Source organism: Papaver somniferum, unplaced genomic scaffold (genome assembly GCF_003573695.1).
Source record: "Papaver somniferum cultivar HN1 unplaced genomic scaffold, ASM357369v1 unplaced-scaffold_79, whole genome shotgun sequence".
Taxonomy (NCBI): Eukaryota; Viridiplantae; Streptophyta; class Magnoliopsida; order Ranunculales; family Papaveraceae; genus Papaver; species Papaver somniferum.
Window position 1 is genome coordinate 1279871 of NW_020650859.1, and position 72089 is coordinate 1351959.

At 36.3% G+C, this 72089-nt stretch overlaps 3 protein-coding genes and 1 pseudogene across 3 annotated transcripts; 1 reads left to right on the top strand and 3 right to left on the bottom strand.

Annotated features, from left to right (window-relative positions):
• Window positions 1–5824: 5824 nt before the first annotated feature.
• LOC113344658 (L-type lectin-domain containing receptor kinase IV.1-like) lies at window positions 5825–8169 on the bottom strand. The gene has a single exon (XM_026588582.1). The coding sequence runs from the start codon at window positions 8001–8003 to the stop codon at window positions 5886–5888; it is 2118 nt and encodes a 705-aa protein (XP_026444367.1). The 5' UTR covers window positions 8004–8169; the 3' UTR covers window positions 5825–5885.
• A 5109-nt stretch (window positions 8170–13278) lies between these two features.
• LOC113344612 lies at window positions 13279–16156 on the top strand (annotated as a pseudogene).
• Window positions 16157–30418: 14262 nt separating this feature from the next.
• Window positions 30419–32954, bottom strand: LOC113344613 (B3 domain-containing protein At5g42700-like). The gene is made up of 6 exons (XM_026588549.1): window positions 32821–32954; window positions 32683–32733; window positions 31630–31682; window positions 31375–31528; window positions 31041–31247; window positions 30419–30952 (listed from the first exon to the last, which is right to left on the bottom strand). Exons 1-6 carry the CDS (start codon window positions 32887–32889, stop codon window positions 30749–30751), a joined length of 738 nt encoding a protein of 245 aa, XP_026444334.1. The 5' UTR covers window positions 32890–32954; the 3' UTR covers window positions 30419–30748.
• A 19291-nt stretch (window positions 32955–52245) lies between these two features.
• On the bottom strand, window positions 52246–54272 carry LOC113344614 (SKP1-like protein 21). Its single transcript, XM_026588550.1, has 2 exons — window positions 54155–54272; window positions 52246–53218 (listed from the first exon to the last, which is right to left on the bottom strand). The coding sequence occupies exons 1-2, from the start codon at window positions 54226–54228 to the stop codon at window positions 52246–52248; spliced, it is 1047 nt and encodes a 348-aa protein (XP_026444335.1). The 5' UTR covers window positions 54229–54272.
• Window positions 54273–72089: the final 17817 nt, after the last annotated feature.

The following is a 72089-nucleotide window of genomic DNA, read 5'->3' on the forward strand; positions in this document are numbered from 1 at the left end:
CAAATATGCAATTAAACAGTTTAATTAAACATGCAATTGGTTCTTAAGAACTCTAAGTTAATCAACCAAATTTGAAATTACCCAAATCAGATGAATGAATTAGTTGTTATGGATTGTTGTTGATTGATGATGGTGGTGGTGGTGGTGGCGGTGAACAAGAAGGTGGTGGTGGTGATAAAGACAGAGATGGGAGTAGTTCTGTTCTTCAGTTCCGAGAGAAGAAAAAAAAGAAGAATGACGATATAATCGATACTCAGATACTATCTATACCTAGGATCAATGGTCGTGATCAATTATAATAAGACAATCTATGGCTATTAATCACCGTGACTTTCAAGCCGGTACATGCCGGTACTTCCACCGGAACCGGTCCCTGTACCTGGTGTTAACCGGGACTGAAATTTGAGAACCGATCCCTATACCGTTAATTCCGGTTCCGGTACGATTTCGGTTCGGCTCTTTCGGTTCTAAACCGGTACAGGAATTCTAGACCGGTTCTTGTGCAGTCCTAATTATAACTTGGTTCAAAATGAGCGCTAATATATATAGGTAGTGAACAAAATTTTCAGGGCCCCTTTAAATTTTGGGCCTAGTGCGGTCGACCTTTAGGCCCCGTGTCAAAGACAGCCCTGCTCGGACCATCTTCCTTCACTCCAAAGTCTCCAAGCCTGAAACATAGAATTCATATTCAATTTGAATAATCTATTACTAGTACATTAATTTAGTAAAGGGTTGATGGGTGTGACTACTTACATGAACCAGCAGGTGTAGAGGTTCTTCAGGATTTTTGTAGGGGTAAAACATCGCATATCAAGAAACTATGCGAAGCAATTGTACTATAAAGGAGCGAACTGCTGTCGTTCATAGAATATCCCAGAAGACGGAGCCGATGACATCACGAAATCACGAGTAAAGTGTGAGAATTGTGCGAAGGCCAGGAGCATGTGTGAGAAGATGTAGTATAAGTGTGCGAGAATATCGTACGTCAGATCCGAAAATAAGGGCTTTATTAGCTGTCCTCCACTATGTAAAACTCCTATACATAGGACCAACTACCACCATGGTAAGAGAAATCTTCTGTGGAGAGTTGAGATAGAATTTTAGAGAAAGTTATTTGTTCCCCAAGTTAGGGTTCTATCTCCTTTCTTTGTATTGATTTCTAAACTTAATAAAATTTTTCTAAGTGTTCTTCATAATGGTGTCATAACTTGTTCTATGGATTATCTAAAGGGGTGTGGTAGTGGGATTTTCCACGTGAAAGCTGTTATTTCTCTCACCGCTCACAATTTCTAGTATCAGCACCCCGAAACTAAACACATCCTACTTTTCCGAAAATGCGACTCTCATTATATACTCCGGAGACATATAACCACTGCATTTAGTTTTGAGGACATTTTAGACAACAGACAGGAAACTAAGACGAGTACATGAAATTTAAGAGGATGATTAAGGAAACATGGAGCTAGTTCACAATGTACCGACGACCCGGTTAGTATTAGCTATTATTTGGTCGCCACCAAATATCCGTGCCATTCCAAAGTCTGAAATTTTTGGGCTCATGTGTTCATCCAGTTGAATGTTGCTGACTTTGAGATCTCTATGAATAACTCTTAACCGAGAATCGCGGTGAAGGTAAAGAAGGCCCCGAACAATCCCTCCAATAATATCGAAGCGCTTATCCCTCGAGTACGAATATCCTTAGAATAGCCGTGCTAGAAAATTGATCCGTGGAGAAGGTAAAACATATCAAAATATTTTCATAATGACTCACATGCAAGGCTCCAAAAAGAATTGATAGAAAATGAGAAATGAAACGAACCAAATAGAAATGCATCTAGGATGCTCTTGGGCATGTACTCATAAATTAACATGTTTTCTTCTCCTTCAACGCAACAGCCCAACAATTTTACAAGGTTACGGTGTTGAAGTTTGGAAAACAATACAACCTCGTTCTTGAACTCTTCAATACCCAGTGCAGAGTTTGTGGAGAGTCTTTTCACTGCTATTTCCTGCCCGTTTTCCAGTTCACCCTAAATACCATCTCCATTTAATAAAATTTATTAGGAATGTCCAATAAGCTGACCGCTATTGCTATAATAATCAAGCACGAGTAAACTTACCTTATAAACTAGCCCAAAACCTCCTTCTCCCAACATAATTTTCTAAGCAAAAGTTGTTTGTAGCATCTGCTAAACAAGCAAGGTTAAACATTTGGAATTCTTGAGTTTCTATCATCAAACATGCTTGTATTTGGATTGTCGCTGTTGGTAAGCTTGGATTTCAGTAATTCAGTCAACACCCCTTGGAGTCTTTTCAATCTTCCTGAGCATATCATGAACAATGAAATATTCGTACACACAAGTTACAAGTAGGCTGAGTTTATGGGGTCGCAATAAACCTTGAAGATAAATATGATGCAGTATGCCATGCCAGAAGAGTGGAAAAGTATATTTTTACCTCTTTTATTCGCTTTGTTTCTCTTGAACAGATAAATGTATCCTAGCATGCCCATGATAGTTGCCACCACAGTGAGAACAAGTATTGCGATCTTCCAAACTTACGCCTTCCACTTTCTGGCTGAAAATTTTAAAGACGTAATAAGCACATAATATTTCATTCTAGGCATCCTAATATTTTGAGGAACAAGGTCGGGATGACTTCACATATGACTTACCTTGAGCAGTAGAGACTGGTACGGGACTACTAGGGAGGGGTACAGTGCTGCGAATTTCAGAAGCTGCTAGTTTGAGATAGAAAATTATTGGTTCGCCAATAAAACTAAGTTTCCACCCGAAAGTGTTAACTTTGAAGTAAATGGATCACGAACAGGTGCATCTCTGTTAGCAACCCAAACAACAGTTTGAACTGAGAATTTTTTGTACCAAATACCTATATAGTAATTCTGATTCGACGTACCTGGTTTGAAGAAACCAAGTTCAAAATTTCCACTCTTTCATATAATAGTTTGATCCAGAGCCGGGCCCGAGGGTGTGCAGGGTGTGCGACCGCACAGGGCCCGACTCTGGCCAAGGCCTTTTATCTAGAAAACAAATGCCCCCCCTCCCCATAAGTTAATACAAATGTTTTGGCACAAAAACATATTAGCTCTATTTCAGATTTTATTTAAGCCCAATAACCAAGCCCCATATCACTCTCACACTTTACTCTTCTAACACAGACGCAAAAATCACCTTATCACATTCTCTTTCTTTCCAGTTTCCCCTTCGTCCTAACTAGTCCATTGCCCATCTATACTGTTTGACAAGAATTTACATAAATCCTCAAATTTACTCATAGAAGAGCTAAGGTATAATCGTGATTATACTAGACTACTAGTATGGAAAAAAGGGAGCAAATCTTCATGTTTAATGTAAGTAAACTATCCAATTTTAGGTTAATTTTTCAATTTAGGGTTTTGATTTGTCTAATAAAACTAAATTTTTACTTCTTATATGTCACAGATGATCTAGGAAAATTGGGTTGTTGTTGTATTTTTAATTTGGGTTAGTGTTGATTTTGAAATTGAAATTTGGGGGATTTTGCTACTTGAAATTTGGAGGATTGCTTAATGTTCTAACTTGTAATTGTTTTTCCTTTTTTTTTTTACAGTAAGCTAAGGTGTTAATGGCTTGAGTTATGATTGCTGCTGCTTTTATTTGATTTTGCTTACGGCTATAATCGGGTAATAAATAATTAAAATCATTACTTGCTGCTATTTGAAATATGGTTAAGAGTTTAAGAAAAGAAACTCCTGGTCATGATAAGCGCATAAAACAGAAAAAAGATCTAGCCTTTAAGGAGTCACAAAGAGGACATTGGATAGATTTGTTGTTAAGCTTCCACCTACAATAGTTCCAAATCTAACTGAAAATGAAAATGTTGTTCCCAATTTGGACCGTGATGAAATAGGCAATGATTTGGAACTCACTCAGAATGTTCATGAAGAAGTTCCTAACATAGTTGTCAACGAAAATGAAAATGTTTCTGATAGGGAAGATATATGTAGAGATGATATTGAATGTGAACCTCCACTTTCTCCCCCTCAAGTACATGTGGATATATATGATCCTAGATACTGGGATAGTCTTGACACAAAATCTAGAGATCTTTTAGTGGAAAAAGGCCCTCTTAGAGACCCAAATATAAAGAAAGGTCCCAAGGATAAACGATCAAGATACTTCTCTTCAACTTGTTTTACAAGAATTTTACCTAATGGTGAAGAATATGACAGAAAAATGGCTTGTGTATTCAAAAGAACTAGATAAAGTATTTTGCTTCTGTTGTAAGCTGTTTAAAAATAGTTCACAGATGGGAGAACTTGAAATCATTTACAAAGATACGGACGGTAAATACTAGAAAAACAAGTCGACAATCTCTTTTTGAACCCTTTTTTGTGTTGAACTAGACAATATGTATGAAAGCAATGCTTATAACGGTAAAGAACTTGTTATGTTTATTGTAATGCTATATATATATATATATTAATCGTCTTAGTTTCATTTTATTGTTATTCGAAATTGTCGTGGAGAAAAAAAAATTGAACGTAAGAAGGCCCTACGATTAAGTTCGCACAGGGTCCTAATACACACAGGATCGGCTCTGGTTTGATCGCCAGATAAAGAATCACCTAAAGAGATTGTATCCTCCGTAGCAGTTGTGAGATGGGGTTTATCACAAATTACAAAACCAAAAAGTAGAACACAAAAAAGAAAAAGCCATGAATTGTTTCTTATTGTATCCATCTGTACACAGATAAGAATCAGGCAAAGGCAAAGCGGCAAACCCAGAATAATCAAAATGTTATAGAGCAATTGTAAAAAGCATTCTTTTTTCAACATTGAGTCAATAAAATGTAAGTCATTAGCATTTCTAGTTGTATGCATTGATATATCCAACGAACTTTGGTGGGACAATGAAATTAATAGACACATGAAATATGCTGCCTAGTGCAGTTGGCTTCATTTACGTACCCATTCCTCCATTTGTTTCCACTTCTTTTTTACTCTGATTATTTTCACTTTGCAACGATGGACAGGCACTGTGGTAGATTTGACTAATTCTAGGGTTTTGAAGTACGACGGATTCTTAGCAACAAGTAAACACCAGAGGGCCGCAAACATGCCACGTAACAATATTATTCCAGAGCGCTGCTCCCATGGTTAGCTCCTATGGTTCTAAACTGAAAAAGACCTAATATCTCTCTGTCTATCTTATTTCCAAATCAAAGACTGCATCAATCAAAGAAATTTCATGCTTTGTATTTTCGAAAAAAACAATATAAGAAAAATCAATAACGCAATGTTTCTTCACTTCCTTCAAAACAAGAAAATAAGAAAAAATGTATTATGTACATAGAATCATAGATGCTGCAATCACTGCAACCCCGCAAGAAAGGATGTTCTTGTTCAATCTTCATTGCTAGCATACCCGAGTTACCCAATACAGTGTCTTCTTTTTTTTTTTTGCTCGGTTCCGAAAATGGTAATAATACCCAATACAATGTCGATCAGTTCTCAATACGCAAAAAAAATGCATTTTTCAAGTTTTGATCAGAAATCTAGTGGCTGAGTATTCTTGACAAGGTTGATTGTGGGGGAATGAATGTGCACATAACTTTGACATTTTGGAACTATTATATAATTTATATTGACTAGAATTCTCACGGTCAATGTCAACACAAAGAAAAATAGCGTAGAAAAATCTATGCAACTACATTCGTTAATTATTGATTATGATCTATCTATAAACAAGACAAGAATGATAATTAATTAGAGTTACATCAACTGTTTTGGAAGATAACGGTTTTACAAGGGAATTGAAATCAATTATCTACATTAGTTATCAATCTTAATTACATTCGTTTTAATATTAATAAATATCGATTACTACCTTGGACCAGAAAGGAGCGACTCTGCAACTGATGTCGACCGACTACTCGTTGTAAGAGACACCATTTCGATGACATGGGATGGACGCTCGCCAGAACTCGACGACATGGAAGGGTCATCATAATCAAGTCGCCACAACTCAGTTTCAGGAAACGACACATCTCCATCTAAATATTGCATCACTTGTCTCATGCTTGGTCTAGCCTTTGGGTTATTACGTGAGCATAACAATCCTATCTTCAACACCAATTCCATCTCTTCTTCTACATATTCATTCATAAGATTTGGGTCACTTGTTTGTAGTATTCTACCGCTTCTCCAACAATATAAAACCCAATCAACAAGAACTTCACCCTCCTCCGTCTCGGATTTATGCATCTCTATCGGTCTCCTGCCACATGCAACTTCGAGTAAGAAAGCACCGAATGAGTAAACGTCCGAGCTTGTTGTTGCTCTTCCGGTTTTAATCATTTCCGGTGCTATATAACCCAGAGTGCCAACCACATTAGTCGTCCGAGGATTGGTTCCGCGATCATACAATCTTGAAAGACCGAAATCGCCTAATCTTGCATTCATTTCACCATCTAATAAAACATTACTAGCCTTGATGTCTCTATGAATCACAACTTTTTCCCACTCTTCGTGCAGATAAATTAATCCAGATGCAACACCTTTGATGATTTGAAATCTTTGGTTCCAACTGAGAACAGGAGATGTTGAGGTTGAGTTCGAAGTGCGAAAGATAAACTTGTCTAGGCTTCCATTTGGCATGAACTCATACACCAAAAGTAGTTCTCTGTTCCGCCTGCAATAGCCCAAGAGCTGTACCAAATTTCGGTGTCGAAGGTTACCAATGCTAATGATCTCTGCTATGAATTCCCTTTCTCCTTGTTTTGAATTATGGGAGACTCTTTTGACAGCAATTTCAGTTTTCGAAGTTGGTAGCTCACCTTTGTATACCCGACCGAAACCGCCAATGCCAAGAAGTTCTTTCTCCTTGAATCCCTTTGTGGCAATGCATAGATCTTTATATGAGAACCTCTGCCTCCCATAATCTAGCTCCCAATCCTCCACCACGTCTTTAAATTTCTCGTTTCTGATTTTCCTCACGACGACTAAGATGCCAATGATAAATGTTAGCAAAATAACTGGGATAATTATTGGCAATTCAACTCCGAAGAGTAATGATTTTGAAGCCTTTCTTTTAGGAAGATCGGGGAGTTGAGAAGCACTGATGGGAGCGGCTGTTCCATTATCAATCATAAAACTCCATCCCATTATGTAATGAGATGTTAATACGAAACTCGTCGATGATGAGAAGCCAACGTACATCTCCTCTAAGATAACTGTTGAAAGATCACTGTCGTAAGACAACAGTGGCGTATCAGGTTTAGACACTGTTATTGGAGCTAATGTAACGTTAAGCTTCTTCGAAACCGCATCATATTCTATCCAAACTTGAATGGGATCCCCACTTATAAGGCTAATGCTGTGAAACCTTCTGTTATTGTCTGTGTAACCGGAAGATTTCGCTGCAGTAGAGTTCAGGTTATTGATGTCGATACCTACATGTTCACCATTTATATCATCGAAATCATCATTGAAGATGGTATCTAATTCCACGGCAAGGACGTGGTTCTCAAACCTTCCGTTGTTTGTTGAATTAAATAACCCTAAGTATATGCTTGCTCTTGCTCCTGGTAACTCTCCTTTAGGTGCAATAACAAATGCAATTCCTTGACCACTTAAACCTCGATTTTCCGGTATTATAGAGAAGACAAATGTAGTAGAGAAAGAAAGAACGCTACCACCAGTACTAGTATTGGAAGATGAAGATGAATTTTGTTTAATGGTCTTCTTGAATCGAAATGGACGAGAATAGAAAGCATGACCTATTTGATACGTATTATTGAAGTTGTTGGTTAACCTCAATAAGCCATTGGATGTGATGTCCGCTACGCCATCATCGAAATTAAAATGAGCATCTGCATCTTTGAAGCCGTTGTAGAGGAAACCAAGATCAGTACGCTGTGCTTCTGCTGCTGATGATGGCGAAGCTACAATACATAGCATCACCACCCCCAATACCATAACAAACTTCTTGAGAACCAACATGATTGATTCGATCGGATTGAAAGTTTTTTTGAAGTGTACGTATACTTGTACTAATAGACCGTGTTTTTTGTTTTGATAAAAGGAAGGTTACACCAAAAGAGAAAAGGTTACAATAAACTGATCAAGAAGAGGAAATAACTAAATATTTGCGTACAGAGTGAAAGCTATTGAGAAGAAGAAGAACGGAATGAGATGATATGAAATGAAAACAGTTGAATCTTATATAAGCGTTAAGATGTCAACGTACGTTACGTTATCATGAGGAAAAAACAGGTTAAATCTTTTTTTAGTTTTACATTAGAAACGCGTAGCGTAGGGACATGGTACCTATGGTTCCAAAGTAGTAGCACGTCTTAGTTATCAGAATAGTCGAACTATACAATGCTGAGAGGTATGTTATTCTTCTTCTTTGGAAATTAATGATTTGCTTAGACTTTTCTCTCAACATGTAAATGTATCAGCACTCAGCACTGTATCTTGTTGTTGTACTAAATATGGTTTGGTTAGGAAGGAACATATACGTATCTATAATCCTCGTACTAATTTGGTTGGTAAAAGAAGTAACTTATAGAAGGTATCTCGTACTGATATGCATATTCAAATAAGAGACTGAATTTCTAAATACAACACGACGTCAATCCAGTTAACTGTAAACTCTTTTTATAAAAGTTCCAAAATCAGGTAAGGTCATTGATATAATCACCTAAAATTACCCAAAACTTTAACTATTGTACTACAGTAAGATCGGCCAAGTTAGTAGATTCCGTAATCAACCATGTTTAAAGTGCTTAGGTGGATAGCTCGTTTCTTCTTTATTTGGATACTCATACTTTAGGCATCCATACATATATTATGAGCATGAGATCCCATCAAAATCTATATATGTCTGATTCATACTAAGCCAATTTTCAGTGTTAAGGCCACTGCCAAATGAAAGACTCTCAACTGAAAATAATATGAGTTCCATAAAAACATCATGAAGAACTAGCAGATGGGTGAACAAAAAGAACAAAAATAAGAATCCTAGTGACTATGTCAAAGATTTCTGGATGATTCATTCCCTTTGATGTTAAATTATCAACATCATCCGGCGAGGACTTAGAGGTGTCAAACTGGCGGTCCTAAGCGTTTGACTGACCTTTCCATATGTGTACAGAAAGACAATGAATTTCAAGAAATTTAGGCAGAAAAAAGACTTTTATTTCACTTGGTGGTCACTTATTATGATTCAAAGATTATAGAATGGGTCAAATAAAATTCATGGCTTATATTGTTCCCTTTGATCTTTCTTAAGTTGTTTCACAAAAGAAATCTTTAAGTAATCAAAAATCCAATTAGATTTTTCTTTTCCAATAACTATTACTACAGATATATAATATTACATCATATTCTCAACACTATGATATGTTTAATCACATCATACATGTTCTCCTTCACAAACACTAAGAATAACAGAAAACACGTCTAAGTTATCCCTTGTTGCTTAAGTAGGGGAACTAAATCACGATATCACACGAATAATACTTTCTAGAAAATTACATGACAACTCACAATATCATAACTACTTTCTAGGGTCTTTTCAAACCGGAATGTCGACTGTTGTCTTTTCAATCCGGAATGACGGTTAATGGTAGAGTACCCATTTACCACGTGAAAATTCGAGCAGAGTACGGCACAACACGTTAGTTTAGTGTGTTGTGTTGTGCCAGAAAAATAGGCACGTCAGCACGGCACAACACGAGGCACGACACGATACGTGAAAAAATCACGCCAAATTATCATAAAATACGACACAATACATCATATTTCATGCATATTTCACAATTTTTTTTTTTATTTTAGCCGGTTTTGACATTTTATTTTCTTTATGCTGATTAAATCTTTTATAATACATATACTAATTAAAATATGGGACAAATATTTACTTTGGAAAATATAAAATAAGTGAGCTAGCACATCACATCACGGCATAACACGATTATTTTTCTAGAATTGCGGCAGCACAACATGTCTAAATCTTCGACATATCCCAGCACAGCATGTAGCACGCTAAGCATGTGACTTCATGGGCTGTCTTGTGCCAAGCCGGCATGTTTTACATAACACCAATATCCATATAGAAAAGAAAAGAAAATTCTCAAGCATTCGATCGGAATACTCCCAGACAATTTGGTACCTCGAGTTGGCACTGTTGCAAACTGGCCCTCACCCAACATTAAACTGCTGTATTAGCAAGTGCTATAGGCCCATATGCCAGTAATGTACCATATTGATCAAAGATTTTATCCTTTCACTCTCATTTTCCTCCTCTTCTTGTCTCCAAATTGAGATACTTCTACAACATATTTTGTTATATGGATTTCTGTGCCGATGCACATAACAACTCTGAATCGTCCTTTTAAATTGGAATGGGTAAACCATTTACCTGGGGGTAACACTGATATCCATACAAAAAAAATTCTCCAGCATTGGATTGGTACACCCCCTAATAATTTGGTATTTTTGGTTCGCACTGTATAAGCAAGTGCAGGAGGCCCATAGGCCTATAGTGTACCATAACAACTCTCAATCGTCCTTTCAAATGGGAATGGCTGTTAACGGTGGCTACCCATTTACTTGGAGGTAACACTGAAATCCATATAAAAAAAAAAAGAATCTCCAGCATTGGATTGGTACCCCAAATAATTTGGTACCTTCGGTTCGCACTGTTGCAAACTGGCCCTTACTCGATGATATAGTGTTGTATAAGCAGGTGCAAGAGGCCCATGGGCCCGTAGTGTACCATAACAGGTATGTTTGCCAATTTGATCAAAGCTTTTAGCATTCCACTCTCATTTTCCTCTTTTTTTTTTTTATTCTTCCTTCTTCTTGTCTTTCTTCTCAGATTCAACCAATTCTCGATTTCTCCTGGTCAATTTTATCCAGAAATCCGCCACCACTAGCTTAACAATTCTTCTTTCCCTAATACCAGTTTTTTCTTTTATCTCTTTCCATACTGTATTGTTTTTTATTCCACATCTAGTGTTCGAGTTTTAATCTACAATTTTGAATCGAAATCCATAAAAATTTAGTATTTATAATCTTTTTTTTGCATAAATTTTGTTGGGGTTTCTCACAATTATGAACCATGGAAGTTTCTTATATCATATCGATTGAAATATATAAGGATTGTTAAGCATCAACAACAACTCAGTCGTCCTAAAGACTAGCTCAGTTAGTTAGTCAACTAAGACTATAACTGCACGACAATAAAGGCGTTCAACTAGTTCTTCTTGTTATCTATTATTTTGTTGTTAGTTTTTATTTATGTAACGAATCTGTAACAAGATGAGAAGAACCTCTCCATATAAATAATACTCGATCTCCACATGTTTTACTGTGGAAGTCATTCTACCCAAAACACTGTTTGAACTTGGTATCAGCCATCCAAGCCACCTTCCGCAATAAAACACCAAAAAAAAAAAAAAAAAACCCTAATTATCAACAATGGTAGATGATACAAACAATCTCCGTCAAGTGCAAATTCACCATCTCGTAACCTTAAAGCATACAGAGACAAATCATTTACTTTGAAGGCTCAGTTTATAACTATCCTAAAAGGTTATGATCTCACAGGTTTCATAGATGGAACCAGAAAAAACCCAGCAAGAACTCTTCCATAAAGTGAAGATATAAATCCGGCATTTACTGCATACGAATCACAAGACTCTCTGATAGTTGGATGGTTGAATTCAACTTTAACACCTGAAGTTTTAAGCACGGTTGCAAGGCTTGACACAACAAAACAAGTCTGGGATAAATTGGAGTCGGAGTATGCACCTAAAACCTTTGCTCACCGGATGAGTCTCAAGAAACAACTTCACGGCTTGAACAAAGGTAATAAGACCTTGAAATCTTATTTGAATGATGTTAAAAGTTTGTTTGCTCAGTTAGCAGAATCAGGATACACGGCCGCTGTCGATGAAAGGAAGCAGGTTATCAGCAATGGACTGAATCATAGTTATAATCAGATTGTAACTACCAAAGGATCTGTGTGCCTTAAGTTTTCTTCCGGTATCTCCTCAGCTGCGAATGTAATCTTCTGCTTTTCCAATCCTTCAAGGAAGATAAGTTTTCTACCGTCATAATTTTCTCTTGTTTTAGCACCAATTTGGTTTTTGTAATTGTTCTTTTGTTGGATCTATTCACGGATTTGTTGTAGGTTGCTTGTCGTTTCGTCCATTCGTGCTGGTTTAACAATGTTATCTTCCTTCCTTCTTAAGATAAGATCTTCCTTTGGTAACAAATTTTTGTTTAATGAGAAATCACTAATCACCTTAGATTTGCTTTTCAATTAGATTCACCAACATGGTATATCATTCCGAGCTGTTTTCTAGCGCCAAAATGTAGTTGCAGGAAATCCTACAACCACACCCTTAATGAAATTTGTAGAACAGTTCAAGTAATCATCATAAAATTCATAGTAACATTCATTAGATCTTTAATTTGAACAGTTCTCTCCTAAGTTCCTTGTCTAAACTCTCCAAAAAGATTTCTCCCAATATAAAATCGCCCGGTCCCTTATATAGGGTTTTACATTGTGGATGACAGCTAATAAATCCTTTATTTTCGGATCTCGTGTGCGTCATTAACGCACGCTTACATTGACTCTTTTGGGACGTGCTCTATAACATCGCATGGCTCTTCACACTTTTCTCGTGACTAGGCTGACGTCATCTGCTGCGTCATTCTGGATACACTGTATGTTGTTGTCTTCGCTCAGTCCTGATGGTCGTTACTTCGCATGTCTAATAGGTGTGCGGTATTTTATTCCTACAAGAGAATGGTGGTTTTGTCATCAATGACTTTAGGTATGCTTATCTGAGTCGTGATGCCACAACTTGCATGAACAAACAATGCGGTTTTGGGATTAACCGAGCACAAAAAGATTTTTGAGCAAGCTAGTGCCTTCTGTTCTCTTCCATTTCAATTGATGAGTAAACTTATCATGCTTCACTACTTTCGTCTTTGTTATAGTGTTCGAATATATCCCCAGGTTAAGAGGACAAAGGATGGTCTTTGTTGTTGCACATCAACAAGGGCTTCTCCTAACTCCGCCAATATTTTTCTCAACATCCTAAGCTTCTTCGACATGGAACTAAGATGAAAACAAAGATCCCATCAGTTTTGGTGGTGTTAATGATCTTCAGTGTGCTTTTTATCGGCCAAAAATAGGAGGCTGTTGAAGATGGGGACCGTAATAACATAACACAATGGTTTTCATACAAAGATTTATATGTTGCTGCTGAAAGTGCAACCTGAGGTTGAAGGATTTGATGAGGCAGCTCAGATACAGAGTGAGAACTTTTATTTGTATGTGGCCAAAAAATTTTTTATCTGTATCTTTATGATAATCCTTCATTTATTCGAAGTGCCTCTTTATACTTTAATCAAGGGATGGGCGAAGTATCACTTTGCAGTCAATGGCTGATTTAGATACCACTTACTATTTCGGGTTGTAGTTACCCAGATGGTTTTGGTACTTGTGGCCTAGCTCTTTCCACTTTCCCAATTACAGATGAATTATTGAAGCTGTAGCTCTAAAAACTATTCTTAAAGCAGGCTATAATTCGGGTAGATTTGCTCTGTGGTAGGTCCATGTGACCATGTCAAAAGGAACATATGGGACTTCCTCAATGGTCAGGCAGACATGCGATCAAGTAATTTCAAAGGAAGATGTAGTTCTTTGTTGAAACATTACAATCAATTGATTAATTTCATTAGTCTGATTCTTCTGAATGTGCTATGAATTTGTCAAAGTCATACTAATAGCAGGACTACCCTATGTTGTAAAAGGCGCTAGGCGAGGCGAGGCGCCAAGCCTAGCGCCTTTGGCGCCTAAGGCGTCCCAGACGAGCGCCTTTTATTTAGAAAAAAACAAACTGCTGTATAATTTGGCGCCTGGACGCCTTTTTTTACCAGGCGCCAACCCATCGCTTAGTGCGCTTCACGCCTTTTACAACATAGGGACTACCACCAGTCGAGTCATTTTCATAGACTCCCATCTTCTTCCTTTCCACCACATGTGGAAGGAATATTTTTTTTACTCTGAACTTCATCAATCTATCCTTAATCTACATCGATCGAAGTAGAAAATTCTGTTCAATTTCTGATCATGTTCTTCAAGTTTGCCATTCTATTTTTCTATAATTGACCTTGGCTTTGTTTACAATGGTTTTAAAAATGCTCCTAACTTGAGTCTTGATGGTGTAGCAGATATTACAGAGAATGGTTTGTTAAGGCTAACTAATGACACCAAGCAGCGAACCGGTCATGCCTTCTATTCCGACGGATTACAGTTCAAAGTCACCGGGAAAAACAATATCGTGGTTCAAGTGGTCATGGAATTGCTTTTGTGGTTGCACCTCAAAGAGGGTTACCAGGAGCTTTACCAAGCCAATATCTAGGACTTTTTAATGAATCCACAAATGGAAATATAACGAACCATGTCGTTGCTGTGGAACTAGATACTACCGAAAACTCTGAATTTGATATTGATAATAACCATGTTGGCATCGATATCAATGATTTAAAGTCTGTTAAATTTTCTTCTGCTATGTACTTCACCAGTAACGGAAATTCTAAAAATTTGAGTCTTATCAGTGGGGAACCCATGTTAGTTTGGATATAATATGATGGTTTGAAGAAGCAGCTGAATGTAACATTAGCTCCCATTAACATACCTAAGCCAGATATTCCCCTACTGTCGTTGTCTGAAGATCTTTCGGCTATATTCAATGACTCCATGTACGTTGGTTTCTCGTCCTCTACTGGATCAGTATTAACATCTCATTACATATTAGGATGGAGTTTTAAGATAAACGGTGAATCTCAAGCAATTGATCTTTCTAGACTTCCTAAGCTCCCTAGGCGAGATCCTAAGAAGAAATCAAAAATGTTATCAATTGGGTTGCCAATAGTTGTTCCATTTTTCGTGTTGGTAATTGTTTTTGGTGTGTGTTTCATCATAAGAAGGAAGAGGAAGTTCGCTGAGCTGATTGAATACTGGGAGCTTAACTATGTAACGCAGAGATTTTTATACAAAGATTTATACATTGCCACCAAAGGGTTTAAGGAGAAAGAGTTACTGGGTATTGGCTGCTTTGGCAAGGTGTACAAAGGTGTATTACCTACTTCTAAAATTCAAATTGCTGTGAAAATAAGTGTCTCACGATTCAAGACAAGGTATAAGAGAATTCATTGCTGAAATTGTAAGTATTGGGCAACTTCGGCACCGAAATCTAGTACAACTACTGGGCTATTGCCGCCGTCAAGGGGAACTCCTTTTGGTCTATGATTACATGCCCAATGGAAGTCTAGACAAGTTTATCTTTCGTTCTTCAAATTCAGCCTCCTGCTCATCGTCACCGCCAGTTCTTAATTGGACTCAAAGATTTCAAATCATCAAAGGTGTAGCCTCAGGACTATTTTATCTCCATGAGGGGTGGGAACAAGTTGTGATTCACAGAGATATCAAAGCCAGTAACGTTCTATTAGACGCTGAAATGAATGCAAAAGTAGGCGATTTTGGTCTGGCAAGATTGTACGACTGTGGAACCAATCCGTAAACAACAAATGTGGTCGGAACATTGGGTTACATAGCTCCTGAACTAACTAGAACCGGAAAAGCGACAACGAGCACTGACGTTTTCGGTTTCGGAGCATTCTTACTTGAGGTTGGTTGTGGCAGGAGACCTATAGAGTTACAAAAATCAGAAACAGAAGAAGAAGGTGTTATCTTAGTTGATTGGGTTTATTCTTGTTGGAGTAAAGGTGGGATTTTAGAGACAAGTGATCCAAATCTGAAGAATGAATATGAGATTGAAGAGATGGAATTGGTATTGAAATTGGGATTGTTATGTTCACATAATGACCCAAAGTTTAGACCAACCATGAGACAAGTGGTTCAGTACTTGGAGAAAGATGCACCATTGCCACAAGATGAAATGCTGGCCCTTGAAATTGGAGATAGTAATCTTGCAACCAGTGTTATGATGACACATGGGGAGAGTTGTGAAGATTTTGCCATGTCTTATCCTGGTTCTGTTGATAAAGTGTACACTGGGTCATCTTCTTCTGCCGTTGACTCACTTCTGTCCGGTTCAAGAAGCTGAACGTTTTTTTTTTCTCTCGAATTGTGATCATGACGATAAATGTCACCCCAAAATCTGATAAGTGGTCGTAATTTCCATGGAGATCCAAAATGAAAACCCGTATGTTTTTTTAATCCACAATTTCTGTGTAGGTCCAAAATGTAAGTTTTTGTAAGTATCACCATATCCGAACTGGTCTCGTTTATTCCATGTTGGAAAATAGTGCAACAATCATGAAGCGGTAAAAGGAATGAATAGTACTTTGTCTTGCTTTGTTGATGATCTGCTTTTTATCTCTAGGTCTCTGGCAAGCTTCAATTATATAGCTACAAGATATTTGAGTAAACAAAATATTAAAACCTTTGTTAGTGGGGGATAAAAAGTACAAATGACAACTGCATGGATTATTGTTTTACAATATTTTAGTTTTGACTAAAATTTTTACAAAATCCTTGTGTGGAATTTATAGTTTTGTTTTTAAGTTTGCTAAATTTAGCATGTTTATTTTTGAAATTATATTTGTCTCTTTTATTACTGATAATTTAAGACTTCCATTGATATTGTTGGGAAATTTGTAGCATCCTATTTATATACGTTGTTGTAAAACTGTGAGTTGAAAATTTGGTAACTATAAACTAAAAGTTAATACTCCCTTCGTCATTAATTAATAGTCTTAATTGATTTTGTTAAAATATTAAAAAAATCCTATAAAATGTTATGACTATCGCTTAACTAGTCCTAGTTAATGTTATGATATGTTATTACCAAAATTAAAATAAGTTTATTAAAAATTATAAATTGAATAGTTTTATTAGAAATTTTATAACTATACTTAGATGTTTTTATTTAAAAAAATAATGACGATTAATACAAAGATTATTGAATAGATTTTTTTCTTATATATGGTGATAACATTTAAGATTTTGAATTAAGTTTATATGATTTTATGATTATAAAAAATAAAAAATATATTTAATAATTTAAAAAAATAAATATGTATATAAACAAAAGTTACGGACAGATAGAAAAACAGACCAAAAAAGATTAGGACAGATAAAAAAAGACAGAGAATATCTACAATAAACTGATCAAATGGTGTCTGATAAGATATCTCATTCAAATGGATTTTGTCTCATTGCTTGTAAGCCTGCAGTCTTGTGTCACTGCCGGCATTTTTGATATATATATAATTTTATTTCTTTTATATTTTTTTTATAATCCCGGCTTTGTCTAGGTTCTATTATCTTTAAAATTAATACAACCTTTTTCATTCGAAAAAAAAAAAAACACTATATATATATATCTGCTTAACCAAAATGGCTAAATCAGGTGAGGAGCTAATTTTGACACGCCACGCCGAGCGATAGGATGCACCACTGCCGCAGGATGAGATGTGGGCCCCGGAAATTGGAGATAGTAATGTCGCCACCAGTACTGTAGAGACGCGTGGTGAGAGTTGCGAAGGTTTTTCCCTGGTTGTGTAGATAGATAGTGTACACGATTCAAGAAGTTGAACTGTTGTCTTATCCTGCCACTGACTCACTTCAGTCCGGTTCAACAAGTTGAACTGTTGTGATGCATCCTACTGTAATGAATAAAATCATCGTTGTTGCTACGTAACTTCAATTAAAACTTGCTTTTTTAATCAAAAATTTGTGTATCGACCAAAAATGTACATTCTTGTAATCAACACACTCGAACTGGACTTGTTGTGGTCGTCTATTCCATGTTGAAAAATGGTGCATTGCTCGTGAAGTTGCAAAATGAATGAATAATACCAAGTCTTGCTTAGTTGATGATATATTTAATAATCTCTAGTCTAGATCCATCCCAGGACATAATATATAAATATGAGGGTCAAGCTTTATATAGGATGTAGGAACAAGGATCAGTTAGGGCATCTCTAATTTGTTTGGGATACTGGAGTAAACTATAAATAAAACCGTTGTCAAGGGATGATGAAAATACAAACAATACATGTTTGGAGTTAGGTTAGATTAACATTTTAGTTCTGACAACGAAATTTCTTAAATCTCTGGAAATTTGTAATTCTATTGCAAGTCTTTTAAGTTATAATATCTCATTTCCGATTTTATGTGAGTTATTGGGTCGTTAATTTTTTTACATCTTTGTATTTGGGTACTAAGTTCGTCTTCCACCCTTTGGGCAACAATTCTGGTCAAGCTGTTTGTGATGGTCAACTTCGGTTAGTTAAATTTATACTCACTCAGTCTGTTGACTCTGTTGGTACATGAATCGAACGCCCTGAACCAATGGCAGTGTCTGATTGATTAATTAACCAGAGCAATTTTTATTTGATTTTAGATCATTTAGTTTTTTGTATAATGCCATCGCCCATCAGGATACATTGTTTACACATTGTCGACTCGCTAACTCGGTCGATTTCTAGAATGAGTCAGTAATTATTTTACTTTGCCCAAAAATACCCTTTTCTCCTAGCCAAAAATATCTCCTTCTATATGGTCGAATATGGAAGTAGCTCAGAATTCCGGATTTATTAGTGGTACAAATATTCTTTTTTCTCTCTCTTAATAAAAATACATAAATAAAATTTTAAATATCTTTTGAACCATATGTCCAAAAATGATAAATTTTATATATTCCGAAAGCCGTCGACGATAGCTTTCCAACGAGTACCATTATCACTATGTTTCAGAGCGTTTAATTTTTGTCTTATTTTTTAGCTATAATATGAATTATCATACGAGTTCATTCTATAAAATGAACTACTTTAATGAACTATTATACGAGTTCATTCTACAAAAACAACTACTTTAATGTTGTCATGCTAGTTAGTTCATTCCAAAAAGTGAACTCTTTGGATTAAGTAATATACGAGGTCATTCTACAAAATGAACTATCATACGACTTCATTATACAAAATGAACTGGTATAATGAACTATTATTACGAGTTCATTCTACAACATGAACACCTATCACGGGTTCATTCTACAATATGAACTACCGTTTAAGAGTTCATTTTATGAAATGAACTACCATAATGAACAACTATTACGAGTTCATTCTACAATATGAACTACCATTCTTAACTACTATTACGAGTTCATTTACAACATGAATTATCAATCCTACAATATGAACAACTATTATGAGTTCATTCGAAATTAAGAACATTTATCACGAGTTCATTCTTCAATATGAACTATAATAATGAACTACCATTGCGACTTCATTCTTCAAATTGAACAATTACTATGAGTTTATTCTACAAAATAAATTGCTAGTGTATACGAGTTCATTCTACGAAATGACCTGCTGGAACTAGAATGAACTACCATGTTATAAAATAGTGTTCATTCTCGAATATGAACTACAGTAGAAACTCTTTAAATTAATAGCCATGGGACCAGAGAAATCTATTAATTTAGCGAGTTAAATTTTAGCTTGTGCAAGCCTAGTCGGGATCATCAAATGTTATTATTTTAAAGAGATAATTAATTTAGCGAGTATTAATTTAAAGAGTTTCTACTGTACTAGTATACCGAAAAAAATTAAAAGCTCTGAAACATAATGACAATGGTACTCATTGGAAAACTATCGTCGAGGGATTTACGAATATATAAAATTTATTAATTTTTTACTTATATTTTGAAAGATATTTAATTTTTGAAGTTTTATCAATTAACGTTAAGAGAAGAGAGAAATTAGTAGTGAAAATAAAGAAGAGGGAGAAAACCAGAAAAATGATTCACGTGAGGAGGAAAGAAAATAAGAGAGAAATAGGGTACTTTAGATGTTTTAGTATTTTTAAATAATTATGGTCCAATGTAAAAAGTGATTTTTGAAAGGACCCAATAGACATGAGACCATCTAAAAAACACCGTTGAATTGGGGGGCCAGAATATAATTGCTTTGTTCACATAATGACCCAAAGGCTAGACCAACCATGAGATAAGTGGTTCAGTCCTTGGAAAAGATGCACCATTGCCACAAGATGAAATACCCTTGAAATTGGAGATAGTAATCTTGCTACCAATGTTGTGGTGACACATGGGAAGAGTTGTGGAGATTTTACAATGTCTTATCCTGGTTCTGTAGATAAAGTTTATACTGGATCATCTTCTTCTGCCGTTGACTCACTTCTATCCAGTTCACGAAGTTGAATGGTTGTTTAAGGGTTTTATTTTTTTTCTTCAAATTGTGATCACGACGATATGCCACTCCAATATATGATAAGTGGTCGTAATTTGCAGGGGGTCCAAAATCAGTACCAGTACTTTTTTATCCACAATTTGTGTTTAGATCCAAAATTTAAATTTTTGTATATCCACAATTTGTGTTTAGATGCAAACTTTAAATATTTATAAGTAGTCTACATACCCGAACTGGTCTTGTTGCAATTGTGCTCGTTTATTCCATGTCGGAAACTGGTGCAATAATCATGAATGTAGATACCTAAAAGATGTTTGCCACGTGGTAGCAGAAGAAGACACGAAGTATGTCTGGGAAAGCCTGCCAAAAGATTTTGTGTCATTTTCTGAGAATCCTCGTCAGTGACTTGTCAAATCAAAAATCAGGATCGTCATTATTATTGACAAGCGAAGGAAATCCACTTGCGAAATAGTATTTTGTGGCGAGGGAACTCGCAAGAATAACTAAAAACGCGAAAGATCAATTGGAGTAACCAACAATATACCGATCACGAAATTAGGTAGATGAAGAAAGGTTACTTGGCTGGAAAGATAACCTGCGAAGTTAGTAAATTGTTGAAAAAGAAAAGAGACAGCTGTTCCGACAAGCTCCTGAAGTTGTCAGCGAAAGAAGGAAAATAAATTCATAGAAAATGGTCTGGGGGAAATGAAAAGCTTACTCACGAGAACACGATGACATTGGATGAAGTAAAATGAGCTGTATTCCATTAGGATTGGATGGTCTGTAAATAGAGACCCTTGGGCGATGTAAAGAGGGTCGGATTTTTAGGGTAGGATTAGTGATGCCTGGAGTGTGAGATTAGGGTTTTCTTGTATCCAAAAACTTGTACTTTCACTACCATGAGTGGTTGATCAATAAACAATTTCTTATCCAAAACATTTGTTATGTCTTAGATCTTGATTGCTACCTATTTGGGTGTGCTACTGAATTTCCAGTAGTTAGAATGAAGTTGTGAAACGAATGAATAACACTTACTCATGCTTTGCTCATGATCTGCCATTTATCTATAGGTTTGTTGTCTTAAGCCTCAATTATATAAATACGAGACATTGCTTTATATTGCCTACTGCAACATGGAACATTTAGAAGTTTCCAAATTGTTTGAGATATCAGAGTAAACTAAATACAAAAATCTTTCTTAGTTGGTGATGAAAAGAATAAATGACAACTAAATGGATTTAATCCATTTGGCGATATTTCCCTAACCACAGTTGTTGGCCAGTGATGATCGTGGTTTATAAGTTTTTCCCTCAATTGTGTAAGCAAGGTGAAAACATAATTCTGAGAATGCTGATTCCAGGAAAAAAACAACCGGGTAATGACATCCTTGTGTACTTGCAGCCCTTGATTGATGATCTGATTGAGTTGTGGGAGAACGGCATGCAGGTGTATGATTCGTTTGCTAAAACATAATTTAACTTGAAGGCATTATTAATGTGGACAATTAATGATTTCCATGCATATGGTAATCTATTTGGATGTACGTATAAAGGAAAGGAAGTTTGTCCTCTTTGCGGTGAAAATACACTTTCAAACTGGTTGCCATTTAGTCATAAAACTTTCTACTTGAATCATAAGATATTTCTTCGTCATAATCATCCTCTTGGGAAGAAAAAAGACTGGTTTAATGGAGAGATTGAGAGGAAGGAAAAGCCGCATGTTATGTCTGGTGTTGCGACACTTGAATGTCAGAATGTTATTTTCAATGATTTTGGGAAAGCGGAGAAGAACGAGAAGGAGATAAGGAAAAAGAAAGTGCAAAAGAAGAAGAATAAGGGCCATAGGAGTGCGGCAGCAAGTGCAAATGCGGGTAATATTAAATGTGGGAAGCGGAAAAGGGTTGTTGTTACTGATGCGGCTAGTTCTGATGCACATGATGATGAAACTGAGATTTGGGTGTTTAACAAATGGTCGATATTCTTTGACTTGCCTTACTAGAAGGTAAATATTTTCGTGCACATAATCTATGTTTGGACTTCATAAGCATAGCCTATATTGTGTTCAGTTTATGTCACAACATTCATCCTTTTCTTTCATTCGAAGTTACGTTTGCCTGGTTGGTATAAGTGGTTTAGTATTTTTAAGTTCATAAGTGTTCACTTGAAATCGTTTAGTTTGCTTACCAAGTCATTTAGTTTATACATATATACTTACCTAAGATTCAAACAACATGATATTAGAATTTTCACATTGGTTAAATGTATGATCTTTTATTTCTTTATAAAGTTATTAATGTTAGGTTTTTTCCATCTTCCTAGGATTTATTACTATGGCACAATATTTATGTTATGCATACAGGAAAAAAAATGTTTTCCAGAGTATCATTGGTACTATATTGAATATAAAGTTCAAAACAAAAGACGGTCTAAAATCACGTAATGATCCGAAGAGTATGGGAATAAGACCAGAATTGCATACAAAAGAGATAAATGGGAAAACGATCCTTCCACCAGCACCGTACTACTTAAAGGAAAAGGATATATTTTATAATAGGAAGAGAAATTTGAAGATTCCATATGGGTATAGCTCTGATCTTAGGAAACATTTCTCGAAATATGGTTGCTTAGGTGTTCTTAAGTCTCATGATTACCATGGTCTTATGCAACAAATATTACCCATTTCTTTGCAAGGAATTTTACATGTAGGGCCAAGGGAGGCGATTTTCAGGTTATGTTCTTATTTTCACGAAATATGCCAAAGGGCAGTTGACCTCCAGAGAATAATAAAACTTGAAGTAGAAGTTGCTGATACTTTGTGTATGTTGGAGAGGTACTTCCCTCCGTCATTTTTTTTATGTCATGGTGCACTTGACAATTCACCTAATTCGAGAAGTGCGATTATGTGGACCCGTACAATATTGTTGGATGTATCCATTTGAAAGGTATGCCAATTTAATTTAAATTACTTCTGTTTTTTTGGTATCATGTAAAAAGTTATGCAACCAATATCCCTTCGTAGCTTAGAGATACTAACATTTAATTAACTGGTAACTGTTCAATACGCAGCTTTCCTAGGTATATGAAGAAATTCAAAGAATATGTAAAGAATTATGTACAACCTAATGCTTGTGTAGCGGAGTGTTATCTTGGAATGGAGTGTGTTAGGTATTTTGATATTCGTAAGTCCCAAGCAGCTGAAACTGGAGTAAAGAAAAGGCGTAAATAAAACTTTCAAGATGGTTCCATAACGACAGCATGTCCTCTTTCTAAAGGTGTCCAAGTGCGTATGGATAGTGAGAAGTTAAAGATACCTCACAGATATGTGCTTTTTAACACACCCAAAATTGACCCATATTTGACGTAAGTATGACATTCATGTTCATTAAAAATGATCTGTCAGTTAATACTTCATTTTCTAATTTTACTTTTGTCTTAGAATGCATATGGACGAGTTAAAATCTTCTGTTGGGAGGATAATTACCAGCGAAGACCAACTCAATTCCATACAGTCTTGACACATCTGTAGATAGGTTTCAACAAAAGGTGCGTTTAGTCCACTCTTAGTTCAGATTATGCAGCTTAGTATAGTTTAAACACTTGGACATTTTGCTGCTACAAAAAACTACTACAAAAAACACAAATACATGTGATTCTGTTTCATTCTATCACTTTGAACAATCCATGTTAAGCACAACATCACTTCAAATCTGACTTTTCATGCTCAGATAGCAAATTTAGTTATATTCTTATGTCTTGAGAGTATACATTTGTAGGTTAAGATGCAAATTGAACGAGGCATGTCAGTATCAAACACAGTACAAACCGTCAGAAAACTGCATGTATATCATATAAAGGCTTGCTAATGAATAGGTCTAGGTTTATTACAAAGGATGTTAAGAGAGTCACAGAAAACATTGAAGTTTCAATTGAATGAACTAACTTAGTTGCAGGACGGTTAGAAACTAGCGGGTTCTACGGTGTTTTAGAAGAAATTCTATTGTTGGACTACAATCATATGTTTCAAATTCCAATATTAAAATGTGATTGGGCCCACACCAATTTTGGTGTGAAGGTAGAAGATGGCTTTACATTAGTCAATTTAAATCAACATAAGAACCAACACTGTAATGATCTATTCATTTTAGCAACACAAGCGCGACAAGTTTTCTATTCTCGAGAGTCAAATATATCTAAACGGTATGTGATGGTGAAACCACCACCTAGGGGTTTCCATGAATTAGAGGAATAAAATTAAAAGCATTACACAAATTTCCAACCGGTGAATACTTCAGCTCTTGGTTTACCAATGGATAACGAGAGCGAGAGTTACTTAAGAGAAGATGGTAATATATCATAGTGGTTCCGACAAAAAAGAAGAACAAAAAAAAGAAGAAAAATAAGTTCACAAGTTAAGTAAGTATAGTTTATTGTTTTTACTGTATTGAATTTAACTTTCGTTGTCGCTCTTGTTGTATTTCCTATACTAATACTAGTCTTTTTCTTCCAAAAAGACAGTTAACAGCTCCATTTGTGTGCTTATATTATAAAATGCTTGATGTCTGTTCTGAGTAAACATCTTTTTTTAACTCTCCAATGTAAATGGTATATTATTTCATTGCCGGTCTCAAGCCCGGATAAAGGAGAAGAGAAAAAGGGACATGTCAGTTGGTATGGTTGCTATATTGGCCCACTTAAAATCTCCCTTGGTCATAGCTTGTGCATATTTGCTCTACATCTGCTTATATTGGTATATATATTCTCCCTCCCTTCAAACTTATAAGCTGAAAATATACTTTCAATATTTCCCCAAACTTATTCATGTAGTTCATTGTAGGCATTGCTTTGCTTAAAGTTGGTGGTCTTATATGAGCAATTACGTTTTTATGTGATGTAATTCATGAAATGGACAATTTTTGCCAATATATGATTGACAAATTACTAAATGTCATTATTCTTTGTTTCAATTCATGAATTATGTGTCTTTGCTTGTGTAACATACATGCGTGGTAGATTTGCTTCAGCATAATCTAATTATATCTGCTTGTATCTGTAGCCATACATACAGGGATTGAGAGTTTTTCCTGTGTATCTGCCGGGCTGCATTATCTAATTGTAGGATTTTTACATTTTCTTATGTCATGATTTGCAGAATGTGCCAGATTTTGTCAAGCAATAGGAGAGCAGTTTGAGAAGTACTTGGCTTATGCGATGCCAATGCTTACAGAGAAATGTATGTGATTGTTTTGTTTACAGAAAAGAATGTATATGATTGTTTATAGAAAAGGCATATAGGTGATTGTTTACAGAGAATGCTTCGCGCTGTCTGCGGCTCAGTCACCTGAGCATTATTTTTGAGCATTACATTTTGTTTTACAACTCTTATAAAGGATTGTCATAAAGTTAGTGTATCAAAGAACCACAAAGTTGACAAAACCTGTGATAGTGTAGGTATGGTTAGTGGTTTATACTTTCATGCCTGCGACTCAGGATCAAATCCCCCCAACCTAATTTTTCCCAACATTTTATATTTTTACTTCAACAACACTAATAAGTGTTGTTATGCGTTTTTATTACAAAAAAAAAAAAATCAAAACTTTTGAACTGTAAAGATGGTTGATGACCTAGACTTCCATGAAGTAGGTTCATGTTCGAATCTCCCCTCTAACACTATTTTTTATTATCATATTTTGGTGTTCTTCAACAACTCTTGTGAAAATTTTGATACGCTTAGTCACTATCTTTACGGAACAGAGTTGTTATAGCTAAATTTGGTCACAACTCTTTTACTTAATGAGTTGTCGTTTGTTTTCTCATCCCAACCCCTTGTTCCTAAGGGTTGGTAGTGATGGTATACGACAACTCTTCCTTTGAAACCAGTTGTAAAATATAATACTTTCTATGATGTTTAGCAAAGAGTTGTGAAACCTCCGTTGTAGATGTATATTTTTCCTGTAGTGAGTCTTTTAGGGTTTTACGATAGCATGCTATAAATAGCCTTTTCTATTGTCGTTTCAAGACGGTTGCGGCTCGCTAATATTATTGATTAATGAAACTATCAAGTTTGTTTGGTTTATACCATTGTTTGTCTCTTTTAACTCTTGGATTAGATTCTTTGCTCCTGGATTGGAGTGTTCTATCATCACCTTAAGGAGAAGATTCTCCTAGTCATTTTATCGCTTCCGCTTGTGCCATATCAGGTGGTATTCAGAGCAGGTTTTCCTGCGCTGTTCATCTGTAAGGCCGCCTAGAAGAATCAGTTGAGGATTCATGTGATCTCTAGGTTTTTATCAAAAAAAAAAAAAAAAAAAGAGAAAAAAGGAAAAAAATTCGCTCTCGCACTGCGGGAGCATTTACGAACTAGCAGAGTTATGGCCACTGGATCTGGTAGGATGTGATATCATCTAACTGGGAATTAACCCCGTTATCCACTGAACTTTTATAGTATTCGTGTACACTAAACGAATATTTCATATTCTTCCTTTGCCAAATACGTGATGTGATAGTGCCTGTTCTCTGACCTTAATTATTATAGCGATGAGCAACGAATCTCTATTTATCGAGAAACCTTGGAAATCTCCCATGAGATGGGAGACAAAAAGCTTGAGGTTGTTGCTAGCTGATGGTATTGATGTTTAATTTGTTAAAAATCAATAATTATAAGAACCATGAATGATTATGATATTGACATGCAATGAAGATGTCGATCCGATGATGATCACCGCATGTTTTAACTTGGTCCTTTATGAACTCGAGGCCGAGTTGAGATGATGAAAAATTGAATATTGTTCGTGTTCATCCAAGAGCTCGAGTTGAGAAAAAAAGTAATTTAAGTTTAATAATGGTCTTCTAGAATTGGAAGGTACTGATCATGATGATTAAAACTAAAAACCTAATTTATTTTACCATCTTCAGAGATTAATCGTGACTTACTATTATTGATCTTGGGATTTCGTTGGTTAATCTTCTCTTCGATTGATGCGGAAAAAATAATAATAACCACATTTCATCAAAAATATCAATGCTTTGCTCTGCACGAATGATTACAAAAGCATACGAAGGGATTTTAGTTTTTAGACTTGACCAATTATTCGGTGAAATAACTCGGTTAACTCACTGTTAGATGACGTCACATCCAACTCGATCCAACGGACATGCATCTGCTAGAGTGCGGGAGCAAAATCTTTTCCAAAATAAAAAAGGAAAACGATTCTCATGAAAAAGCACATCTCGTGAAACATAAATATGCTTGGATTCGATATCAAAGATTTTGTACCCTTTCTGGCCATGCGGATAACCAATAAAAATACCTGGTTTAGCACGTTTATCAAACTTATGAGCAACTCTGGTATTCCTGCCAAAACATAAGCAACCAAAAACTCATAAAGATATGTAATCTGGGGATTTATTCAACAACATCTCATGTGGAGTTTTATGAAAAAGAACTGGAGTGGGTAGCAAATTGATTAAATAGGCAGCTGTGAGGATACATTCACCCCAAAAACGAATGGGTAAGTTGGCTTGAAATCTTAATGAGCGTGCGACATTAAGAAGATGACGATGTTTACGTTCCACAATGCCAGTCTGCTCTGGTGTGTAAACACAACTGGTTTGGTGTAAGACACCATGTTGACGAAGCCAAGCTTGTAGTGCATTGGATTTAAATTCAGATCCATTATCAGAACGAAAAGTCTGTAATTGGGGAATGAGAATTTGACTGACACCAGAAGAAATGCTGGTAATATGATGACCAAATTGATTAAGGACAAAAGCAAAAAAATACTTAAGAAACGTCAAAGTTTCTGTTTTAGATTTCATGAGATAAACCCAAGTGCACCTAGTGTGATCATCCACAATAGTCAAAAAATATTTAGCACCTGTGAAGGATTCAGTTGCAAAGGACCCCAAATATCAGCATGGATTAATTGAAAAGGTTGTGAAGACAAAGATGGACTTTTATTAAACTTCAAACGTGTTTGCTTTGCCATAGGGCATACATCACAGGAATGAGTAAACTTGGATTGAACAAAATCAAATTTAGAAGCTAAAAAACGAAGGCAATCCACACTAGGATGCCCAAGACGACGATGCCATGTATCCACAGGCTTATTCGAAGTAATTGATAAAGGAAATGGACGAAATATGAAATGATAGAGACCAGCAATGCGTTTACTCCATCCAATCTCCGTGTTCATGGACTGGTCCTGAAAGATGCAGCAATCTTTTGAGAATTTGATACAACAATTGGCTGAGCTAGTCAATTGGCTGACAGAGATTAAATTAAATTTGAAACTGGGAATATAAAAAACATCCAGTAATGTCAGAGTTGGAGATAAAACAACATTGCCAATGTGAGTCACGGAGGTAAGAGATCCATCCAGTAACTGTACACTAATCGGTTGAGTAACCATAGTGTAAGTAGTAAAAAAAGAAAGAGAAGAACAGATATGATGGGTAGCACCACTATCTACTATCCAGATATGAGTTGAACAAGATAAAATAGTACCTGCGAAATTGGCAGAAGGTAGAATGGATGTACCTTCATTGGCTGGATCCAGTAGCGACATGAGACGTGTGTATTGTGATGAACTTATGGCTGGTGCAGCAACTGCTGGCACATGAGCAGATGCAGGAATGGTAGCAGCAGCAAAGGGTGAAGAATTATAATCTCTGGATTTTGGGAAGTCCGTAGGATACCCATTCAGTTTCCAACATGTGGCCCTGGTATGACCATGCTTGTTGCAATGTTCACAAAATGGCCGTTGTCTTTTGTTGTTTCCAGAGATAGTGTTGTTGCTGCTTCCAGGTTGAGTTGATGAGAACCGTTGGTTGCGAGAATCACCACGAGAAGCATATAAGGCTGCTGATTCAATGGCAGGGAGAATAGAGGAATTGATTCCCTGTTGTTCCTCCTCCTGCCTAACGTGGTTGTAAATCTTAGCAGGGGACGGCATTGGTTCCATTAGGAGGATCTGACTTCGCAGAGACGAGAATCTCTCATGCAAACCCTGCAAAAATTCCATTGACCGATCTTGATTATGATGATCAACATAATTCTTACCTGCAAAAATTCCATTGGTCGAAAAGTATCTAGTTGATCCCAAAGAGTCTTCAGTTTCGTGTAGTACATTGCTACATTCAAGTTGTCTTGCTGCAAGGTAGCAATTGACTGCTTAATCGCATACAACTTTGTGGCATTGTGGTGAGAGAATCTGGATTTGATTTCTAGCCATTGCTCTCTGGCAGAAAGAAAGTTCATGGTACTTGATCTAATCGACGGATCGACTGAATTAGAAATCCAGCTGCCGACTAAATCATCACAACGTGTCCAGTGTGGTAGATCAACTGCAGACGTTGGCTTCTTGACAGAACCATCTATGTAACCAGTCTTACCCTTAGCACTGACTGCCTTGGTCATGCCTCTACCCCAAGTGCAGTAGTTGTCACTTGTGAGGAGAGGGGTGAAGATGACAGAGGTGGGATTATCAGAGGGATGAACATAGTATGGTCTGGAAGGTGATAAAACGGAATCTGGTGTAGAGGTTGATGAAACAGGAGGAATGGGATTTGATTGAATTTCATCTAGAGTCATGGAGATTAGGGTTACAGTTGTTTGGAAAAAAAAACTTAACCAAGCTCTGTATATATACCATGTAGAAATATGGAGACAGAGTTGTTAACTATCACAACTGTGTAGTGATTGAATTCATTGATTAGAGTATTTATACTCGTTTACAGTCACAGAGGTTTACACAGATAAGATTACAATATCTTACTAGCAGAGGAATAGGTAAATACATAAGACCCGGAAGACAAACTATTATAGCCAGAAGTTGGGAAAGTTGAAACTCTGTACAACAGAAAGTCGGCCAAGTAGTTAGTCAGTTGGCCTGACTAATCTAATAACTATTGACTCCATGCTCTATATTATAGGACCATAAAGATTCCAAATCACAATGCTGAAATTTCCCATTAGCTTTGAACGCCATTCTTGTTGAAGACCTGAATTTCATAAAATTCATTGCAGGATTCAGCAAATTCAGCTGAATGCCTTTCCCTGTTCAGACCAACAAAAGATTGTAGCACCACCTCATTCAGCTGGACAGAACAAGACCAACAAAAGATTGTAGCACCACCTCATTCAGCTGGGTAGAACAATTATACGGCGCACAAAATTAGACTAGTATTTAGAACTACGCAGCAGAATTACCAAAATCTGCTTAAAGGTTGGTAGATTCATTACAAAACGTCACTTCCGTTAATGCGCCAGATTGTAGATGGTGCACAAAATTATACTAGTATTTAGAATTACGTAGCAGTTAGCAAATACTAGATATACATGTCAACTCTTTTTACAGTAAAATCAGAAATAACCCACCCTTACTTGAAACAAGTATCAGAACTGAAACCATCTAAGGTTAGTAGGTGTGTGGTCTCCAAAATGAAACGCCACTAATGTAGTTGGGATCGTTTAAGGTCCACCTAAAAATCATCTCCAGATTTCTTCGAGTTCCGGGTTTGTCTCTCTCTTGTTTTGGCAATTTGTTCAGCAACCTCTTCAACCATATCCTCCTCTTCTGCACCAGAGTTCTTCACTTTCTTAATAGGTTTACTTCTGTTACCTTTCTTCGGCTTCTTGGTGTTTGCTTCACCCACGCCATCAATAATCCCTTTAAAGATATGGACCTGTACATTTGCATTAAACAATTGCATTTTACTGCATAGACACGATAGAGATTTATCATTCAAAAGACTGCTCACAGTTGCATTTTACCTTAAAACGTGTCGGCTTAATAAGCTCAAACACCAGGGCATCGCCATCATCCAACTTATGATCCTTAGCAAACGCCTTCCAGCCACCACTGAGGCCCGTTTTTTCTCCAATGTAGATAGTGTCATACTTAACACCTTCTTCATCCTCCAGCACAATAGTCATTTTCTCCTCCGTTAAGTACTTTTGGCAGAAATCATTCGGGACATTCTATGAACAATAATAACATAAAAAAAAAGTAACTGTCAAAACTTTTTTCTTATACGCTTCCACTAAAACTGATAAAAACAATAGTTGAATTTAGAGAACTAAAACTTCAAACATCCTGTTAGCTTACCAGCCAAAAGCCATGGTACACATGAGATTGGAGCATTGATTTGACATAAGATGGATGACTAGAAGGCACATGCTGAACTCGGAAATCCTCAGCACGCTTAATAGCATGAGCTCGCTGTGCTGCAGTAGCAACTTTTTCATGGGCCTTTCGGACTCTGCTTAATGCCATTCGTGAGTACTATTAGCACCTCTAAACCAATTACTTGGAAACCCCAGACTTAAATCAAACAGAGATCACTGCTATTAGATACTTAACCTAGTAGATGTGCCTGATCTTAGCTTTTTCCGCAGAGGACGGTCCTTAATAAACTGAAACATTAACAGAAATTTTTCGCATTCAAACTCGATTACAAACATGATCAAGCCCTAAATATGTAGTAGTCCTCTTACCTCTTCCGCATAGGAAGTAGCTGCATTACGAGGGCGTGAAGAACGTCTCACTAAATCAGGGTCCACAGGAGCCGCAGTAGTAGATTTAGGTTATTTGGTTTCTACATCATTAACATGGAAAGAAAAGAATAAAAAAACTACACTAAATATTACAGCCTTCAATTAGAAAAGGCTTACAAACAATACTTTTCAGTTTTTGAACATATGAATAGTGCAGAAGCATAGACAGCTGAAAAACATATAAACTCATGAGCCGTTGGACACCCTCACAAACAGATTCCAGCTCAGAGATTAACCACATATCCACTCATATGAAGTCATAGCAGGACGGTGCAGTAATGAAGCAAATTGAATCCCTTCACACATATAGAAACATAGATGCATAGCACAAGCAGAATTCACCAACTCAAAACACAACAAACCAGTATTTGTTCCCATGTACAAGCCTCATACTACTATACATTTCATTCCAAAAAGGATAATTCAATCAAAGCTTCTTTGGATTTGCAGCACTATCAGTATTTATCTCCACCCACAAATATGTGACAGCTTATAACTTATATCTAAAATTAACCATCAGTGCAAGTTTCGGAGCTTAATCCAAATTTTGCATCAAAAAACCTTCTAAATTACTGTCACTAAGAAAATTCACATCTTAATTTCATCGTTTAGAGCTAAAACCACAGATTCAATTATAAAAATAAGAAGCAGTTGAACCCTATTTTACACTATGCTGAGTACTAAATAAGAAGTTGAATAAACATATCAAATTCTAGGGATTGAGCTCAAACTATAACCAGTAAGTAACATATTAGAGTTGTCATAGATTCATCAAAACAAATTGCAGACTAAGATTCATCCAAAATGACAGAAATTTTGGATGAAAATGGAAATTTAGGGTTAATTAGAGAGAACTTACCGTCTTTGCAACTGGAGTTAGAATCTTGACAATCTTATCAACACCTAAATCCTACAAGCATATCAAGAAATTGAAATCATTTACTGTAAAACGAAAATGGCGTCAGTTTAGAGAAGGGGGTTTAGGGTTTTAACTGACCTGAAACCTCCTTCTGTTTTCTTCCAAACGTTGTTTTCTAGCTTCTTCATAGGAGTTAACATTTTCCATTGGCAGCTCGATCGCCCACTAAATCAATTTCTGAAAGGAGAATTTTTCTGAAATTTATTAGGGATTCGGCATAAAACCTAATGGAGTATTTGTTTTTCAACAGATAAAAAACTGTATAGGCAGACAACGGGTAAGTTATAGCTTAAGGCCCATTAAGAGTACGAGCCTATTGAAGTCAGTACAGCAGTGGAACCCTGTTTTAGGGAATACGTAAAACTTTCGCGACATACCGAATAAAGACAACGTAAAATTTTCGGGACATACTGAATAAAGACAAAATAGGAACGTAAATAGTAAAATCAATAATCCCTTAGCCAAATATTTTTTGTAATGACAAATTTGTCCTTTTAGGATTAGTGTTAATTAATGATTAGTTATAATAATCATGATTAGTGAATAGTGAATAGTGATTAAGATAATTTAGTTATATATGTTTGAGTAGATGAAAATTTTGAGGAGGAAAAAGACAGTTAGGTTTCTTTTTTGAGGGAGAAGGGGAAAGTGAGAAAAAAGCTTGTATTTTGATTTTTATGGTCAATCTTCACAAAACTCAAACTCAAACTCGAACTCAAGCACAAACTCAAGGTGATGATAAATACGTATATGAGGAACCAAATGCCTATAATACACAGGTACACTTCTATCTTAAATAATCTCTCTTTTGTAACTTAAAATCATTAAAAATTTGTGTTTTTCACTAAGGTTCCGCGAGTCTGGATGAACAGTTCGGCTAGCTGAAAGTGTTATAATTATGAGCCGAACCTACTTTGAAGACCATAGCTCGAGTTTAAATTTTTTATAAGGATTCGAACCATACACTGGAACTTCTGGAAGAAAGTTCGTTAAAGGTGCGGATCATATTATAAAAATCGTAAGAGTCGAACCTTTTGGCAATACATGGTTTGGCACATATTGTGAATATCGTACTAGCCGAACCTCGTAAATGTGCTAGGTTCCGCATGTATTTAGATTATACTACTAGTCGAACCTCTCCATTAATTTTTCATTGTATTATCTTACCTTGATAAACAACATATGTTCAGCGTAAAATAGTATTATCGAATACGCCAAACCTCTATGCATCTCTATCTGTGACTAGGTTCGACATGAAATTTTATGCAAAACTGTTCATATACACTTACAAGAAGCTTTTGCGTAGAACAGTTCGGCTAAAAGCCCAACTCAATTTTGAGCCGAACCCAGCACTGTAACCGTCAAAAACACTATTTTTTTTGGAATTAAACCCATTCAATCGATGAATAACAACAAATAAGATATTGGTTTTGTAAAAGTTACTTTTTTATCATCATTTCCAAAGTTGGAGACGCAGTTGGTTCAATTTATGGTTCAATTGGTGGTTGATTTTCAGTTTCTACACCTTCATCTTCAATTGATGGATTAGAAAACGATTTGGTTTGCCTAGTCCCTGCTTGTACGAGTCATTATGTAGTTGAGTTTAATTGACGAACAAATTTTTACGAATCGACGATTAATCACGGTAATGAAATTTTTTTTCTCTGGAAAGGAAATGTTTGGTTAGAGGAGGAAGAAGAAGAGATGTTAAGGGAAACTGATTTTGATTTTTTAGAAAACTAATTTTAGGTTTTTGTATTAAGGGTAAGGATAGATAGGTAATTGAACTATCCATAGAGTATCCCTTTTTAGGTCACCCAAGATGGGAATATTATTTTGTATTTCCTCAAAGTTTTGTGTATGCCCTAAAACAGGATTCTTGTTTTTTTGCCCACTTTCACGTGGAATATACAGTCTCATCAAGATAGTTTTCGTAACTTCCGAGATAATTTATATTTATGAAAAATACATGCAGGAAACCATACGTTTCGTGGTCGATATATACTGGAAATGAAACTTTTGGATTTTGTTATAGATGGTGGCTGTGGACAAAATCTGGTGTCCATAAGAATGATCGAATCTTTTGGGTTTGAGATTGATTGGTATTCTATACCATACCAGATTAAATGGTAAACAATGACAAAGATGAATTATTTACTTGTTTGGGTGTTTGCAAAATTTCTATAGCCATCTGTAAATGTTACTCTGACACAATATTTTATGAAGTGGTTGATATTGATGGTTGCTGGGTGCTCCGTGGTTGATTGAGGTTCGAGCACGTTTCCGTGACAACATTTGTGAATTCATACGAGGAATAACCAAGGTCAATCTAGTGCAAGGAAAACGACTTTCGAAAGAAGCAAGGAATGAAAATAGGTCAGAAAAAATAAACGAAGGCGGTTTTCGGATCAGTTAACTAAACAAAGGTACTCTACAATCGCCAAGGATTCCTGTGAAGACTTGGTTACCAAATTTTGTGATGGTATTCCTAACTCTTTTGGACAAAGAAGAGATAATGTTTGGAAAGTCTCGTGGAAGTTGCTGCATGGCAATGATGGGTACAGAAGTTATTGGATGACGAGTTGTTACACACATATGCTGAAAACCGTGAAGCTGAAATTGATTTCATAATTGCTAGTGATCCCGATGCATAATTCTAGGGAAGGGTGTGTTTCAAGTGAGAGTGCTAAAATTTTGTCTCCCATTTGCCATTTCCAATATAAACTCGAAACGATTTTTCTCGTAGGAGGAGTCTGATACGGGGCGTATCTTTGGTTTGTTAAACATATTCCAAGATTTACTAATATCTTGGATATCTCTTAATTTTACTATTTTAATTATTAGGATAATTAGTTGCTTTACATAGTTGATCTCGTTTTTATAAGATTAATATTCTCCTAGGCTAGTTTAGTAACTTTTGTCTTTTAGAGTTTTGTGATCGCAGGCTATAGATAGCCTTTTCCATTGTCGTTTCAAGGTAGCTACGGCTGGCTAATATTATTGATTAATGAAACTATCAAGTTTGTTTGGTTCCATTGTTTGTCTCTTTTAACTCTTGGATTAGAGTCTTTGCTCCTGGATCCGAGTGTTCTATCATCACCTTATTGAGTGGATTCTGCTCGCCATTTTATCGCTTCCGCTTGTGCCATATCAGAAATTGCTTGAACCATCTACTTTGGCTTCGTCTTTCAAGAAGGCACTCAATCAAGAAGATGTATTATTGGCAGCTTTGAAACAACCTGCACGTTCTACTCAGTTTAGATCTCCAGTTCATCATAACACTACTCAGTTCAAGAAGAATCCTTTACCATCTGGTTATAAAAGGCTCACTTGGGATGAGCAGAAAGAATGTAAAGACAAGGGTCTTTGCTTTAGTTGTTACCAACTTTATCATACTGGTCATGTCTGTTTAAAGCCTAAACTGTTAATATTAGATGTTTCTCCAAAAATTATGTGGAAGATCACGAAGAACAAGACATTTAAGAGGACACTTTTGAGACTGAAACCATTTTATTAGAGGAATCAGGGCCCGCGATCTCTTTAAATTCTTTGATGGGTTCTCATTTTCTTAGAACTATGCGTATTCTAGATTATACAAAAGCTCAGCCTTTTTTTATATTGATTAACTATGGTTCTAAACATAATTTTCTTCATCCAAATATAGCTAAGCAGTGTGGTTATCACACCCAATCTGAGGAGGTGGCTCTACAAGTTACAATTTGTGATAGTGGTCAAATAAAAACTCGTGGATCTTTCTGTAACATACCAGTTAAGCTTCAGGATTATTATTTCTAACCATATTTTCATCTTCTCGATATCAATGGTTGTGATGATGTCTTAGGAGTTCAATGGTTACGTACATTGGGTCCAGTTACATGGGATTTTTCTAGGTTGACCATGAAATTCAGAATACAAGATACATATGTGGTATTAATGGGAAATAATTCATCCAACATAATGCTTTTGGACACTGAATCCATGCATCATTTATTATGCAGAGAAAATTTTGCAGTTTTATTACAAATACATGCATTAAATACTTCAGTTCAAACTACAACAGCTATTCCACCTAAGCTGCAACAAATGCTCTCTACCTATGCAGATGTTTTCAAGATTCCAACATCTCTACCTCCTGAAAGATTGCAGGATAATCGTATTTATTTAACTCTAGATTATGCACCTATCAATGTAAGACCGTATCAGTATCCACACTTACGAAAAGATGAGGTTGAAAAGATATTGTCTGATTTACAACAGGCTGGTTTGATATGACTTAGTTCTCGTCCTTACTCTTCTCCAATTTTGATGGTGCTTAAGAAGGATGGTTCTTGGCGTATGTGTGTGGATTACAGAGCTTTAAATAAGTTAACTATCAAGGACCATTTTCCAATACCAATGGTGGATGAGTTGTTGGATGAATTACATGGTGCAAGCGTATTTGCAAAACTGTATTTTCGATCTTCTTATCATCAAATATGAATGCACAAACCACCTTTTAAGGACTTATAAACCATATTTTCAGACCTTATCTTCCCAAGTTTATGTTAGTGTTCTTTGACGACATATTAGTTTACAATAAGAATACTATTGAACGTATCCAGCATTTATCTTTGGTGTTTGAACTATTACAATCTGATCAACTATACGTCAATAAGTGTAAATACACTTTTGCACAACATTCAGTTAAATATCAAGGCCACGTAATTTCTTCTGAAGAAGTTTCGGTTGAACATGATAAGATTCAATGCATATTGTCTTGCCCTATTCCTACTATAATCAAAGACTTACGATGTTTTTTAGATTTAGCCGGTTACTATCGTAATTTTGTTAAGGATTTTGGTAAGCTTGTGCACCACTAACTTAGCTATTGAAGAAATATGCATTTTCCTGGAATGACAATGCCACTGCTGCATTCAAATTGCTTCAAAAGGCTCTCACTACAACACCAATTTTAATACTTCCATATTTCTCAAAGGATTTCTTTTGAGTGTGATGCATCTGGCAATGGGTTAGAAGCTGTGTTAATGCATTCTGGTCAACCAATTTCTTATTATAGAAAACCCTTAGCTAGAAAAAATTTGAATGTCGCTATATATGATAAGGAGATGCTTGCAATCGTATCTGAAATTCAAAAATGGATACCATATTTACTTGGTAGACACTTCAAGATATATACAAATCACATAAGTCTTAAGTATTTTCTTGATAAAAAATTATCTTTTATGGAGCAACAAAAGTGGTTATCGAAATTATTGGGTTATGATTATGAGATTATTTTTGGTTAAGGCAAAGAAAATGTTGCAGCCGATACTTTGTCTCGCAACAAAGGCTCTAACTTTAGCCTTACTGCACCAATTTTTTATGGAGTTACTGACATAATCCAAGAGTGTCATAAGATGCTGATCTAAGTATTCTTATTCAACAACTCATTGATACCCCAACTTGCAAACTCAATTTTTCTTATTTTAATGTAGTTTTACACTACAAGGGACGTATAGTAGTGGTGCCAACTTCTTTATGGTATACCAAACTTCTTCAGGAGTTTCATTCAAATCCTATTTGGGGGCATTCATGATTTTTGCGAACTTATAAGCGTTTGCAACATAATTTTAAATGGAAAGGCATGAAATGATCAGTTAAAGACTTTATTGCTCGGTGTAATGTGTGTCAACGAAACAAATATGAAGATATAGCTCCACCATGATTATTGAATCCTATACTTGTTGATGTGTGGATAGTCATATCAATGGATTTTATTAATGGATTTCAATCATCTGAACTTAAGAATTTCATTCTGGTGGTAATGGATTGTTTAACAAAATATGCACACTTTATAGCTCTCACTCATCCTTATTCTGATAGCTCTATCATGGAGATATTTGTACGAGAAATTTTCGTCTTCATGGGATGAAAAGAAGTATAGTCAGTGATTGAGATCCCATTTTCATGAAAAACTTTTGGGATGCTTATTTTACTCTGCAGAATACCAAACTCTGTCGTAGCTCAGCATATCTTACTGAGTCTGATGGACAAACATAGGTAACTTGAAAATTTGGGGGTCTAACAATCTCACCCGACATTTTCGCTTAGCAATCTGTATGGACTAAACTCAATATACTTTCAAGAGAATCAACTAGACAGTTAGACTCAATCTTAAGAAAAATATATCAAGGAGTTAAATATCTCTATCCTCAAACTCTAAATGAAAACCTACTTCATGAACTTAACAACCACCCAAATGTTTGACCAAGATGTTTCATGAAAACCTAAATGAAAACCTACTTCATGAAAACTCTAAATGAAAACCTACTTCATGAACTTATCAATTAGATAAAATTGAAAACATCTACTTTGAGTATGAAGATCCATGTAATTGAAAACTTGATACAATTTAGTTGCCAGGGTATTTGACCAAGATGTTTTAGACTCCGGAATTTCATCAAGTAGTTATCATGCTCATTTTGGAAATCAAATCATATAAAGTTTACAATTCTAGAAGGCAGAATAGTCACTAGCCATTTTTTTTTTACAATCAGGCATTCAACAATGACCACAAATGTTGGAAAAACTAAAGGAAACCACCGATAAATGAATCCAAAAATCAAAAACAATTAACTTTTTAATCATGTACTAGACAGGCCTGGGGAGAGACCTGAGTTCTAATATGACGTAAACCTGGGGTTAAAACATAAAAGTGCTCACACATCCTGAATCCCTGTCAAGGAGATCTATGGCATCTAAATACAAATTAACTTCCAAATCTGGCACGCTATTGAGTACACCCATCCATTCTTCAACTGGTAACATGACCAAAACGTTCATAACTAACACCTTTTCAGCAACATCAATTGTAGTTTGGCATACACTCGTTAGCTCAAATAATTAAAAACCCACTGATTGTTACCCGGAACCTACTTCTCTTCTTAGGAATCTTCATTGACGGAAAGGCAAGGCAAAGTCAAAGTTGCAAGATGCAACATGCAACATAAGATGTTGACATTAAGGCATATCTGTGAAATTGAATTGGTCCAAACTCAAGGATGATGCCAGAAGGTAGAATAGACTAAGAATTAGTCTATGCACTAATTCAAGGCAAGCCCAAAGCTTGAACAGTGCAAACAAGCTAGTAATGCGAGAGTTGGATTGCTATTGTCAAGTAAAATTGGCTAAGTGATGAATATGATGCGATGAGTAACTAGAATGAGTTTAAGGAATTGTCAGTGATGATTGAGGCACAAGGATGGTCCACACATTAGCTTTGAGCAAGAAGTTGGCAGGGCCAAGACGGCTGGACATGGGATCAAGGCTTAATTCGGTAAAGCGCAACAGTTGTGCAATACAATTCATTTTAGCGATATTTTTTCTATAAAATCTAAGTGAAAATGAATTTGAAGCTAATATTTTGGTGACATGTTCCCCATATAAAACTCTACATTCCTGTTAGAAATGAAAGTATTTTTAAATACGAAAATTCACCATCCAGAAATTTTAATTTCAACCGTTAATCTTCAATGATACATCTTGGAATGTTCTCATCTTTGATTGGAATGTCGAAACTTATAAAAAGAACATGCCAATAAAAAATTAGCTTCAAATACATTGCGGGTTGGGTTTCATAGAGAAATGACCTTACAATGCAAAGATTATGCCAATATAACATTGTCAACCAATCTTACATCTTAGTTAATCAAATCACACAAATTTTGATCCACCCAATATGTTCCTTACATCTAGCTTGTTGCATAAGATTGTTAGGCTTTCCACCGAACGGTTTTGGTACTCACTAACCAGGTTAAAAGAAAATAGCTTTAATATTTACGTAGTTCTTTGGAGCCTTCAAAGGTAGAACTTAATTTATCGAGTCAAGAGGCCATTATATGGCCAGGTCAAAAGTGAGGGATCAGGAAATGTTGAAGACTGGTTGTTGCCATTTGAGATGGCATTTGGAATCAAGAATTATGCTAGTGGATTAGATTACAAAGTAGATTAGATATCATCCCTATCCTAATCAATATACTATCATCTACAAACGCCGCCCACTAACTAAAGTTCCCTACTTTCCGGATTATTTTTTGGTTAATCACAAAAAGAAAAATAATATAGATTGTTAATAAAATCAGCAATGATGCACCTCAGATTCAAAATTTAAACTAAAATATTAGTTGAGTACCCAAACTCTGTATATAAAGCACATACCATGGTTTTGAAAATCGTACAACTCACAGTGACAGCCTCATTTCCCCAACTCGATTCAAACCGCACACAAGAATCGTTTTTCTATATATCGATTCCATCTCTTCATTTTCCTACAACTCGATTCAAATCGTACACAAGGTATACCATAGGATTCTTGATTGCATTCTAAAGTTGAATATGCGTTTTCAAAAATGAGAAAGGAAAATAATTGTTTTTCCTATAAATTGTATACTGTACTGTTCTTGATTGAATTCAAAAGTTAAATATTGGTTTTGAATAATGAGAATGGGAAGTTTTGAACTTATAACCTTGTTAATAAAACCCTGTCCTTGTTATAAACCAATACAGAGACAAAAGCTTTCAAGATTTGAGAAAACAAACCAAGTAATTATTCCTAATCAGGAAACCCTAAAAAGATTCTTTTAAACAGGTAATAAACTAAGACTGAACTAATAAGTAATCCTGAATCTACTGGCGAAACAGGAAAGAAAAGAGGCTGATCGGATCAAAATCTGCCCCATCCTAAATCCTCCCTTATAAAATCTCTGGGTCACTCCTTGGCCCAACCCTTTTTTCCTGTCGGGACAACCTGGGATCCAACTCGCAGGATGTCTATTATTCCCATATCTGATCGGATCAAAATCTGCTCGCATTTTTTACTTTTTTTTACCGAATCCAATTTTTTTTTGCCGAAGATAGCATCGAATACCATAAAAGGGAAACTGAAAAAAAATTTATGTTATATATTATATTTGATAGTTGATATCCCCACTAGCCTGGTATCTCGGAGGCATTTGTACGATCATGGGACACGAACACGATGCAACACGGATATAAAGACTACCTAAATTCAAAATTATTAGAACATGGACACATTTATATACATATTAACTAAATAATTTTTATATACGAAGATCGTGATATTAGAATATATCAAATATATGAATTACGCAAATACATGAAAACAATTCAATTTTATACCGCTAAATTAGCCGACCATTAAAAAAGCACAAACTAGGTCAATTAATCCGATAACGATAATTACTGGATGAAAAACGCATATAAAATTTGATATTGTTCAAATGGACAAGAATGTAAAAATAGCAAGGATGTAAACAGTTTCATCCTACTCATTTTGAAATACTTTTTCTTATTTTTAATTTATGTCAGGATGCATCCAGTTTCATCCTCGCTCTTTTTTAAGTTTAAGGCAGGATGAATCCAGTTTCATTCTCGCTATTTTCTTTATGTCCATTTCACCCCTACTAATTTTTATTCGTCCATTAAAACCATGTTTTTAAAATGTTTGGACAAATAATCCATTTTCCGTAAAAAAAATGAACTATTATATTTATTTTCCTCATATACGGGACTAACCAACTAGTCAAATGGGGTATAAATTTCTACATATATTTTGTAGCATTGTCCAAAGCACGTCCCTATCGGATTCGCATCCAAGGGATGTAATATTGATATGCCAGTGCTTCACATGACCAGTACCCCGGTAGCAATATCGAATTATATGCACAATCATTCAATTAACAAATGAATAAAATAATGCTGTCACAGGCAATCATTTCACAAAAATGATACAAGTTATTCGGTACTTGAAAAAATATTCACCATTACAGAAAGATGAAAAGTTAATTAGTCTATCAGATCATACAAATCTTGATCCACCCAATTGTTCCTAACAACAGCTTGTCAAATAAGAGCCAATGGTTTTCGTACCAAGTAACTAGGTAAAAAGAAAATAGCTTTAAAATTCACAAAGCTAACGGAGTTTTCTAAGGTAGAACTTAAGTTATCGTGGCAGGAGGCCATTATATGATCAGGTCAAAAGTTAGGATAAAGGATTGTTGAAAACCAGAGCAGCTATGATGTGGTCAGTATGTGACCGCTCTTCTTTTTTGTTGCCACTTCTTGAAAAGTTCCGGTCTTTTTCTTTTCAAAAGAAGAGGGATCACGTACTTAGACTTAGAGTATGTGGTCCGATCACATCTCACGGTTGAAAATTGGTTATTGCCATTTGAGATGGCCTATGGAAACCAGAATCATGTTAGAAAGTAGTAGATTAGATATTATCAACGTTATCATATCTATCTTCTTCAAACGCCGCCCACTAAATTAGTTGCTAGTTTCGGAATTATTTTTTGATTAGTCCCAAAAATAAGAATAAAAAACTAGATACCTAATTATTAATAAAATCAGTAATCATGTATCTCAGTTTAAAATTCAAATTCGCACTCAAATTTTTGTCTAAATTCAAATTAGAATTCAAATGTTGAGTACACAAACTATATATATATATTAGACACACATATCATATCGAATGCAGTTTTCATATCACCAACTGATAATTATAAGCAAGATGGAGAGAAAGAGCGTTTCAATTTTTTTGTTTGCGATGGTTTTAATTTTCTCGGTTTTATTTTATTCTGTTAACGCCCAATGTTTCACCACCGGAGAACCCTGTAGTGGATCCGAATGTTGTCCAGGATATACATGCCGTGGTGGACTTTTTGATAGTTTCTGTGAACCGTCGGTAGTTGTTGTCTCAGGGTAATTCATGGAGATTTCGATCGTTGATGTGGTGGGTCGAAGCGCGACGATCTCTTGATCGGAAACTTGTTGACACTTATCTAAGTTGCGTGCTGGAGTTATTGATGATTTATCTGTTTCTTGTACTTCTTGTGTTTGCTGTAAGATCATTTTGTGGTTTCCTGGTCTATGTCATCTCTGTCTGGTGTTTTTTATTTCTTTAATAAATTGATCCACGCCTTTATCATACTTGTTCGCCAAATCTACGCCAAAAAATTGAGATCAGTAAATAGGTTTTGTAGAAGATCATTATAAGCCATTGTATTTTAGAATACAACTGTGATGGTGGTAAGGACTCAATGGTTTCCGGGAGGCAGGACATATTATAGTAATTTGTTCCAACCCGAGACATTCACAGAGACTAGAATAATCCTTCGAAAAAAACACAATGTACAAGTAAAATTAAGAATCTGTCTACAACGGTTTCTTGACTGATCCAGAGTTTGCTGATTCAGAATATGTCTACAATGGATTAGGAGATGCTTTTCTGAAGTACGATGCCGCAGTTTATGACATAATGGCCTCTTGCATTTAACCGACCACGAAAACCTTTATGAGCAAGGTCATGCTTTCTATTCCGGTTCATTACAACTCTTAGGGCAATGTATCCTTCTCTACAACTTTTGTCATTGGAATAGGCGTGGCTTTTGTTATTGCACCTCAACGAGGTCTGCGAGGAGCTTCATCAAACCACTTCATAGGCCTATTCAAAGACACCAACAACGGGAAGTCTCCAAACCAAGTCTCTGCAGTGGCGCTAGATGGTATCAACAATACAGAGTTTGACACGTCCTCATCTCGCAATTGATATCAAAAGTCTCAAGTCTGTTAATTCTGATTGTCAATTGGCAAATGTATTGGATGCTCGTTCGAATAGTCCTGCATGGGCTATCAGCAAAAGCAATTGTTGCAATTAATTATGAACACCATTTTCTGGGGACTACTCAAAAATGGTGGGGATTACTCTCCATTTTTTGGGTGGAATTAGAAATAAAAATGAGTCACCCCTTATCTATGTTTTTATATAATATCAAATTTGTCCTCGGTAATTAAATTAATTAGTGTAATGATTGATTAGTGTTAGTATAATGATTAATTAGTGAGGTCAAGTTAATTAGTTGGGTATTTTTAAAAAACCAATTTTGTGAGAAGAAGGGTTTTTTTTTTTTTTTTTTGCTTTTGATTTTTTAAAAGATGGTTGATTTTAAAATGAGGGTTTAGTTAATGTTGCTCGAATTGCAATATCTTTCGAAAAAATGAAAAATTTATAAACAGATTTCGACCATGGAAATAGAGTTCGGTTAGGACATCTGAAGAACAGGTAGCCGAACTCATCTGCAAGTGTAGTTCGGTTAATGGTTCTGAAAACACAGGTAGCCGAACTTAGCTTTAATGGAGTTTTTGCTTTCAGACAAAAGTTCGGCTAGGAATTTTTTTTTGCGACGTAACCGAACCAAATGTTCGGCTGGGAAGAAAAAAAATTGACGTTACCGAACTCAATATATAGGTTTTCAGAAAAAAGTTCGGTTAGGAGAAAAAATTTGCGACGTAACCGAACTAAAAGTTCGGCTAGGAGAAAAAGGAAAAAAAGTTGCGATGTAACCGAACTTTTTAGTTCGGTTAGGAAAATTTTTATTGCGAGGTAACCAAACTTTTTTATGAAAGAAAAAACTTCATTAAAGTTGAGTTCGGTTAGTTCGAAAAACTATTTCACATAATTCCTAACCGAACTTTTCTCTGTAACTTCCATTTTCAACTCATTTTTATGATTACTTCTCATTATTTTAACGGAAAACAAATAAAAAGTAATGGGTGTGTAATAATTTTGATTTTGTTCAGATTTGTAAACAAGAGTTGTTCAGATTTTATGGCCCCAACAACATATTTCGATGTAGCCATTTTTCTTCACATGAACAACCTTGTTTACAAACTATTTCAACAGTTCGGTTACCCAGTGAAATTATCGACAAAACCGAACTCATTCTTTCAAAGGAAAAATAGAGTTCGGTTACGAGAAAGTTTTTTGCGAGCAAATTGAAAGAAAAAGTTATTTCACTCTCCAGATAATACTTTCCTCACTGTATTGCAGACCGGTTTGCAGGTTCATGGATATTTTATTGATCTAGTTTCACAAGATGAAATGTATTTGAATGACCTATCAGACCAATACGGGAATTGGAAGAAGAGAGGCAGAAGAATGAGCAGCTAGCAGAAGAAAACTTGTATCTTGAATGTGACAAGCAAGAAATAACTTATCAAAGAAGGCGTCAAACAAGCATATTTATGAGCAACATGATCTTCATGAAAAATATTATTGACAATAAAAATGTCAGAATTCTGTTGCAACATGCAGATGTGGATAGACCTGAAGATGTTGACAAACAAGTGAAGGAATGGAAGGAAAAGTAAATGGACATCCGGAAAGCAAGATCACTAAGTACTCAACAGGAATACTATGAAGCAGCCACAAACTTCTCATAAACTGAGTTCACTCAGAATACAAACGGGGAATCATCTGGAAAGGACAATGAAGATGACTTGAACGATGCAAGTGACAAACCACAAACAAATGGAATGAATGTATATGAAGAACTAGAAGAAAGTCAACTCACCTTGTAGTTGTCATATGCAAGTCCAAGTAATTTGGAAAGGAGCTTTGAGAAGGGTTTTCAAAGCGGACTGAGGATCCAGGTAAACCTTATGTTGAACGATCACTTGGCGAACTGTAATATGATCTTTGAGGCAGAAAGAGAACAACTAAGAAGATAAGAAGCAAATATTCAAATCGGTACTATCGTTGTAGACATTAGTAATTCAGTTCCACTGTTAGGAGATGAGAATAAAGTTAAAGAATGAGAGAGGAGCACAAACATGCAGGACGCGGAGATGGTGGAATATTTGATTGTTTATTAAACTCCTATGATTAAGGCTATACTTCTCATTATTTCAACGGAAAAATAATGAAAAATAATGGGTGTGTAATAATTTTGATTTTGATTTTGTTCAGATTTGTAAACAAGAGTTGTTCAGTTTTATGGCCCCAACAACATATTTCGATGTAGCCATTTTTCTTCACCTGAACAACCTTGTTTACAAACTATTTCAACAGTTCGGTTACCCAGTGAAATTATCGACAAAACCGAACTCATTCTTTAAAAGGAAAAATAGAGTTCGGTTACGAGAAAGTTTTTTGCGAGCAAATCGAATTGTTCTTATTTTGTAAGTTCGGTAAACAAATATTGGCCTAAGAGTTGCGAGCACACCGAACTGTTCTTATTTTGTAAGTTCGGTTACCAGTTCTAGGTTTAGAAAAAAATTCTCCTAACCGAAATATCTACTGTAACTGCTATTTTCAATGGGTTTTGATGATTTCTATCGATTTGTTCAACAAATAACGAATTGAAAAGAATGGGTATGTTATAATTTCAACGAATGACAAGTAATGGATTTGTTACAATTTTGATTTTGATTTTGTATTGTTAATGATTTAAATTAAGCTATATATAGAGGTGGATGCGTGGTGGTTCGAGGTGTGTGGTGGTGAGCGGCGGTGGTGATGGGAGGAGGTGGTGGTGATGGAATGAGGTGATTATATATAGTCATTTTCATATTTTAGGACACCCCTTATAAATATAGGGTAGACATTTGTATCAAAAAATAATCCCCACCTTTTTGGAGTAGTCCCTGAAAAAATCGTTCTACCACTTAGTCACAAAGTAGTCCCTCACCTTTTTGGAGTAGTCCCTATCCAATGTTCTTTGTTATGTGAAGGAATAAGGAAAACACTGTGCAGTTGAGCCTCTCCATCCATGGGAAATACAAGAAACTAGGTCCTGATATGGAGATGAAAGTATGCGTAGAGCATGATTAAATGTATCTAAACCAGGAGTTCCATTGTCTGTTGGATATTTTTTCTAAAAAAATGCATTTTAATTTGCCGCCATCCGGGGGTCCAGGGGCAGCTCCCCTAAACAGAATGCGACTCATTGATTTCATGCCCAATACAACCGTAGACAACTCCTGTGCCGATAAAAGAAACTGCAGTGGTGCCATCAAAATTAAAGATTAAAGAGCAAAAAAAATATCAAATTTTGGGTTTAGTCCGTGTTACAACTCTAAGGTACTGGATTATATATGATGGAGTGTACATTTTACGTTCGTTTGCTGATGAGCGTACTTATTATGCATGCATGGATGAAGCGTACATAAACGTTACGCCCGACAACGGGCGTAGATATAACAGACGCCAGATGTGAGATGTGTGTATAGTTAATGCCCCACCGATAGACGTAGCTAAAACATTCGCCCGATGGCACGGAGATAATATGTGATCCTTTGGTCAGGCGTACAATATGAGTTCTAAACGAATTTTACATTTTTATTTTTTTTTAAACTTATTTACTTAACTCTCGTGTTGTGATTGTTTTGTTTTTTTCATTTAGGTTGAGAGAAGCTTGATCTTAGCTATTGAAGTGGTGGTTGATTATACAGTGAGTCGTATGCTATACCAACGCCCGAATGTGGCGATTATATAGTGTTCGTCTAGCTGGGACGAACATAATACCAACGCCTGGTATGAGGCGTGTATTTTACTTACGTCCAGTCGGGCTTACGTTTTACAAATGCTCTATCGAAGCATATTTTATAACTGTGCCTCACCATGGAACGAGGACTATACAAACACTTCAATGAAACGTACATTATACGTTCGCCTATTAACGAACATACATTATACGTTCACTCGACTATATTAGGTTTTGGTCTTATTCCCAGACTAAATATAGTTTGGGATTTGATTTTGGTCCGACTTTTATTTTTTAGTCCGTCCCACCGTGTCTCGTTACTAGACCATATTTATGAGTTTGATTGTCCACTGTGGTTGCTCTATCGTTGCATCAGAAGATTACAACATCAATATTTGATTGGGTCGCCAGATTACATGCAGATGTCGAAAGAAGCACAAGCCTCGTGCAGCAAAAGAGATTAGTGGTCTATGCTTTTGTTAAGTTCTAATAAAAGTAAGCCGCCTAGCTCCTTTATATACCCCTACCAACCCTAGTTAGTAAGTTCGCGAATAATTCGCGAATCATTCGCGAATTTTTCCGTATCACGAATTTTACCGTCTTATTCGCGTACGTTTACAACTCCGAACTCAAGTCGCGTATTATGTGGCATTCCCGAATTATTTGCGAATCGTTCACGAATTTTACGTATCCCGAATCCCGAATGATACGTCCGCTTAATTCGCCATAAATTCTTTAGCTTTTACGTTTTCAAAGGCCCCACTTTTTGGGCTTTACTGCCTACCGAGTATACACCACCCAATATTAGACGTTGTTTTAATTTTTATGAAACAAAAATGACCGAATAGATTTGAATGTGAAGGTGAGAGAGATCTCAGACTTACTAACCAAGCATCTAAACCACTATACCACGTCCTCTAGGATGACTAATGTTGTATATATTATTAATATCATTATATTAAGTTTGTTTTTCTTTAAATAACTCACACATATGTATAAAAATTGGTCTATGACCTTATAAATACAAATTATTTAGTATATATAGATACCGAATTTTCAGAACCGAACTCACATTTATAAATCGAATTATACACGTACGTATGCCGTTCCGAATTACTGACGGATCACGTCTCGTTGACCGAATTATGGACCGATTCTGGGTTTTACAAAACCGTATAATACTCGTACGTTTGACGTTCCGTACGTTTACCGAATTCCGAATTACTAACTAGGCTACCACCAACCCAACTTAAATAAAACAGATGGACAAAAGAAGGCGCATATTATCCAACTTTAATATAACAAATGGACAAAAGAAGGCGCCTATTATCCATTCATTGCGTGTTTGTTCCTGATCCTATGAATCTTATCTTCTTATCCACCCCACCGAAAGTTAAAATAAAACAGATCTTCAATTACTAATAAAATCAGTAAGAACGCATCTCAAATTCAAACTCGAATTGCAACGTTGAGTACCCAAACTTGAACTCTATATATAGACACACATCATCCAACTAACTATTATAAACAAGATGGAGAGGAAGAGTCTTTCATACTTTTTATTCGTGGTGGTAATGATTTTCTCGGTTTTATTTTATTCTGTTAACGCCCAATGTTTCACCAGAGGAGAACCCTGTACTGGGAACGCTAATTGTTGTCGAGGATTGAGGTGCCGTGGTAGCCGGTTTGAAGCTGTTTGTAGATAAACAAATCTCAGGGAAATCTGTGGAGATCTACCGTTCATGTAGTGGGTTATCTAAGTCGCCTACTGGTGTTATGGAGTTTCCGTATGGAGTTATTAACTTATTATTGATGTTTTTATGTGTTTCTTGTGTTGGCTATAATAGATCATTTTGTGGTCTGCCGGTGTATGTCATCCCTGTTTGATTTTTTTTTTTTTTTTCGTATTAATAAATTGGTCCATGCTTTTATCATCAGGGCGAGACTGGGGTATACCCAGATTAATTGGGGTATACTCATTTTATTCATATCCAAACTAGTGTGCTAAGGGGTGTTTAAAAGACCAAATTTCCCATACTAAAAAACCATGCCGACCAAAACATATTAAAAAAAAATCAAAATCTTTCTTCTGCACTCTAACTATACATGTGAAATAAATAAAAAAATGAATAATCAAAACAAACCAAAGGTCGGCAGGGTATTTTTTGTCGACCTTGCCGATTAAAATATTGTCGGCAAGGTATAAGGTTGAATACCATGCCGACTTTTCATTTCTGAAATTAACAGTTATAGTCGGCAGGTTATGAAATTAATACCTTGCCGACTAATCATGCATTTGTAACACCTTTTCTGTATGTCAAAAATCCTATAGTCGGCAGGGTATTTCTTTATCGACCTTACCGGCCATAAGTCGTCGGCATGTTCTTCATCCGCAGACCTTGACGGCTAGATATAGTCGATCCGTAGACCTTGCCGCCTTTTAATATTTTCAGAACTGAAAATATTGATTCCTTCTATAATTTTGACTATAAAATCGTCCAGCAGCTCTACAATCTCATATTTATAAGTGTTTGCGTAGTACAATTTCATTTCCGTTACAAGTAGAATTCTTAAAAAAAAAAAAAAAAACTCAAAAATCTGCCCACATACATGAGTTCAATCTAAAATAAAACCTAATTTCAAAATTTTAATCAACTACTTAAATTAATTATCCTAATCACATTTATTAGTGTTAATTAATCAAAAATAAATTAGCCATTTTTATAAATAAGTGGATAAGGAGCTTTGTGTTTTACTTCAAAATGACTTTATTTTATATCATTTGATATACCCCAATTAATTTGAATATACCTCGGTCAAACCAGGTTTATCATCCTTGTTCATCAAATCTAGGCTAAAATTGAGATGACGAAATACCTTTCGTTAGAAAATAACGGTGGTGGTGGTAAGGTTCATTCGTTAGTCATGGGAGAAGAAAAAGAGTGTTATCCGCTCGGTCCTTTTCCTATCGCTATCTACCTTGTTCGATCGCTGTCCTTTTCGGATGCACTCTATAGTTTTTTCCTAAATATATTGGACATTAGATATATCTAATGAAAATGTGATCTTCTTAAATTATTTTGTAGCCCTTCTCTGTATTTGTATATTCTCTTCTGTACTGGTATGCCATGTGCATCTCCAAGATGAAGCAATCGAACGGCATAAAGATGCGACCGTATTTAAGCATGTCCGCGTGATAGCACGACTCGCAAAGTGGATAGAGCCTTGCGAATAATATTTCCCTTTGATCACGGCATAAATCTTACCTCAATCCTAATACCATGTCTCACTGAATTTTTCCACCCCTTTCTAATTTGCTTTGGGGATACTTATGCCCCGCTGTGTGCTTATACACACCTCTCTCTTTGGGCTTGGCAGGTGAACTCCTAATTGTTTAGGCTAACTCTTTGCACTGTTTGGCTTGGTTAGTTCCATGACCAAAGAGAAAGTTTTTGGAAACCTCTAGGAGGCATGCAAGGGTCGGTCAACGAAATTCATGACAGGAGATATGTAAGGGCCAGTTATTACATGAGGCATGTAGGGGGCAAGTTATGGCAATTGATGCGTACCACGAAATTAAAGCAAAAAGACAGAGATTCGCACCATATAAAATATTTGTGAAGAACCTAAGCTAACTTAAACATCGGAGGGTTTTTTGCAGGTACCCCTGCACTTTTCTATAGAAGATTAAAGCAGCGGATCGATCTTCGACAAAATCATCATCAAATTCGTGTTTGGGGTGGAAATAATTTTACCATACAAACACATGTGTTTCTTTTAAGCCGACTCCGTGTGACTTGAGGACACCTACTCGGCTACTCCTATTGTTCCTGTGGTGACTACTACTCCATGGCATTTTTAATCGATAAAGATTATGGTACTACCATGACAGTTTGACCGAAGTTTAATCTTAACTTGGACTCTTTCTGCTCAGATTCTCAGTAATCTTTCGTATATGGTGAAAACAAGTACATAACTCTGAATTCCAGTTTATTCATTGATATATTTAGAGGCTTGACAAACCTCGTTTACAACATTGCATTGGTTTTATTCCCATGTAAAGTATATGGAAGTATATTCCATGTATTTTTTATCACATACAGATACAGATGTTTGAAAACAACAACGGAATCTCTATTTTTGTTGGAGATCTTAACGTCCAACACAAGTAGCCATTTTCAGGTCATATCTTGCTTCCGTTCATTGGAATCGGAGCACGCGTTCCTTCTTGTCCTAACGACAGGATCTCCTGCATTCTCTCAGGCCAATCTAAACTCAATCTCCTTGCAAATTCCTCCACTTCCCTATCGATCTCTTCCTTGATCGCAGGGTCTAGCTCATCATCGTCAATGTCATCATCAAAATCAACTCCAGTACTGATGGTTAAATCACCGGCAGAAGGAAGTTCCTTCTTGTCTTTCTCATTGTTTATACAAAAGCGTTTTGGTTGGTGTTTCTTTCGACGGTGTGTCTTTTTCTGTTTAGGTGCTTTAACCGCCTTTGAATCTTCATTGATAAACAACAACAGATCAACAATGGAGCATTCAGCGTCCACCTGTTCTTCATCAACGTCAGCGGTCTTCTGCTTCTCTCTCTCCTTCAATTCTTTCCTCTTTCTGGCATAAAGCCGATTGAGCATCCTGATCCGCGGCCCATCAGCATTGATTCTTATAGGCTCCAACTTCTCCTCCTCCGTGAGATCATCAGGCAACTGAAATGGCTCACGAACTTCCTCTGGTGTTTTATCTTCAATCACCCGTGCAAGTGCTCCGCAGGTGATATCAACCAAAGATTTCAGATCCAAACTGTATGCTGCAGAAGCCAAGTCACATAACCTATCTGTATCTATTCGGATGAACTTCTCATCAAAAGATTTGTGCTCCTTATCAGAGCGACCCGGTACTTGGTGAAACCGGCAATAATCGAGTATTAAGCTAAAGGTATCCATATTATTGACTCGTTCGGGAAGTGAAATAGCACATTTCTTTGTTGATCCCATTTTATTTTGAAATACTTCTTTGCAAATTAATGGGATACCCATAGCAACCTCTGCTTCTACTTGCTGGATTGAACCATCACAAGTTTGTAACCAGAGATAAGACTTCATAGCCATTGTTCGGTGATGTGTGTGTTCCATTGCAGAAATACTATTATTCCTACACAAAATCAGAGACTGGAAGAATTTAGGGTTCCTCTCACACCTATCAGAATTCGCGCAATTCTAAAGACTTCACAATTCCCGTGCCTAACATAGAACAAATTCCTAATCTGATTATAGATGCATGTTTTCAGAAAATATCATAAAAAGTCGATAAAAAAAGGAAAATTGATCATAAGAGCCATCTTTCATCTAATGTCAATTAGGGGGTAGGACTAGGATATGCTGAAATCGAAGAGTTATGATGCTAATGATGGGATTATGTAGAAGAAGAAAACCCCAGAAATGACCTAGGGTACTAGTAAAACAGTGAGTCCCAGTCTCATCTCAGTTTCTGAACACATACAAACACAAAATAAAAAGAACTTTCAAGAACATTGACCAAGATGAAACAACAGAAAAGTTCCCCCCCAAAAAATATGAAAAGTTCCTAAAAGGCTCGGATCTCTAACTTTTTTTTTTTTTTTTTGAATCAGTATCGGATCTTTAACTTACTTTCATCAGAAAGTATACCCTCATAATCCAAACCATAAATGCAGACATACCTGTGAAAATATGAATTTGGTGATTTAGGTATCTTCTTGTATTCCCCGGTAGCTGGGTTCCGAACACACAAGAAGACCTCACAGCCAACATCACAACAATAACAATAATGAAATATAAAATTCTCATCATAATCAGGATCAGAATGCCAAAGAAAAACCGGACTATTACAAGGCCGAATAATCTAACACGCAGAATATCTAATTTGAACGGGTACTGCATTCAAACAGTATAATCTTCTTCAACCCCATCAGTTGATGATGATGAACATGAATCTACAGTTGATGAAGATGAACATGAATCTACGAGTTGTTTTTATTTAGTTGTAGGTGGAAGTTGGTAAAACTAGGGTTTCAAATTACTGAGAACCAATATTTGCAAACAAACTTACAATTTAAGATGATTCCCATTGGTAATCTTATCAGTAAAATCTTCTGGAATCCTCCTGGTGCTGGTGCTTCCCATTGCGCTGCCGCCCTCCTTGACGAAGAATAGAGGAGTTAGGGTTAGAAATCTCGATGTTGGTAACTGGAACTTGGGGTAGAGGCGGGGTTCAGATGTGTGTTTAAATAAGTAAGAATTACCATTAGGTACTGATACCTAAAGAGGCTATAAAAGTCAGGCTGGCCCTTACCTAACAAATTTAATTCAAATTAAAATCTAATCTTTTTTTGAAGCAATTAAAATCTAATCTTGACATAAAAACTTAAAATCAAAACCAAAAATCAAAACATTTCTCTCAGACCCAGTGGGGTGATTCAGTGGATGGTCTTTCATTAAGCCCAGTTTAACAATTGGTGATTTTAACTTTTATGTCTAAAATGTTATTTCGGGTGGTACACAGGTGACATCTATTAAATGCCCAAAAATACCACACATAAGTCGATAAGGTTAAATTTCTTCCCCTTTTTTTATTTCTATGTTTTCTTAAATCGAGAACGTTGTGCTTCGGCAATCTATGACAAAATATTTCCTATGTTTCTTTTTTTTTTCTTTGTGAATCTCTGGCTCTAATCTTTCGATTAACCGGAATACTGCAACCAAATCCATCGATAAGCTAAGATATTAGGATTATAAATTGTTAGGGTTATTGAAAGAGGAATTTGAATTTTATCTTGGTGTTTTCGATCTCCATGCACAATAATAACATCATTTTCATGAATAAATTTCAAATTTAGAAAATAATTGCATTATATGTTCGTTTTGTAACTATATTTGATTATACTAATTACATTTTGTTTTGATTTCAGATTATTTCATGATCGTTTTGTTTTGTAACTAGATTTCATTATACTAATTACATTTTGATTTGATTTCGGATTATTTTATTTTCATTTATTCATGCATATAAGTTTTGATTGGTGAAATTAGGTGTATGTTTAAGGAAATCAACATCAATTTGGCTTCTTAGTGCTTTTTCCATTTTTGCCTTATGGTCTTATTTATTTTCTTAGCCTTGTTTCATTTTCGCATATTCCAACAATGCAGACATGCTATACTGTGCGGTTTAAGATTAGTAACGTTTTTTTGCACCGAAAATTCATATTTTAATTTGTTTTACTATCAATATAGTTTGCTTGCATTGTGTCTTTATAGATTTTTCTTGCACTGTCCAGTATAACATTTTTTTCCAATATGATCCAACAGTATGGTTGCACTATGTATGTATACGAATCATTTATTAGGGAAAAAGAGTACATCACAACTTTAATTTCGAAGTAAAATATGTCGACATCATATCTTTGGATCCTCCCTTTGATGTTGGCATCTCCCCCTAATTACTTCAGAGTTGTTCCAGATAGTTTCTTTAGTCATGCACTTTTCGAAACTGAATATCGGTAATGACTTAAAAAATAGTTTACCATATCTCCCACTGATTACTTTCGTTGGAGAAGTTATTAATTATTATTCCTTCATAATCAACAACCTTTGGATTGGAGTTCTTTTATCATTCTTTTTTTATGTCTTTGTATGGATAAAAAAACTCATGTCAATGGTTGATTTGAAGTATATGATTACATTTATTATATATGCCAATGACGTTGCATTGAAGCTAAGTTGTATCTTGCTAAAAAGTTCACCGAGTATATAATATTTGGTAGAGTACATTATGCTAAGTATAACAACGCATCCATTGAACGGAGATAAGAGAAATTTTTCTCTCGGAACATCTTCGTCGTCTTCTTTTAGAGGAATTGATCATTTACTTATATTTGAACCAAAACTAACCATGAGAGTTCTAGAAGGATGCATGTCCTTGTTAAATTGCTTGATAATTTTAGACCTGTACAAACTGGTGGAATAATATATCACAAGCTCAATTTTCTATCGAGCTTTCCTCAGATTTATCTTCTCAAATTTGGGCTAGAATCGCTGGATGATTGAACCTAAAACGGAGGTAGATCTGAACCTTAAGCTAAATGCTTTTAAGAGGTATAAACTTGCCAAAAACTGGGGCACCCTTGTGGGAAACCCTAAGTGGTATTATAATGACGTATATGAATCGAAAAATGCGAAGAGGATCTGTTATGTTTGTTGGCAATTCTACGTGAGCAAATTTAGTGGTTGTCTCTTGCCAACGAACAAAAAAAACAAAGTTTTTAAACAAGATGGCCTTGTTTTGAACAAACATTACGAAATCAAATCTTACTTATGGCGGCTTCAACAAATATCTTTTCTTGACAAGGAACCACTACGTAACCCAGTGGGTTCTATCTCCTCCTCTTTAGGGATGGTTGAGCGTGGTCGCGGATTTGACCTATCCCACCCTCTTTGTTCCTTCTGGTGGTCTTGGCTGACGTAACCATGTTGAGTTCTTCAGTCTAGACCACCTTCTGGTGGTCTGGTGGTATGGGAAGTATTGGCGGATTTTACGTAACCAAGTAATCATTTAGCTTAAGAAATTGCGGAAATTGAATTATTGTCCTTACTTTTAATGGTCCTTCACAAATATCCCTAACACACTTTATAAATGTCCTTGATGGCATAATTGAAATTTTTCTAAAAAAAATATTTTCATGGTTTCCATATTTAACCTTTATGTATAATATACTCAACTCATTCTTTACTTCTCAGAAAACGAACACAGCATCTTCGTCGCTGCCTCCGCCACTACCATCACCGTCTCCACCACAACCAAAATCACTATTACCACCACCACCACCTCCTTAGTCACCATCTACATCTCCAATTTTACAACAGATTCAGGAATCAATTAGATTTGATTTTATTAGATTTTTTCTGGCAGAGAGATCTGTGATTGAAAATAAAACCAAATCAAATTAACCCCACCACCACCATCTTCATCGTCATCATCTCTGAAACTATCACCACATTCGTCGCTGTCAATTGGTTCGTGATTGAGAAGATAAATTTTCAGAAATCAGATCTGATGAGATGGAGATTTGAATCAAAAACTAAGTTTTAAAAGAAGATGGTGTTGACTCGAAGAAAGCGATGGGGTTGGGTTGGATCTGAGGTTGATTCACTGAACTCATAAAAACAATAAATAATTCTGTTGTTGATTGAAACAAGAAGACGATGGCGTTAAAATGGGTTTGGGGGTACTGTTGTCGTTGAATCGATTGAAGAAGAATCGAAGATTCGGATGGAGTAAATTTGAATTAGGATTTGTTGAAAAGCAGATGAATGTTTGGTGTTGAGTTGATGCTGGTTGGTGGCGGTGCTGGTATGAGTTGCTATTACAGAGATTGAAGCATGTTGCTGAATGAAATATGGTGGTTATATAGGTTGAATTAGGAAGTGATATATGGATAAACTTCTAATGTTGATCCAACTGAAATGTATCAATTTCAGTTTTATGCCACTTGATGTTGATCCATCATCATGGATAAACATCCACTATTTATCCAACTGAAATGGATAAACTATTAATGTTGAAACAAAATTATCTGAAGCGATGGTGGCGGCGACGACGGTGGCGGTGGTTTCTGATATGTATTATTTAATGGTGGTTGATGTTTTTGTTGGTGGATCTGAAACTGCAGATGGTGAAATGGTAGCGTTTTCCCATCAGCATGGATAAACATCCACTGTTGATCCAACTGAAATGGACAAACATCCACTGTTGATCCAACTGAAATGGTAGCATTTTTTTTACATTCTTTCATATACAATAACATGTCTTCTTTTGAGCACATTTGGATTAGTATCATTATGCTTGTACTTTAAATGCATGCATTTTATAGATATAAATTCTCTAAATGTTGAATTTGTGGTGCAATGGTAGCATGACTGACTCCATGTCAGGTGATGCGTGTTCGATTCACGCCAAGTTCACTTGCTCATATGTCAATTTTTTATGTAAACTTTGGTTGTCGACTCCATTTACATGGATCAACTTCTAAAACGGATGTGCAGTTGCAGGTGTGAATGATAATGGGATTATGATGAAGTTCTTGTGTTCAGTTGGCCTAGAAGACAGTGAGAAGGGGCTTTTGAGTTTGTTATCTGAACAAGGAAGATGAGCAAGAAAGATGAGGAAGCTTAAGAGCTCATTGAGCTGAGAAGATATGCACGGAAGCTGAGCAAGGAATGATAGGTTGTCGTTCTAATGGTTGTTGCTAAGATTGAGATATTGCAGGCATGTTGCAACTGCAAATGGAAAAGTTGTAGATTGAAAAAGGCATGTTATTTTGCCGTTCTAATGGTTGATTTTGATTAAATTTGGTCTCTTATTAGAGAAGCTATTGAAGATTGTTTTGTTCCTTACTGGTGACTTTTTATCTTTTAGAAACATTTTGGTATTGTTGTTGTTGTTGTGGTGGTGGAAGGTGGTGGAAGGTGTTGTTACAGTGGTGGTGATGGGTGTTTGTTGCACTGCAGGTGATGGTGGTGGCTTTTATTAAGCTATAATGGTGGTGGATCTGAAACTGCAGCTGATGAACTGGTAGCATTTTTCCATCGGCATGGATAAACATCCACTGTTGATCCAACTGAAATGGATAAACATCCATTTTTGATCCAACTGAAATGGATCAACTACTTTTGTTGATACAAAAGTATCTGAAACGGCGGTGGGTGGATCAACTGCTGTTGTTGATCCCTAAATTGGATCAACATATGTTGTTGATCCTTTTTTTTTTTGGATCAACTATTGTTGTTGATCCCTAAATTAAGTCAATATATGTTGTTGATCCTTTTTTTTTTCTGGATCAACTATTGTTGTTGATACAAAATACCTAAACCAGTGGTGGGTGGGTGGCGGCGGTGGTGGTGCGGACTAGTGGTGGCGCCAGTGGTGGTGACGGACTTGTGGTGGTGGTGCAATGGTGGTGGAGTGGTAGTGGAAGAAATTTGTTCCATTTTGAAATACAAGAAAATATTATATTGTTGAGGGTATTTAGGTAATCTAATTTTTAATGGATAAGGTTATTAAAAAGTAGGGATATATTTATTGTTGTATAAGGATATATTTATAGGATGTTAAAATTAGGGACATATAATTAATATACCCTAAGAAATTTTCCTGACACCACAATTCAGCATTCAACAAATATGAAGAAATCTACACGGGCATATAAAGTATATATTCAAGGTGAAGTAGGCTTTGTTCAGAAACATAGTTTTTAGCTGATAGAAAAAAATATTATTACAAGGAAGGACAACTAGATCAAAGGGAAGTATGAACCACCGGTATCCATTGTTGATTTTTGTTGAACCCAAATCTTCCTCCTACTAATCAAGAATAATGCACCACACACGAAAAACAGAGAAAACTGTCTCCCTTCCTTTAAAACACCGAGTCATATGAGCTCCACGTTACGATGAGTGTGACACGATAAAAAACCAAGTCATATAAACTCCACGTCGCACGGTGAGTGTGGCACGATAAAATCTTTGAACTACAACAATTTTACTGAAGACAATAAGTAGCGGGAATCTAGTGGTCGGAACATTAGACGTTATTAATATTTAACTGGACATTACTCACACTGTTAGCACAGACACGGGAATACACCACTGACGATTCAAACTACATGTAAATTAGTGGTTACGGTTGGTTTACACCCAATACTTAACTGGACGTTTATAACGTCCGTTAAGTAGACAATACATGATCTGTTGGTTTTACCTCACCTAGAAATAAAGCTAGACAACAAACCTAAATACATTCGTTGGTGTTTTAGTTCTGCATTAATTTTCTTCCACATCAGACCATGGTTCTTCCACATACAATACCGTAGAAAAAACAACCTAAATACCAGTTAGTTTTCATCCTGCCATACTTTTATACTGCAGAAAAAAACATGGTTCTTCCACATCAAATCTCAGTCTTGAATAAGCAAGACACCAGGCTTCCAATCACCAGAACCTATTATTCCTCACAGGACTTCCATTTATTCAAACAAGCGAACTAACAGTTCAAAGATTGTCAGTTTTGTTTTTATTAAAAATAATAAAAAAAATCAATTCTCACTTTCTTAATCAATTTGAAAGGATTACTAAACAAATAAAAAAAGATAAATTGTACTTCAATTTAAAGAAAATGGTACCCCATTTAATTGATCGAACCTTTTATTTATCCAATTCAAATAACTTCGAACAAATTTGTGATTTAAGAAGCTTTTTTCTGTAACCAAACAGAGCTCAGAAGAACTTCCGAAAACTGAAATACGAAGAAGACGATGGGTTATGGGCCCAGTTTTTCGGCCCGTCATCGATATACGAAATGACCCGATCGAACTACATTTACAAAGAAAAAAATAACAAAGCAAAAATCACCCGACATTCAAATTGGTGAGTCAACCCACTTCTCAAACTTAAATTTTATTCTATTTTTCCATCTTGAATAGAAACGTTGCTTCCTGTCAAAATAAATACACCATAGTAGCGTTATAGCATCAGCAACTACAGTTGCATAACTTCACTTATTTGAAATATTACTAAGAGCATCTACAGCGGGCGACCAAATCAAGATATTTGATCCAAAACATAGATGCAATGGGACAGAGTAAATATTAAAAATCAGACAAACCCAATTTCCGAACTATATTTGGTCTGGAATTATGAGCGGAGATTAAAAATTCATCTGAAATGGGGCATTCGTATAATGTTCGTTTGGAGTGAAGCGGACATATAATATGATCTTTGGAGTGGGGCGAACATTTTACGTGATCTGATGTTGATCGGGCAGACATATAATGTGATCCTAATTCCAGGCAAATATTACATGTGATCCTGAAACTGGCGAACATTATATATAATCCTGAACATTATATATGATCCTGATGGTTGATAGGGCGGATGTATAAAGCGATCCTGATTCCAAGTGAACATGATACCAACGTTCGATCAAATTTACTCTTCCACTCTAATGTATTGTCATGAACTAAACCCAAAATTTACTTTTTCTTTTTGGTTTTGGTCTTTAGTTTTGATCGCACCACTGCAATTGCTCTAAGAACATAACAAAATGGATAGATAAATTGCAATTGTACTGAAACCCACACAATATAAGTACATTAAAATTGAAAACAGCGGAAGAACCAACGATAGAAAGGGAGATTACTAATACGTATGAACCATATAATTCATATAATAGAAATTTACAGAAAAACAAGGCAAAGAAAATATCACTTGTGGAATGATATTTTCTTCGTTTTCTTCTTCGGGGAACTTAGTTAAACCTCTCAAAATCTCATATGAATTAGTTCTTTCTGGTGAAAATGGTGGTGTTGTTGTGTCAATGGATACTGTACTGGAAGCTGGTGATGGGATCATCAAAACTAATAGAAGGACACTGGCTTTTCTTTTATCTTCTAATAACCAGAATTTGCATACATGTCCTTCACCTCTTAAGAAAATCGAACAAGTGGGTGTCATGCAATTGCTATCCTTGCACGTTTCTGACAGCTATATGGACCGGTAAACTAACTTCTATAATTGATGTTGCCAAATGTAGCTACATGCAAGAAAATCAAGCAACACGAGATCAATTTTTAAGCTTAGGATTAAGGTGAATCATTAATTGCGAATGAAAATATTATCAAAACTCATGAGCCTAATTAACCTTCCAAATCGACTTTCAGTTGTATTGCTCGGTGCACTTGACTGCTAGATAAATGAAATATAATCTACTAGTTGGCCGTATCTTGGAGGTCTGATACGTATCACGTGCATGATAAAAAGTCTTAAGTGGAGGGGCGATGCGAAGCCGAGCCACACCAAATCAAAAATCCTAAGAAAATAGCTGGACAGAGCGAGACGAAATCAAGCCACACCAAATCAAAAATCCAAAATGGCGAGATGAGGAAAAACCGAGTCACACCAAATCAAATATCATAAGCGACAGGGTGGGGCAAAGCCCCGCAACACCAAATCAAAAATTGTACAACGGGGCGAGAAAATAAAATGATGGCGGATGATTTTTGGGTCTGCCCGGTGCATAGCAGTGCACGAAATCTAGTCTTTCTTTATAATAAGAGATCCCAAAACGTCACATGTCATCCCTACAATTATTCTTGAATTTGGTGAGGCCACATCAGCATTACTTTCCATGTCATCGACATCTTATTGGTTAGTGTTGGAATCTTGCAACAATAGAAGAAACGTCAGATGTATCAAACAATAAACAAAAAGAATCGTATCAAACAACTCTACCACGAATAAATTGATGAGGGGAGAATCACAGGTTCAACAAGCTGTCCTTAACACATTAGTTAGCGGGTATACTCTAAAGTAATGCTAAACCCCAACGTGCGAATATGTGTCCATGATAAGACTGCCCGATATAACTTGGGTTAGCACAACGCAAGCTACCCACTCTTGAACTCAGCAACATGGATGGAAGTAAAACGCCGCAAAAAATATAAGAAGAAGAAGAAAAGTAGACCTAGAGATAGTTGTTGCTTGTGTATTTTGAAAACAGAATTTCGAGTCATATTTATAGGATGAGATACTTGCAAATCAAGTTAGGTTTTTGTTTTCTTCAAAAAAAATAAAACTCTTAAGAAAATATTTTTGGAATTAATTTCCTAAAGAAAAATTCGCCAAAAATAAAACCGAGTAGAAGAAGAACTTGGTGCATGGTATACGCGCATGGGCATGGGTCGAAACGTGTATTTTTCGCCCCACCCGCTCCACCCACATTGTTTTACAATGTCCATGATCACATGGTTATATAGTGGAGCACCTCTTTAGTTTTCCACGATGTGGGACTAAAGGTTCCATTTCATTCACTAAAAAAATGAGTGAGTATCCTTAGACCCTTAGGTCATGAGATCAAACCACACCAAGACCAAAAATCCATTTATTAAATAACTCATTTTCTCCAACAATCCCCCACATGAATGAAATCTCGATAAATAACGAAAAATCAGAGTACGGAAAATACCATTTAGGAAAAGGTGTCCATGAGGTCTTGAACCTTGCTTAGTGAGAAGTTACCGGAACTACTAGCTAGACAGTGAACGCGATGTCTTGAACTGCTAGCGTTTGGTGTAATTTTAATAATATCCACGCATGATATCCTCCAAGTGTTGCTAAGTTCGTGCCTTTTTGTCCATTTTGGCCCTGGACATATCCTGTTTCTCAGAATTCTCTAGAGAATCGGCTCCATTCTCATAGGAAGCGACCTACTTCCTGATTCAGATAGGTGAGTTCCATCAAGAGTATTTATTTATACACCCCACTTCAATCTTAAACTGAAACTATAGAACTTATTAAGACTTAATTAAAAGTCATCTTCCATATGCAGTCACACTATTACCTCAACACCATAGGGAAGGGACAGAGAATGAAATTCTCTGATAGTGTTTACCTTTAACCACCACAAATTAGTTGTCTCATTCGAAACCTTGATCTTGGGATCTCCATTCAACAAGGTTGAGTATCCTTAATGGCAAGTTCAAATATTTGAGACTAAGCCACATCCCCTTTGATGCTTTACTAACTATCTCCTTGGACAAACCTTTCGTCAAAGGGTCCGCGATATTGTCCTTGGACCTTGTCTAATCTATGGAAATAACGCCTGTTGAGATTAGTAATTTCAAAGAATCATGTATTCTACGCATATGTATAGACTTTCCATTGTAGAAGCTATTTTTAGCTCTACCTATTGCACATTTTCTGTCACAATGTATAGATATAGCTGGCACAGCCCTATGCCAGAGAGGAATATCTTCTAAAAAGTTTCTTACCCATTTGGCCTCCTCTCCTGCTTTATCTAACGCAATAAACTCCGACTCCATAGTTGAGAGAGCTATACATGTCTGTTTGGAACTCTTCCAAGACATAGACGCACCTGCTAGAGTGAATACATATCCACTCGTAGACTTAGACTCCTCTGAGTCTGCTATCCATATTGCATCGCAAAATCCCTCAAGGACGGCCGGATACCCTTCGTAATTTAAATAAAAGGTCATTGTGTACTTCAAGTACTTTAGCACTCTAATAAGTGCATCTCAATGTTTCTTCCCTGGATTACAAGTATACCTGCTTAACCTACTCACAGCATAAGCAATGTTTGATCTCGTACAATTCATCAAATACATCAGACTTCATATGACTCTCGAGTATTTAAGTTGGTTAACACCTACACCCTTATTCTTCATGAGTTTGCAAGAAGAATCATATGGAATGCAAACAGGTTTACAGTTAAACTGATTATATTTTTAAGTATGTATTCAACATAATGAGACTGACTCAGACTATAACTATTAGAAGTTTTTCAAATCTTCATCCCTAATATGACATCAGCAGGGCCTAAATCTTTCATGTCAAAGTTCTCATTCAACAGTTTATTAGTGGAGTTAATAACATCCATGTTTGTACCTAGTATAAGCATATCATCAACATACAAGCATACAATCACACATGCATCCTTGACAAGTTTAGTATAAACACACTTATCAGATTCATTAATTCGAAAACCACTAGAAATCACCACATGATAAAATTTCTCATGCCACTGTTTAGGTGCTTGTTTCAATCCATACAAAGATTTAATCATTTTACAAAATTTCTTTTCACATCCTTAAACTACAAAGCCCTCGGGTTGTTCCATATAAATTTCTTCAGCTAATTCACCATTAAGAAACATTGTCTTTACATCCATTTTGATGTATCTCTAGATTATGGACAGAAGCTATAGCAATTAACATCCTAATGGAGCTAATTCTACTCACTGGTGAATATGTGTCAAAGAAATCTATACCTTCTATTTATCTGTAGCCTTTAGATGCCAGCCTAGCCTTGTATTTTTCAATAGTTCCATCTATCTTATGTTTTCTCTTGAAAATCTATTTACAACCTATGGCCTTACACCCTGGAGGTAAATCTACAAGTTCAAAAGTACCGTTTTCTCGAAGGGAATCCATTTCACTAATGGAAGCTTCTTTCCACCATCGAGCTTCTGGACAAGTCATGGCTTCTCTATAAGTCTGAGGATCAGACTCGGCTAGGTATGTAATGCAACCAGGATAGGTTTTCTTAGTTTTAGCCCTTTTACCTCTTATAGGTTCTGCATCTGGTTCATCTTCCTTTAAAGGTAAAGGCTGACTAGTTGAAGGAAATTCTAGGGAATCATTAATACATATCTTACGAGATTCACGTTTTAAAGGAAAAATATTCTCAAAAAACTCAGCATCCCTAGACTCCATGATAGTATTCAAACCTATGTCAGAAATTTCAGAACTCACAACCATAAACCTATGAGCACTAGAATGCTCAGGATACCCTATAAAAACACAATCAACGGTTTTGGGTCCTATCTTAGTTGTCTTAGGAGGAGGTATGGCCACCTTTGCCAAGGACCCCCACACTTTGAAGTCAGCATAAGATGGTTGTATACCTTTCCATAACTCATATGGAGTTTTATCTGATCCTTTAAAGGGTATTCTGTTCAAGATGTAATTGGATGAGAGGATAGCCTCCACTCACAAGGTCGAGGGTAATCCTGAACTAATCAACATGGCATTCATCATATCCTTAAGGGTACGGTTCTTACGTTCAACTACACCATATTGGATTGAGGTGAATAAGGGGATGTAGTTTCATGTATTATGCCATGTTCTTCACAGAAATTTCCAATAGGAATTTCATATTCACCACCACGGTCAGACCTAAAAGTTTTAATGGTAGCATTCAATTGGTTTTCAACTTCACGTTTATAAATCTTAAAGGCTTCTAAGGCATCGTCCTTCCCTCTAAGCAAATAAACATGACAATACCTCGTTCAATCATCTATAAAAGTGACAAACCATTTCTTACCACATCTAGGTTGAACTGACTTCATGTCAACTAGGTCTGAATGGATTAACTCTAAGGGTTTAGTGTTTCTCTGGACATTCTTACTGAATGATTTCTTAGCATGCTTAGATGCTACGCAAACCTCACACTTACGAATTTTATCTAAAGTGAATTTGGGTATGAAGCCTACGCTAGCCAATTTATGCATTGATTTGTAATTTACATGACCAAGTATACCATGCCAAACATTAGATGACACACACATGTAAGAAGAAGAATCATTCAATTTCACTTCAGGACAGGTTACATTAAGTTTATAAAGCCCCCAGTCTTATAACCCTTACCCACATAATCATTGCCCTTATTTACTATAAGTTTTCCAGAGTCGATTGAAACTTTAAAACCCTTATCATCTAAAACAGAACAAGAAACAAGATTTTTGCAGATGTCTGGAACATGAAGAACTTCATTCAATGTGAGAGTCTTGCCAGATGTGAGCTTCAAACAGATCTTTCCTTTTCCTGAAACCTCTGATGCAAATGAGTTACCCATATAGAGTTTCTCGCCTTCCCCTACCCTCTGGTAGGAGGTGAAAAGATCTTTGTTCCCACAAACATGCTTGGTAGCTCCAGAGTCTACCCACCAGTACATCACATTGGTCACCAAATTAACTTCAGACACTACAGCAGAAAACTCGTCCTTGTTATTTTCAACCAAGTTAGCATTATCCTTCTTGTCCTTACGATGTCTACAGTGAACTGCCATAGTAATGCTAGACTCTGGTTTTCGAAACATACCTTTCTTGGGAGGACCACGCTTGGAGTTATGATTGTTACTCTCACCTTCTCCAGCTTTGGAAGATTTGTGTTCAGTCATATGAGATTTGTTACTCATGCCCTTGAAGAAGACACGTTTTTGTCCTTGGTGCACAACATCTTTTCCACTTGAATTTTCTTTCCTAATTTAACCATGTTGATCTCGCCAGTTTCATACCTTAGCTTTTTCTTGTACTCAGACCAAGAAGATGGTAACTTCTCAATTACCGCAGATACTTGAAACGTCTCAGCAATGACCATACCTTCAGCAAGAATCTCATTAATGATCTGTTGAAATTTGAGGAATTGATCAACAACAGGCTTATCATTCATCATCTTGAAGTCCATAAACTTCTCCACCAAAAATTCCTTGCTCCATGCAGTCTCCGCTTGATACTTTGCTTCTTGATGGAACTCACCTATCTGAATGAGGAAGTGGGTCGCTTCCTATGAGAACGGAGCCGATTCTCTGGAGCATTCTGAGAAACAGGATATGTCCAGGGCCAAAATGGATAAAACGGCACGAACTTAGCAACACTTGGAGGACACTCAATAACAGGTGATTTCCCTTTCTTCGTTAAACCCTAATTTTGTTTTACGATTTCTGATTTCGACTTCGTTGTTGTTCTTGGAACCCAACCCTGTGAAAATGGTATATGTGATTTACGAACTTAGGGTTTCATTTACCTTAAATGAAATTAGGGTTTCAGAAGTTGTAATTAGGGGTTCAGGGAAACGAAATTAGGGATTATAATTTTGGGTTTTTTATTTTGGAAGATGAAGTTGGTTTACATGATGATTTATAATTTTGTCTCCGTCTCTCTTTATCTGAATTCTGTCTGTCTCTTTTTCTTTATAACCATGGCATGAGTAAGAGTGAATCAACTAAATGAGCTTTTTAGTGTGTTGATTAATTCTGATTACCGCATTATAACATATTTCTTATATGTCTCAAATTGTATCGACATAAAGATTGACTTAGTAACTCGAAGGGCCCTTACTTGAATGTGCACTCGTAGAATTAACGGATATAATTTGTGTTTTTATATATAATTGAGTGTTCAGTTGATCGCACTTTGCTGCAATTGAATTAGTAAGTAACTGAATTAGGGTTTCAGATAAACAAATTATGTTCAATTCGGTGGTGGCCCTTGGAAAGAGTCACAAACTATACCTGCAAGTGCACAGGGTCTAGTGTATAGAACAGGGCAAGCAGGGTCGAACCACAGAGACTTGAGTGTGTGTGAAGTTCCTAAGCTATTTCTCTAAGTAACAGTGACAGGGCAGTGAACAAAGAGGTTACAGTGAAACAATGGCAGTGGCCTAAGGCAAAGGCAGTGAACAATGAGAGAGTGATACTAAGGTGGCAATGCAATAACCAAAGCTTATAAGCTAAGGGCAGAGGAGAGCAATTCACTACATACATTGCACAGCAGACTAGGAGTTGCACAAATTCAACCAACAATGAACAAACACTTAAGATGGCAGTAAACAAAATAGAGAGAGAGTTACAGAAAGTGACTGTAAAATGAGATTGGAGTTACTAAGGCAGCTGAGTTCACCAAGTGCCTATATCAAACAATGCAGTCAAAGTTGAAATGGAATTCCTAAGCATACAACTAGAATGAGATGAAGAACAGCTTGCTTCTGATATGCCCCTAGAATTGATTGTCTTTTGACAGAACAATCAATCACAAGCATGCCAAAGCACTGAGCACTCTCATTGCTCAAATAAAATTGCTAGAAGATCTCTATCCTAACCATGCATCATCTAACATTACACTAGGCTTCATCAGAGCCCTAGTTCAGTGCAATTTAGCTCATGCTCCACATTTTACTACAAACATACAAAGATAATGCACACATATTTTCCACAAAAATCAACTGATAACCAATTTCACACATACACTGTTGCCAAAATGAAATTTTAGAATTAATGTAATCAAAATGTCCTGGCTAGCCAGAGAGCTTCTCTACCACACACACCTTCTACATTTATAGTTTTTACATGGAAGTTATAATTCTACAAACCCTAATTGGGCTAATCCCCAAATTTGAAAATTAGGGTTTTTAAAATTAATGAAAATTACTCACCCTCTGATGCAATTGGACTCAACCCATGCCTTGTCTTGCTTCTGCCACTCCATCTCCTGCTCCAATTGTCCTTAATCGACTGTGAGGGGAAACCCTAAGTCTGCCTCTCTCAATTGTAGCATCTAGGTATGAAGAAGCTATGATGGAGAAAGAGAGACTAGGGGGTTCAACTGATGGTTTGGTCTGCTGTCGTGGGAGATGGTGAGGAGCGGCTCGAGGAGAACTGAGATGGTCGGGGAAGGTGGTGGCAGGGTAGAGCAGGTGGTGGTGGTTCTGGAACTGGGGGTGGCAGAGAGTGGTCGATGATTTGGGAAGAAGGGGGTGTTTGGTAGAGGTGTAGGGTGTTTGGTAGAGGTGTAGGGTGTTTGGTGCTGTGGTGTGTAGCGGTTGCAGCGAGAGATGATGTATCTCGATCTGATCCGTAGGATGTGACAATGGTAGGTAGATCCAACGATAAGATGTGAATCTGCGGGTAGCGACCGTCGGATGGAGGAATGCAACGAAAAGGACGGCCCAAGATGGAGATGGGCGTTGCGATGTTCAGCGGGAGCTTCGGAGTTTGATGTGCGATGATGGAGCGACCGTAGGATGCTGAGATGCTTCGATCTGACGGCTGAAATCCGATACGGGCTTGGGTAGTGGAAATGGGTTTGAGAAAGGGTTTTGGGCCTTAGGTATGACAGGCCCATAACTTCTTTGAGAGCAATTCTTCCTTCTTGAGCCCATTTCTACCCTCTTGGTCTTGTGCACAACATTCTTCGCGGCTTCCTTGCGTAATTCCTCCCTGCTTTTCACTACTTTTCTGCTCTATTCCGCTCCGCAATTCATCCAGACTTTATTTATTGCCTAAAAATGCAAAATTAAGTAAGAAAAATATTTATTCTTGAAAGCAATGAAAATACAGGATATGGGATAAAATGTAGAATTAATGCGCAAAAGATGAGTTAAATGCCAACAAAAAGGGGTAAATATATACAATATTTGGCACTCATCAAATACCCCCAAACCTGAATTTTACTTGTCCTCAAGTAAAACAAAACTAAGGAAATCCTAACTATACCATTGTCGCTGGTCTCTCGAATGCATTTAGGTATGCACTAAGCCTTTTAAACCACTAAGTGTCCCTAGTGGACGAGTTGAAGTCTCGTGAAGGTTTGCTTAGAACGTACCTACAAAGTTCTAGGTCAAAATATAAGCTCAGATTCCATCAAACGTGACATGTGCAAAACAGTTTAAGCTCACAGCAAAATGGAGATGTCAATCTAGCTATCAAGGCACAATCCTAGCACTGATAACAAATAAGGACATGTGATAAGAGTGTAAAGTGTATCTACACATGTGTAAAGAAAGATCTGAAGTTATGACTACTAATCACCAAGAGATAGTTTCTCAGGCTAAGAACTGAGGTCGAAATTTAGCTAGCTGTCCGGACTTTACGAGAATTGTGAGTGAGTTGGAGGTATTTCACAATTACTCGCGTTGTACATCAATGGCATACACCCTTCCTTGCTTATTACAAAAGAAACAACAAAAGATGATTATTTACATGACTCTTATTTACATTGACAAATCTCTTTTTATTTTTGGAACAAGAGATGATGGAATTGATAAATACTTGATTTTTTTTTTTTTTTTTTTTTTTTTTTTTTTTTTTGCTTAGATAGCACTTTTGATACATGAACAACAAGAAATACAAATTACATGACACTTCGCAAGAGGTAGCCCTTTTTGATGCACCCAGTTAAATTCGATGGTTGTCTTTCTTAATGTAACCTCCATCTTCTATCCCAACCAACCAAAGAACAAGCTAGTCCAGTTTCGTTCAGTATTCTAAAGTGATTGGCAATCGTGACTTCCTATCCAACACCTTGAAGATCGAGGCCATACATGTATTGGTAGATCGTGCGCGTGCAAATTTCTTATCACTATGTGAATTGTGCTAGAATCAGGGTGCCTAAATATCTAGACTAAGACTCCAATAATACGTATTTGCACAAGAGTCAACATTTCAAGGTAAATGAGCTCCATTTTTTATGATTTTTCATTTTTTAATTTTTTTTTTTTTTTTTTTTTTTGGAATTTTTCAAATTTTTTTTTTTTTTCAAAAAGATGGAGTTCGTTTTCTATTATGACAATTTATCATGGTATCTACTCTATACCCCCAAACCTAAACTAAACATTGTCCTCAATGTTTCAAAACATGGAAAGAATTATAAAACAATATATGAAGAGGAACATGCTGAGTAGAGTAAAAGGAGAGAGAATACCCGATTATACGGCGAAAGCTCGATTAAAACTCCGTTATTCAAGGCAAAAATCCATCATAGTAGGAGTCACAATGGATGAGCACAAAATATATACAAAAGGAAATTTAACTAACACATTATCTACAAGAAAATTTGGTTTTTAATGGGATTGGACTTTTTGGAAAATTTTGGTTTTGTCGGGAGACATTTGGTTTGGATGGGAAAAAGAAAATTTTTTGGTTTTTAGGGGAGAAAAACATTTGAAAAACTTTTTGGTTATTTAGGGAAAGAGTGGACCAGTTTAGTCCACATAGACCGGGTCCTCCAGGTTGGTTGTTTCAATGTCTGGTGGGAATGACTCAAGGAATGGCTTTAATCTCTGCCCGTTGACTTTGAAAACGTTTTTGTTGGAGACATCCTCCAACTCTACAGCTCCATGAGGAAAAACTGTGCGTACTAGGTACGGACCCTTCCATCTGGAACGCAGTTTTCCTGGAAAAAGATGTAATCGGGAGTCATACAGCAAGACTTTCTGACCCGGAGTGAAAGATTTGCGCAGAATACGCTTGTCATGAAACATCTTCATCTTCTGCTTGTACAGCTTGGCACTGTCATAAGCCTCATTTCTCAATTCTTCCAACTCGTTGAGTTGAAGTTTTCGTTGAATTCCAGCTTCGTCCAGAGAAAAGTTCAGCTCCTTGATTGCCCAGTAGGCACGATGTTCTAATTCCACAGGTAGATGGCACGGCTTTCCATACACTAGACGATAGGGGGACATGCCAATTGGTGTCTTATAAGCTGTTCTATAGGCCCACAAAGCATCATTCAACCTTAATGACCAATCTTTCCTAGACGGGTTGACCGTCTTTTCCAGAATGTGCTTAATTTCCCTATTAGAAACTTCTACTTGTCCACTAGTCTGAGGGTGGTACGGAGTAGCAACCTTGTGAGTTATGCCATA

Bases quoted from the DNA above. Each gene is read 5' to 3' on its own strand.
- LOC113344614 (XM_026588550.1), bottom strand. From the start codon at position 54,228: ATGGGAAGCACCAGCACCAGGAGGATTCCAGAAGATTTTACTGATAAG. The intron at 53,219-54,154 runs GTAAGTTTGTTT...GATTTTGTGTAG, and splicing joins AATGGGAATCATCTTAAATT to GAATAATAGTATTTCTGCAA.
- LOC113344658 (XM_026588582.1), bottom strand. From the start codon at position 8,003: ATGTTGGTTCTCAAGAAGTTTGTTATGGTATTGGGGGTGGTGATGCTA.
- LOC113344613 (XM_026588549.1), bottom strand. From the start codon at position 32,889: ATGGAAAATGTTAACTCCTATGAAGAAGCTAGAAAACAACGTTTGGAA. The intron at 32,734-32,820 runs GTCAGTTAAAAC...ATATGCTTGTAG, and splicing joins AAAACAGAAGGAGGTTTCAG to GATTTAGGTGTTGATAAGAT. The intron at 31,529-31,629 runs GTTAAGTATCTA...GGCATTAAGCAG, and splicing joins AGATCAGGCACATCTACTAG to AGTCCGAAAGGCCCATGAAA.